This window comes from Carassius auratus, unplaced genomic scaffold (genome assembly GCF_003368295.1).
Source record: "Carassius auratus strain Wakin unplaced genomic scaffold, ASM336829v1 scaf_tig00002509, whole genome shotgun sequence".
NCBI lineage: Eukaryota > Metazoa > Chordata > Actinopteri > Cypriniformes > Cyprinidae > Carassius > Carassius auratus.
This window is the reverse complement of record NW_020523453.1, coordinates 1-60,513: the sequence shown is the minus strand read 5'-3', so window position 1 is coordinate 60,513 and position 60,513 is coordinate 1. Positions and strand designations below refer to the sequence as shown.

Sequence of the window (60,513 nt, the reverse complement as noted above, 5' to 3'; positions counted from 1 at the left end):
TTGTTTTATTTTTTATAATTGGACTAATCAGTCGATATATTGGTTGCAGTGGAACTTCATGTTTCTGAAAGTGTTAATTTCCTGATACCTCTGCATTTGTAGATGTGGGCTATTATACTGTATATCTAAAATGAGCTCTAGGAAACTTATCAATGAATAACAAATTGATAAATAATAATTGTATATTAATACAATAATAATATTTGTTAGTTTTAAAATATATATTTTTAAATCTATGTTTATATCCATCATATACACTGGGAATGGTGCATAACATTGCGAATCTATACTCTGTACAGTGTACATTTTCTGACTCTCTGGAAAATGGGGCACTTTTGTTGTCATACTGTACCTTTAAGACACCTGAATCACACTCAAAAAACAGTTCATGCTGAAGAAGGTACATTTATGTAAGAGCTCAGCATGGCCAATATAACAGCACAAGGATTGACAGACTTTCCAATATTGTACTTTTATAATTTTTTAGAATCATTTTGGTTTTTAGGAATTGTAGCAGAATTGTTTTTTTTGTTTTTTTTTGGCTTGTTTCATGTCACCCCACTGTGATTCCACTGGACGGGCTACGTTTCTGATGGTGTTTCTGATATATAATGGTGAGCAGTCATATATTTGATTGTATTAATCAGTCTGACATCAGAAAGCTGCTTGAGCTGTTTGTTCTGAAAGCAACAGTATGTCAGTATACCAGACTTGTTTATTTGAAAAGAAAAACAATATACTGTATGATTATAATATACTGAATGATTTCTCACTGACAACACATGACCCATTTAACTTTGAATTTAATGCATATTAAGTTTTCTAGTTTTTATAATAAATTTTTTTTTATTTAGTTTTATGGCATCTACCATTCACTTTATTGTATGAAAAAATCATTGTATTTTACAAGGACATCTTCATCTTCACAAGCATAAATACAGGATAAAAAAATAAATAAATATCAGTCAAATCACAATGTGAGTTTTTTTTTATTATTATTATTATTTATTTTTTGAAGCTTGCTAAGCCGATAAAATCAACAACATACAAAAAGAAAAAATGTTATATTTGTTAAATTTTTTTTATTTTTATTTTTTGCACAATAATAAAGGTGGGCAAATTTTATTTCTCTACATAAAGATTTAACAAGTTTAGAAAATGGCATGTTTTCATTATATGACAAGCCTTTTATTTTGTTGCAAATGAATTGAATCAATGCATTTAACTATTAATGGGCATCTCAACTGTTTGCTAATGATAAAAAAGACTCTTGAGTAAGTAAAACTGCCTCAAGGGACTGCAAAATACAAAGACATTCTCTCTCTTTTTTAATGGATTTGCTCATTAAAGGGTTACAGCATCCCATCCAGCTCTCTCTCTCTCTCTCACACACACACACACACACAGTCTAGCTCATCATTTGAGCTGAGAGATGAAGCACCTGTCAATTACATCCTCAGGTCAAGTTCTGGGCACATCACCTCGTTGTTGAAGACCACCTTTTACATTTATTCTTGTATGGATGGAGGAGATGGTAGAAGCTTTATCTGTGTGTTTTAGACATATAATCCAGGTAATTTAAAAGGAACATAAAACATCTCTGGAGCGTACTTGCAGTGGGATTATGTTTACACTTCCTGAATATTTTACCAGATTTTCTTGATTTGCTAACACACCATAACTGATTAATTTGCCCCATTTTTACGAACTATTCATACAGTTCTCAAAACAAGACATGTTTCTCAAAACCTTTAACACATTTCACCTGTTTGCACACACGTTCCAATTTGCTCAATTTTAAAAATCAATACAAAAACTGCATCAATTTGCACAGGTTTTACCATGTTCTCATTCAGAAAACACCATCACACAATACAATTACAATTAACATAAAACATAGCTCATTTATCCATGTGTGAACATTAAAGGGTTAGTTTCATCGAAAAATGAAAATTATGTCATTAATAACTCAACCTCATGTCGTTCAAATCCGTGAGACCTCCGTTTATCTTCAGAACACAGTTTAAGATATTTTAGATTTAGTCCGAGAGCTCTCAGTCCCTCCATTGAAGCTTTGTGTACGGTGTACTGTCCATGTTCAGAAAGGTAAAAAAACATAATCAAAGTAGTCCATGTGACATCAGACGGTCAGTTAGAATTTTTTGAAGCATCGGAAATACATTTTGGTGCAAAAATAGCAAAAACTACGACTTTATTGTTCATTGTCTTCTCTTCAGGGTCTGTTATGAGCGAGTTCAAAACACTGCAGTTTAGTGATATCCGGTTTGCGAACGAATCATTCGATGTAACCGGATCTTTTTGAACCAGTTCACCAAATCGAACTGAATCGTTTTAAACGCGTCTCCAATAAGCATTAATCCACACATGACTTAAGCTGTTACCTTTTTTTATGTGGCTGACACTCCCTCTGTAATTTATGTTTACTGTATATTATGTTGTTTGGCTTTTGAACTTTTGCTGAATTTTACTGTATCTATTTATGTCATATTCTGTGACAGACATTGACTAGCAAAAGGATTCCTATTTCCCAATAGGAGGTTTTTGTAAAAGGGTTTTGAACTGATCTCACTTGTGTTCTCTAGGCAGGATAGTCTGTGTATTTGACAGGTTTGTGTATAAGTTTGAGTCTGACAAAAGAGGACATGTTATTAAATAAACTATTTGATTTTGACCTGGAAGTTTGACGTTTGCACAAGTTGGTGTATAGGTTTGAGATTGTTAGAAAATGGTGAATTCTTCATGAAATGTGTGTTAGCAATCGAGAAAAACTGTAATCCATCTACAATTACACATAATACAGTATATGTGATCTGTCAGAGGACCTGAGGGATTACATTGCATATTATTTTATTGCAGGCCTGTATGCTACTTTGTGCCATATTTACAGCTCAGAAATCTCAATGAGAATATATTCTGTCACATGGCGGGCTTGCTAGTAAATATCGAAATGACTGCTACATTATGCTTGTTTCCTGGAATACACACAATAAGAATATCCATCATAAAATATGGATTTCATCTCTTAGGCATTTGAAACTCACAGCAAAGTACCTGAGTGTCAAATGCCTTTGACAGCAAGTGTTATGTGTTGCCAGATATTGAAATAAATGAATACTTCAGAGCTCCACTGGCTGTGTTTAGCCATGGGGGAAAATGAATTTGAATGAGAAATCTGAAAGAGGCTTCAATTTTAGTTTTTAGTTTCGTTAACTATGAATAGATAAATTGATGCCCAAAAATACAAATTAATAGAACGATGTTTTGACATCTCTGGTGTGGTTTTGAAATGTGTGTGTGCATTTTAATTTATTTTATAATAAGTCAAAATAGTCAACAAAGGGATTTTTTTTATTTATAAAAAGTACAAAAAGAAGTAAAACAACAAAGAGAATCTAACATTCAGAAATGTGTACTGATTTCACAAAGCTAATTGCTGTTTAACAACAAAAGCACTCTTTGAAGCCTGTCTGTGATTTTGCAATTTCACTTTTCTCAGGTTAGGTGCACTTCTAGTTGTATGTCCTCCCGCTGGGGTCCCGGGGGACTGTATAGCTCCCTGTAATTGATTCACTTGTTAATGCTGACGCTTAGAGACAAACAGGAGCTCTCACGGACGTCCTTGTCCAAGCTGGAAACAATTTAGGACTTCCAACACTATGTGTCCCACACCCAAGCAGTGGGCGAATCGACTTGGTATTGATATACCTCCTCTCTCGTTGAAGGCAGGAGAAAAATCAACAGCAGCAGGCCTGTGGGAGAAACTTTTGAAGCAAGATTGATGAACCCCCTGTTCACATTCCCTGTTAATTCCAGTCCTGTTGCTCCCATAGATCAGTAATTATCTCGTATTGAATGCTTTTGGAGTGCAAGTCTTCATGAAGCCATGGAAGTCTTCTCACAGCTCTACTGAACACTCTTCACCAGCTCACAATATGTATATTTTACAATAGTTTTAAGAAGTGTAATCAAGTCAATTTGCATTAAAAAAAAATCTTTGGGTTCTGTTGACATATTATATAAATGCTATAATTGTAATAATTGCAGTAGTAAATTAAACATTTTTGTTTAATAATTGAAGTTGCAGGGTGTAATATCTGTGCCATCTTAAGTCTTCAAATGCTTTCAAACACACTCCCCTTCTGCCGTTGGTCAAACAGATCACCCCAAACTCAGGCTATTCACGTTATGCATCAGAGAAACAAGCACACCACCATCTTTACAATTTTGTGTTTGAAACTAGCTGTGAAGCTCTGCATATTTCAGAGGCATAACTGATTAAAAAAATAGTTCACCCAAAAAATTAAAATTCTGTCATTCATTTCTCACTCTCACATTGTTCCAAAACTGTAAGACCTTTGTTCATCTTCACCTTCGTTTAAAAAAGCCAGCATGTGCATCAACTGACATGGAAGAGAAGAAGTTGTTGAATGAAGTTTATATTTTTGTCTTCTTTGCACACGAAAAATATTCCGGTAGCTGAATTTTTTGGTTCAAAATCTGGTTGAACCACTGATGTGGCATGGACTAATTTTAACAATGTTCTAAACCTCTGGGTCTTGAATGTGTCTGTGCAGGATCAGAAAGCTCTCGGATTTCATCAAAAATATCTTAATATGTTTTCTGAAGATGAAAAAAGCTCTTTTGGGTTTGAAACAACTTGAGGGTGGGTAATGCATGACTGAATTTTCATTTTTGCACCCCTAAGCCTAATCATCTCAGAAATCATATAAAATCATAGGAATTGGCCACCTCGTAAAAGATAGGTATGAACTGGTCATTAAATCATTGGGGGAACTATCCCTTTAAGATTAATTAGCTGGTAAAGTGGATTTACTTATTGTCGAGTTAATGAAAGTTGTGTGGTGTTTTAGAAAGGTCTTAAAAAGATTATCTCTTTGGGTTTGAGACTTTAATCTATGTAAATTTTATTTATGGACAAACAGCTTGTTATGCTCTAAATAGAAGAAAAACATGAAATTGTGTCATATGACCTCTTTAAAAATGTCTCATTCATAAATCCATAAGATCTTACCTTCATGCTGTGGAAATACAATATACTGATATGAATTTGTACTCATGAAACTCCAAGTGACAACACAAAGTCATTAAACATATTTATTACCCCTCTAGCCAAGTTCTGGTATCATTCACAAATTGCATTACAGTTTAAATGAGCTGATTTTCACATCTCAAACAAGGAAGGACTACCACTTTACGGCTTTAATAAAAAAAACATGTGAAACTATTTGAGTTTGAAAATTTCATGTAATTTACATGTTTTACATATTTTTTATAAAAGTATGCAATGTAATGATTTATGTCATCACTGGTTGAATTGGTAAATGGCTTTAAACTGTTTTCCCTAAGGCAAAAACGAACACTTCCAGAACCAAGGCCAGTGGAAAAAGTGGCATTCTTTTTTTGCTGTATTGTTATCCATTTTGAGTTGCATCTCCAGTGCAATTTGCGTATGTTTGTCCATTTGTATGGAGTTTCTAATTATGTATAGCATTTCAGATCAGTCTCTTCTGAGGCTCAGCGTAGGTTGGATGTTGCTTTAGCAGCTCATGCAGGCATGCATGCATCGAGGCAGCTCTTGGAAGAGAGCTACTGTGTACTTTTCCATGCTTCTCCATCACCTCAGCTTGTCCTTTGAGGAACAGGTCTTAATTACTTCCCTCAGTAGTTAATAGGGTGAGGCTTGGTGTGATTGCAAGGTGTCACTTCCAGAGTTCTCTTTCCATGTGAGATCTGAGTCTAGTTGGTGTTCTCTGAGGCTTTCTCCCCCGAAACTCCACACACACACACACACACACACACACACACACACACACACACACACACACACACACACACACACACACACACACACACACACACACACACACATACACGCACGCACACACACATACATGCATACACAGTTTCACACAGAAGTAAAAGCATATTCAATGTCATAACCTCCACTCATTAAAAGAGAATTAGGCTTATTCAAATTTTAGCCTGTTATTTTCATCTCAGCAACTTCAGCCAAAGAGGTGTGATTGTATTCAACACTAACTGAATAAAATTAGAATTAAGGATCTGCAATGTGTTTGATAAATGATAATTTTTGCTAAGCTTGTAGCAAGAAGTACATTAAAGATATTGGTGTGCCTTCATATAGCATTAGATTTATTACTGTACAATGAAACCCTTAACAATGTAATGAAATAATAGGCAAAATACAGGGTAACAGGGAAATAACAAAGCTATAAATGGAGCAGCTTATGAAAAATGCTTGTATCACCAGCTACTATATCTTTATGTTGAATTCCCCAATTACTGCCTCACGTATAACCATGCATCCTTTACTTAAAACACAACATATTTTTGCATTTGAAAATAAAAATCCCAGATCCCAGTTCACACACCTTTTTTTATTAGTTTTATAATTAATCTTTATTTTCTCTTTTGATACATTTCTCTTAGTTTCTTATAGACCAGGACCCAGTTCCCCGATAACGCTCACTCTTAGCGCTCTAGGAAGACCTCGAAAGATATATCTTACCAAAGTTGTTTATGTTCCTAAGTGTGTTCCCCGAAGTGTCCCTTAGGTATCTTCTTAACACGCTGCCTCTTACGTTCGATGTTACAAAGGCGCTGTCCCGAGTGAAGGTGCTGAATTAGTTGGCATCGATTGCTTGGGAATCGATTTTCCACTTCACGCAAAGGTGCATTACAGCGTTAAGAAAGCCAACACGTTCTATGCAAATAAAACATTACTCAAATTATTTCAGTAACATTTATTTTAACATAGTTTAAGTTATCAGTAAAATATAGACTATAAATTAAATGATCAAATGGTCAGTAATATCTTCACACGATATGTTGTGATGGTTAGACGAACCGGGTATCCCTCGCTAATCATCCACCCTCCTTATCCCGTTGTGCCACTTGTGCCGCTTCTTGATATGGGTTTAATGACTTCTAAAAAATATGTATACACTTTTATATGAATGGTAAGGTACTTTACAATCAGAATTGATTGGCAAGCAGCTGCAGTTACTTCTGTTGAATGCGGTATAGATTGCCATTGGTTAATGTTTTCAATAAAAAGCAACCTATCTACAATGAACGGAGAGAGAGTTAGATACAGAATATGATGGGGAAGCAATGTAAAAAAAGGGTACCAAGCTTCTCGTCATAGGAACTTGATGTTTTGCTTGACCTTGCCACCAGGTCGTAGATCACACCCTATGGTCCACTATAACCTGTACGTTTATGGCCGCGTGTCCCTTTCGCGATATGTACGCCTGATCAATCATGAAGAAATTCAAGACGCAAGCAGTTCTGTTTATTTACCGCGTCAAAAGTTACCGACTGCAGCTTTAAGGGATTGGATTAAGGGACAAATAATATGGTTATGCAGAGTAAGGTAATTCGTATGTGCTTTATAAGTAGTAATAAACAGCCATAATGCACATAAACAACTAGCTTGATAGTTTAATAGTGGGAATTGAGACCCAAAATAAATTATTGCCATAAATGTATGAGATAACATGAACAATATTTCAATGCATTTAATAATACTTGCTATTGTTAGTCAATAGCATAATCAGTGTTTGCTGTTAGTTTGCAGTGCATGTATTAGAAAATTTTGAAATGAATATTAACAAATGAAATCTCATTGTAAAGTTTTACCAATATGCAAACGTAAAATACAACATACAGTATGAACATAATCTACTATTGTTTATTTACTTCTAAGGTTTTAACTTTGTTTTACAGTCACACATTTAGGATCAGATAAATCAGTGAAACACATCACCATAGTTATTTATCAGAACGGATCCCATATACTGTTCTAAGAAGCTGCACTCATTTTGCATTTTGAAAATAGACTGATGTAGATGAAATGCTTCAAAGACCTTATTAGCATCTCATTTTGCATTTTTGCACTTATATTGTTGTGCATGTCAGAATTCACATAACAATCCAATATGGTGAATACTGCTTTGCCGGTGCATCAGCGTTTCCTCATAAAGAGACATATTTGCTCTGATTCCCCGCTTCAATTATTTTCTTAACAGGACTCGCAGCTCGAGAAGGGATGAATCATTCTGAATAAGGTTATGATGTTCTCAATCAGAGGCAGATCATAGCTGAAGATTTCATGCTTGATTATATTTGTCCATTATAGAAATGAAACGGGAACCATTCCCAAGAATTATGCAAAACCCCAGGTATTCACCCACTGCATTTATTATTAACCAGGTAATGGGAAAGGTCTACAATCCAGAAAAATCCTGCAATCCTGAAACCGATGCATCAAGATGAGGTTTTTTGAGATTATGTTAATTTTTATGTACTTGTGTGTATTCTCTTTCACTCTTTTCCTGTGTTTGGAATATATCCTTTTAAGTACAGTAGAAGATCCTCTTAACAAAATATGAAAAACATAAATAATCATGGCAAGGGATATGTCGTGAAGCTGATTCAGGAGTTTTGTAAGAATGCATTTGAAGTTTATTTAAAGCTAAATCCTAATTTGCATACTTCTGTGCACAGTACTATCAGGCTGTTGAAATACGTCTTGATAAGTCCTCTTTGTCCTGCATATTCTAAGTGTTTCTACATTAGCTAATAGCATTACTTTAAAGAAGCTGCATCATAATGAATCAAATATTCCTTTATATTTTGATTTATAACATTTCAATTCAGTATTAAAATGTAATCGAACTTGTTTAAAAAGTCTTCCGCAGGTGAAGACATCAACAGGGATCACACATATTTTTACATCAACAATGCAAATTTGCTGTTCGGAAACTTGTCCCACCGATTCATGGTGATTTAATATATGGATCTCTCACGATCATCAGCTGGAGTGCCCATGAACTTCAGTAGAGGGCACTCCACTCAGGACTCATTCAGAACACCAATTCCCATCCTTTCTCATGCCTGGGACTGATTGCACACACACACACACACACCTGCATTTGATTACACACCTGCAGCTAATACACACACACCCATACAAGCAGCACACTCACGCCAACCCACTGTGTTTAGCCCTGTCTAGCATTTCCGAGCAGTTTCCCTGTGTTTGTGCTTCCCGTGTCTGATCTTGGATTGTTTATACCGACTCTGATTCTCTGCTGCCTGCCCTGACCTCTGCTTGTTACTGTTAATGATTCTGGATATCCCTGACATACCTGACACCGTTCCTGATTACTGCCTGTCCGACCATAAATAATAAAGTCTTAATAAAGTTCTGCAAATTATGGATCCGAACATCTCTTACTCCATGTTACAAGTACATCATGGGAATATCTGTTAAATCTCGCTGTACGTCTTTGTATGGTATCATGCGCTCTGCATACTCTTCCAAAAGATAATACGAAATTTGTGGAAACTTTAGAATGATTTAGATTGTTTTATGACTATCACAGTGTAATGAAGAGCTGTTAATGAAAATAAAACAATTGGGAAAATAAAACAATATAAATTTGATGTAATCCTTTTTGTAATCTCTTCAAACATACTTCCTATACCTTTAGGTTTATATATATATATATATATATATATATATATATATATATATATATATATATAATAGTCTCCTGGTTTCTCTTTGATTGGATTCATCAAATCAGAATCAAAGGTAGGGTTTTTTTTTTTTTTTTTACCCTGGCTTATAATTTTCCCTAAAGTCTGATGCTCTATAACTTAAAGGGATAGTTCACCCAAAAATTAAAATGTGATGTTTATCTGCGTACCCCCAGGACATCCAAGATGTAGGGTTTAATTTGGTTTTGTTTGTGTATGTTTTTTTTTTTTTTAATGTTTTACCCGGGATTCCCATCCACTTGCATTATATGACTAATAGACTGCAAATGGTTTGTTTTAAAAATCTCTGTTTGTGTTCTACTGAAGAAACAAAGTCACCTACATCTTGGATGTCCTGGGGGTAAGCAGATAAACATCAAATTTTCATTTGTTTGATATCATCCTCTGTCTTATTGCATTACCATCTATTGTTTTATATTTATTTCTGTCTATTTTAGTTAGTTTTGGTACTGCACATGTGGTCAGCTACTCTTGTTTTTCTTGTGATCTATAAGTATTTTTTTTTTTAAATTTGATTTGAAAAAAAATTCAAAATGTCATTAATTTTTCTTGTTTGTGACAAATTTTGAATTTCATTACATCCCATGTGAAAAAATCTGTTTGGTTTTCAAAAGTCCAAATCTGTAAACTGCAAAAATGTCATGAGAGGCCAAAGAAGGGCCTCCTAAACTTTTCTGGGATAAGGCCAACCAGTGACTGTGCATTTGTTTGAAGGAATTAAACCAAATAGTTAATTCCAGCCCTTTTGTCACAGAAAGAAGCTCTCTAAGCTCTAAACAAACATCACCTGCTTCTCAGTTCATTTAGTCTTTTTTTCTTTCTTCAATTTAACAAAAGATCCGTCTGAATGAGCGAATCCTTTCATAGTCCTGTTGTTGCTGATTATTAACCTTGCACTGAACTCTCAATTAATCCACCTGGGGGTCATGTCACACAGAGCAGGAGTACAACAGCCCACTGTAGCTGGACAACCTTGCTGCATTCGAACAGCCTGATAGCAGTCTGCCGACGATGCTCATTGGTATTCTGCGCGGCAGCGAGTGTGTGTGGAGAATTAATTTGTTACATATGTCATGTTCCTCATGCAGTCCTGGCACACATTATGGCTGTGTCTTCTGGGACTACCCTCAAACCATGCTCCGGGGCTGTTTCCGCACTCCCAGGAGACATGGGTAGAAAGAAGAGGAAGAATTAAGAAATTAAAATGATGCATGGCCCTGGAGGATTAGCAGCCAAGGCCTGGTAGCGCTGCGGCGGGGGGGAATGATGTACATGAAGCAAAGCAAAAGCAATACACTCTGAAAAATAATCAAAATAGTGCAGTGTAAGCAAGGTAATGCTTTGTCTGATATTGATACTTTGTCTACAGATGGACTCACAAAACAACAGAAGAAAAACAAAATTGAGTAATGACGCAAATACAGCCATCGGCTGAATTTTCTGAAGGCCGGGTGCAGATGAGGTCAAGTAATATTTTTGAACCTCATATTGTAATCAATAAAAGCATAAAAAAGCCACAGCACATTATGTTTGGGTACGTTTCCCAAAAGCATTGTTAGCCAACTAAGTTCTGTCATTTCCTACATCGGTGTTCAACTATTTGGTGTTTTTCAAAATCAAACATTTGCAAACAGTATTGCAAAGTTGTGTGGTCAGAACTACAGCTCTCTGCTTTTGGTTGGAAGTATAGCTTCTAGTTAGTATAACTTCTAGTACAATCTATATCTTTCATTCCATACACATACTTCAGCTGTTTTGTACGTGTTTCAGTTCTTTAGTTTTGAGTACTGACCTTAATCAGGTTAGATGCCATATTGAACTTAATATGAATGAAAAGAACCTACAGTATAATAAACCTAAACTCTTTACGATAACACACACTGTATAAAGTTGCTAGATAATGTAGTTTGTTCAGAAAGAAGCTGAACAATTTGTTTCTTAGGATGAACAAATGCAATGTTGTTAAACAACAGGTCAATTTACTGAATACACAGTACTTCTATTACCTTTCAACCTCGTTTTTTATATTCCTTTTTAAAAAATATGGTGCTACTCTGACTAAATACCATTCTTGAAGAGTTTGCATGTTTGTACTTGTGCTAGTATAACAGAGGAACCCACAAAATACAGCGAAACAATGGAGAAAAAAATAGTAGTCCTTGGAAGCCATGCTAGTTATTGACTTCAAAAATATGATATTAATTTGATATCAAACCAATTCATTAGCAGAAGGTATTCCGTGATGTAAGCCGAAGCACCAATCCAGTGTTTACAAAGTGAATGTGCAAAGATTAAAATTTTGTAACTAAAAGGTAAAACAATGATGCCAGACGATTTTGAAGCTGTAGGAGAAAATCTGATGGATTTTAGTGCTAATCTTTCCAGTGTTATGCGTGACCTCCCCAACTTGAATACATAACGCGTGAAATCGTGGATGCAGATCACAGAGCTAGTGCAAGATGAGCATTTGTTATTAAAAAGTTTATTTATTCATTATTATTATTATTATTTAGAAAATGACAGATTGTTTCACTAAATAAGACCCTTATTCCTTGGCTGGGATCATGTAGAGCCCTTTGAAGCTGCACTAAATCTGCAACTTAGACCTTTAGATCCCCATTGAAATCCACAATATGGAGAGAAACCCTGGAATGATTGCCTCAAAAACCTTAATGTGTTTTTGACAGAAGAAAGAAAGACATTAACATCTTGGATGACATGGTGATAGGTAAATTATCAGGAAGTTTTCATTCTGGAAGTGAACTAATTCTTTAAACATAAGTGTAAATGACTGCATACACTATTGCACGCAGTGATCCTACCACAGTGTGGTTAAAAAAGGAAGGGTCTAAAAAAGGTTAATGTTTTTTTCTCAGATGTCAGATGATTGAATGTCTCCAGCACAGGCCCGAAACTTTGAAGCATGCTTCTCTTCAGTCTAATTTCTCTGTCTTTCTGTCTGGCGCGCTCCCACCCTATCTAGGGTGAGATGAAGTGCTCTAACTCATTAGTGTCACATCTGTTCTCACTGGCTGAGGTGAAAGCTCGTCCTTCTTGGCCACTCCTCTGGGTGATTGACACATTTTGGTGAGCTCGGGTTGATCGATTGCTCTTAACAGCAAATCACAATGAGGGCTCAGCGGCAAGATTGCTCTGGATTTTGGCTTTGACTCAGTCGGAACACAATGACAGAGTGTGTCTCAGTGATGTTGTCCCAACCTCTCCTATACTCCCATCAGCCTCTGGGACTCTTTTTTAGTGACATCCCCACAATGAGGCTTCCGATGTCCAACGGCTCTGAAAGAAGAGGATGGCGTTCCCATCAGAATGACCAAGAATCTGCAGGGAATTGATTTTTGTCTGAGCACCTCGAGCTGTCCCCCTTTCTTTCTACCGTATATTTAAATCATTTGGGTCATTTACTGTAGCAAGAAATAGAAAATAACATGTGAGAAAAGTTTTGTGGAACATTAAGGTCACTGTACAGGAGTCGGTTTGGTTTATCTTCTCCTAGCTTAATAGCCTTTCCGAGCTCAGCTGGAAATACGTTCAGACCTACCTATTAAATATAGGACATATCTACTTATCTACTTTATGCCAGATTTCACCTGCAGGGCACCTGGATTCTAATATAACATAAGAACACTTTTACATTAAAGAGTACATTACTGAAAAAAAAAGCATATTCATCACCGACTAAAATAAGAATAATAATACTTCTGTGTCCCAAATATCAAATTTGGTGAAAAAGTCGGCATTATATGCAACAAATATTCAGACCAAGGACAACACAGTTGTGAGTATGATTTTGCTTATACAAAGTTTAATAAACAAGCAGTAAGATTTTTTTTTTATTAAAATATCCTAAAACCACTAGAACAGTTTTATACATATTGCTGACTTGTGTACTTACATTATCCCAAATGTTTTGAAAGAAATTTTATATCAATTGAAATAAGCTATTTTAACTAGTGAAGTGGACAGTGTTCATAGTGTCATTGTGTTCAACAGCTTTAGCCTTACCCTGCTTCATACTACAATGTTCATTAGCTCATCAATGAACATGAACATCTATGAACATGAATTGCATCAGCTGTGGGGATGAAGGCGACAACTCCCATGATTCCACACTCAATCACGGCATTATCGAACTACGCCTTTGTTCTGAATACAATACTTGCAGCGAAAACGTACATATTGTGCCTTTAAGTAACTTGCATTTTTTTATATATATAATATAGCCAACTGCTTTTTATTTGTGTTCATTCAGATTTTTTTTTAAAGAAATAAATTACTTATAAATGAAAAAAAAAAAAAAATATATATATATATATATATATAATATATAAAAAGCTAAATGTTTGTGTAGTTGTTTTCCAACCAAAAAAATTATGTCACTTCCTGGAGGACGACGTCAAGGAAGTGCCGTTTTTAAGTTGAAAATAATTGAAAAGTGACATTGGATGGATGGATAGATAAACAAATAATATTGATTACCAACTAAAATGAACTAAAAAAAAACAAACAAAAAAAAAACATATGGATTAAAACATAGACAATAGTTCATGTCTTAAACTATTCTGAGCATGAAATGACCACATTTGTTGTTGCTAAGAGGATGCACTGCAGAGAACAGAGATCGTGATAGAAGGGAGAGGATTTTTTTCCACGCATATAAATTTATTTATATGGCATGTCTGGATCCACTTTTGCTATTTTAATGATGGGAAAACAGTCTTCGCATCCGGGCGCATGGTCTAAACAGGTTATCCCTATTCTCCTAAGGAGTAATGGGAGTTTTTTGGGTGTAACATGCAATAAACAAATCAGAGTCTCATCTCCCATCCCCTTTAAAAGCCAGTTGCGCTCGCACCATGGTGGGTTCACTATTTACATGGGTGGAATGTAACTTCTAATTTGTAAAAATTAGGAAATGCTTCTGCTCCCTGTATGTGTAATAATCACAGGTTGTGCACCTGCCTATAGGCGCATATTACTAATGTGCTATTTAAATAAAAAATAACAAATATTGCACCTCTTTTGAGACCAGCACGCCCATGGGTATACAAATGGGCACAAATGCATTTGCTATTTAAACAATGCAGTGCACGATGGGAAAAAGTTTCAGTTTCAGGCTGAAACTATCAAAAACACTTGCCGCATTGCGCCGGGTTTATGATAAGGACTTATGTGTTTTTCAGTGGTGGCATTGCATTACTAAACGAATCAGTGTTTTCAACAAATCATTTGGGCACATCATTCCTTGATTCAATTGTGCAGACTTTGTCTTCTTGTCACTTGAAAAATCATTAAAAAAAATTGCATCACTAGTAAACAGACTGAGAGAGTCTATAATGCGAAAAGTGAAAGATTTTTTTCAAAGGTCCCTTTTTATAAAAGACAGGAAGAAATCTGGGTAATATACTTGACAATGTTTTGAGAGTTGCTGATGTGTAGGTCTTATTAAGCATGATATCATTGACCTTTACATGTGCCAAGACATTTCCTGCGGCAATACCAAGCAAAGGCCTCAGCGGAGAGAAAGAATGTGCTCAGTGTGAAAGAGGTGTACCGTGACGGGGGGTTGTCTTTATATGCCGGTCTCACACATAAGTGTTTTGACCCGTGTCACTTGTATTATGGGCTGAGAGTGTTACACCAGACCTTTTTTAGTCATTTAATTGCTTATCACATGAATAACACCATTTTCTATTTATAATAAGGTGACTCAATAAAGCATTCCTTTTAATAATGGCTTTGAACAAAGAAGCTGTAGCTGTCTTACACCATATCCATAGAGATCAAGGCAATGAATATCTCTAGGTTTTAGTCACTTCTTCATTTTAGCATTATTCAGTGTGTCATCTGCATTCTCAGACTTTTGCAGACACAGTTATAAATTAGATCGGGGAGCTGGTGGCAGTGGGCCGGTCACCCAAGTACAGCGCAGCAGTGCCCTGTCTACGGCTTTCGGGACCTAATGTGATTTAATAAAAACTTCTATTGAGGCAGAGCTATGATGTCAAAAGCTCTGTGACTGTTCTGAACTTTTATGACCTCGAGTGAGGGTATAGTTGTCCTGGGTGTTGTTTTATGTGACCTTGAGTTCTGGGCTGTATATCCAATTCATTTCAGTGTCCCCATTAAACATCACTCTTATGGGACACCGGCTCACAGTCACCATGTTTTATCACTACATTATTTAACCCACAACAAGCCGAAAGCAATCAATTAATCAATACATTACGGTGTAGATTAATTACATTGTGCAGTGCTCCAGACTGACTAAAAATGAGAATGCAACAAAAATACAAATTTGTGTGTGTCCATTGTTGGTTTCAGATATTGTCTTGTTTTCATTTATCTGCTCACAAACACAAAAAGACCCTTTAAACAATGTTTTAATGAATTATTAATGAAATTCGCTCATACTTTGAATCAGACTTGTGTCACCCATCTACTACACCAACTTTCAAAGTCATCATATTGCTATTCTTTTCACACTACACAACTATCTGTTGTCACTGATGTCAGTTCCAGCCAAATCACATTCGACATTACAGGATTTGGATTGAACACAGGTTTCGAAATTTAACATGTTACATATGCCTCTGTGCAATGGCACCTGCTCAGATTGTGTCTTTGACAGTTCACAGATAGCGACGGTCACTCATGTAAATGAGCAACTCCAATTTTGCAGAAAATCATTATGTGGCTGGCACTACGGAGTTCACAACCAACTCTGTTTCTAAAATGCAAGTTGTGTTCAATGCGAAATAAAGGAAATGCAACCGTATTGGACATTGTAGATTTACATCTCATGCAGCTAACACAAAAGGTTTTCAACTTTGGCTAATGTCCTGGCAGGGGATGAACAAACATTCTTCTAGAAACATTCATAGAATGTTGATTCAGAGTTATCTGCTCTTTAATTACATTTTCAAAAAATTAGCATAAAAAACATTTATGTTTTTATTTTATTTGGACATTTGCCCAACATTAAAAAAAAAAAAATATTACTACTTATTAGTTTCAGATGGTTCAGGGAACAGAAAACAACATAATGTTTGCAAAATTAGAAGATGGGACGTTTTGTTTTTGAGAGTGCATTCAGAAAGGAAGTTTGCATAATGTATTTTTGTTGCTGAATTGATGGACTAGTTGTTCATATTAGAACATGTGAAAAAAAAGAAAAAAAATAGAGATAGAAAAGAATATTCACAACAGAGTTTTTTGCCTTGATAGTTTATGATTTGTAATCCATACAGCCTTTGTGTATGCAATAAATTGATATCCCTAAGTGCATTGTTATTAAGCATTAACTATAAACTGTAAATCACCACTGACTTCCACTGCATAAAAGGTTAAGAGGATTTTACTCGTCCAGATGTCAATAGCTAAAACAAGCAGCTGGGAGAGTGACTGTGGGTGAGCAGATTTAGGTGATAAACTCTGTGTGGAGTCAGAGGTCCATTGACTTGGACGGAGGGGGTAGTAATTCACTAGCTGCTGGTGCAATAGCCTCTGTGTGCCCGCTGGATGATGGAGACTAACTTGGGGATCTTTTGATGTGGAAGGTCACTGTAAAAGTCCTCATTAAATAGAGTTTTATTTGCCTCCCAGCCGCCCGTCTCCCACCTTGCTAACCTCTGCCACTGTAATCCATTTGCATGATAGTGCTACTTTCTATCTACGGTGCACACTATCAATAGCTTCCTCTCCTGGAGTGTCTTGTTACCTGGGCATTCACTGAGATAGCCTCAAGATAGGGGCTTTGTTGCTGTCTCTTTGAACCCTGTTCATCATCTCAGTGATGAGTCAAAGGAACCCCTGGGTGAGGTACTGTATGATATGTGAACTGAACTGCAGAGTTTCTTGAGGTTCAAATATATGTGGACTGTAATTGTAGGTTTATAGTTAGTTCTACAAGCAGGGAGATTAAACTGGACTGCATGAAAGGCAATGTGGTAAAATTACATACTGTGACTGTTTATGTGATGTGACAAATTACTGTATTTACCAAGAGAAATGCTTTAGAGCAGTTCAAAGTGGACAATAAGCAAGGTTTAATATACAAACTTTGTGATCAGAGTGAAAATGGTGGCACATATCTGTGGGTCATTCAGAGCTCTGAATGTTGTCATTTTAAGGGCATCTATTATGTCTTTTTTATTTGAACTTTTCTTTGTTGTGCAGTATGTAGCTGTTTGTGCATGTAAACAATTTGCAGAATTACAGTGCATAAAGTCTACGTCAAAGGGAGTTAATCAGAAAACAATTGCCTGAAAAACCTTGTTTGTAGTCCCGCCATTATTTCTGTCACTTGTTTACATCATGTGTTACACATTTGTATAATGCCCGACTACTGGCTGCTTTAGCCCGTTCTCAAAGAAAAGTTGGGAAAGTGGTTTCACTGTCGTGGAGACAATTTTTCTTTGATGCGAAGGCAAAAAAACTAATTGAATGGACTTCTACTGCTGATACCATAGTTCCCATAGATCTAAAACTGTTTACAGCTGCCCATGAAGCCTCAGGAGCTGGTACCTGATTATGGGATGATACATTTCTGACAGATGTTCTAAGCATTTGACCTACCAGAAGAGACTGTGTCCGCTAATCAGTCAGAGCACACTGTTGTTTTCTAAAAGGTAAGCTTCATATAGAAAGGAGCTGCAGCAATGCACAGTATGATGTGTTTAAATTATACTTTTTTTTTTACTTTAAATCAAATAAATGTATTATACCACCAAATGAAATCATGAACTTGTAAATGAGCATAATTGGGCACAGTATTTCAATGTACTAGGTATGCAGGACTTTCAGAAGAATGAAGGTAGTGCTACCAACATGAAAGGAGATGTGTGCTTTGTTGGGAACTGGGTTTGAGTCCAACCCTGATCCATATCCTTGTCCTGTTCCGTCTCTTTTTCCTTTTCTGCTTTCCATTTGGTTTTCCACTGTCACATCCGATAAAGGTAAAGAGCCAAAAACAAAAAATAATCCCTGAGTTACATTCACAATGTCATGAAAATTTACAGGATGAAAATAAAGAGTTAAAGTTAGCCATTGCTCAGTGAGGGATTGACAATTTGCTTATATGAGGGTGTTGATTTGAAATTACTTGTGATATTTAAACCCGTTTTTTTTAATGATGTCACATTCCGAAATGATCACATCCATTTCTGCGACCTAAATAAATAAAGGCGATTAAATGGTTTATATTATTTCAGATATAAATAAAGATGCCAAGGAATGCCATTTGTTAGTTAAAAAACTAAATGGAAAATGACACTGGAGACCAGAGAAAGAAATGTATTTATTGCCAATTAACCAAATCAAATTCTGGATTACCTGCTAATTTCTTGCCAGTTTTTCCATGTTAAAACAAATGATCTCAAATTCACATCTGTGTTGTTTTTCATCAAAATAAGTCAATAAAAACTCAGTACATTTAAAAAAATGTGAGTTAAACCTAGATTTACTCAATCTATTAAGATGGAAGGAAAGTAATGATAAATGCAGTATGTTTCTGTAAATTCTGTGTGCTCAGATATAAAACAAGTTTTCAAAAATTAATATTCTTTTCATGAGCTTTATCATCGTTCTCTCTCCTTTCAAGTTCTAGACCAACATAAATAAAGCTTTTTAAAGCTTGAGTAATTGCAGAAAAATATAGAGCAATAGTAGTGGCAAGTTAGCATTATGCAAAGAAACACCCTTATAGCCTTAAACTGGAGCTCTGACCATGGAAGTGTAAAGGTCAGAGGCAGTAAATGTTCATGACATGCCTGCATGACTCTAAATGACTGAACTTCTTAGACTGTTGTACCTACAGTTAAACACCTACTTCACAGACCCCTGACCTGCTCTCACAAAGACTCTGCGTTTCTTCCGAGTTATTTTCTTACTCACTGAATTTATCGAAGACAACATTCAAAGAATGACCTGCAGCTTTTTGATCATTACATTGTGTACAGCCATTTTTTTTTTCTCTCTTTGAACTTACATGAAACTTCTCCACAATGGGATCAATGCGCTTGCAGTTTGGGATCCTCTTTAGAAGGCTACTGCAAACCTGAGTGTATGTGAATCATCTGAAATAGTTGCTTTTCTTAAGCTGTGTAGGTTACTGTAATTGTCTGCTACTAAACGATAATTATTATAATGTCTATAAAAAATTAAAAAAACGAGGGGATTAAACACAACACAGGGATTATAAGGGATGAGGCAATTATGGAAAACGTGTCCCAAACTCAAAGTGAGGTCCAGTGTGCAATTATTTTATCAGGTTCAGGAGGAGCAGAGGGATGATTAAGCTCAGTCAATCACATCTGCTCTGTGTAATTCTGGTCAACTCACAGGTTGTAATGTTTCTTTCACTTTTCCACAAGCTGTAAAATCAAAGCGCCTCTAACTGATTGCTGAGAATGAACTCTTTCAACTCTTTGATACCCGGTCTAAGATTGAGTACAGTATTTCCATAATGATCTGATTCATGCTTATTTGAACTAATTTGAGATCGTTCCACTAATAAACGTAAATTATTGCTGTCTTTTATATGTAAGCTACACTGCTGCATATACCAGGCATCAGATTCTCATTAATGCCGTCAAAGCTCGTTCTACCCTGTGAATAAAGTGTTCTATCAGTCGGCGCAGCCCGCAGAGAGAGTATTATGATGTGCCATGTCACATAATGAAATGTATCCAAACACACAAGCAGTCATTTCAATGTGAAGCCTTGAGACTGCCACCACCGCATCGCCCTGATTGTGTTTCCTGCGGTAACGAGGCAAGCTGGGAGTGATCGTGATCTAATGGAGCATGATTGAATGAGAAATAATTGAATTATGAGGGGACAAATCTTCACAGCTGAGAAGATGAATCAAAGCGAAGCGTCTCAGCTGTTGACTGATGAGCAAAAATGTTTAGAGCTGTTTATGTGTGCTTCTGACGGATGCAACTTGACTCAATCCCTCCAATCCCTCTCAAAAACCGAGAAAAGTCGACCAGAAAGGCTTTGCATATTGAGGTGCCTCTTCAACTTATGATTAGTCCCATGAAGACCAAACTCTATTACATGAAAAGTCACTTCATTCAGTGATCCCTTTACAGAGTGCAGTGGCATTAATACACTTCCCACAGCATGCTCTTTAGAAACGAATGCCTTGTTGATCTAGGCTTGTTCAATATGATCAGTAGATGAAGAGAAAGCTTTGGGTATTATCACACCGTCCCCTTAGTCACCCGGTCTTTGACAGCTTTCATTATTCTAAAACATCAATGAAAAATTATAAGTTAGCAGGGTCTAAAACAACACTGAAGAGTTTTTATTTAAAGGATATAGAACGACAATGGAATCAACTTAATTCAATGAACAGCTGTAAGTGTAGTATTCAATTACACGTTTACTTTCTCCCATAATTACCCATAAACATGGTATCATACAACATGAGGTATTATTTTATATAATATACACAAACAATGTTTAAAAATGTCATGTGATCTATAGTTCAATACATTCATCAAATATTAATGTTAATCAGTATATCATTTCTAAGTCTTGTAAAGTTGCCTAAAAATGTGGAAGGCAGTTTGTGGTGTTATATGACTAAAACACATGTTAATTAAAATGAAAATGAAAGCTGTGTTAATTCAAAAGCATTGAACGCAAATTTCAATGTGTAAGCAGCTGAGAATTAAAATAAATAAATAAATGAATCTAGAATCACAATAATGAATCCTAGTTTTGATATTTCAACATTCCTACTTTTCTGTTTATGACATTACTAATTTTCTGTTTATGAATAAATAATAACTTTTAATTGTCATAATTACAGCAGAAACACCAGAGGGCTTTTGGAAATTTTGTGTTGGGGGCCTCAAAGTCAAAAAGGCTGGGAAGCTCTGCTCTAGATGCAGTGTAAGGGAATATATAGCAATTAATTATGTAATTATTTAAACTTTGTAGGTAAATGTTTTAGACTTTTAAGTTCCACCTTTGTATGACTGTGTATAATTCCCTTTTAAAATCACAATTCAGTGAATGTCACTGCAATTAAAATTCCAATTCGATCTTCCATTAAAATTCCAACTCATGAATTGAAAGCGACCTGGCTCTTAAATTCCAAATTTCGCTGCCCCACACACTGTTGCTGACTTATAATAAACATTCACCAAAAAAGAGGGCTGATGCATGATAAGTGGAGCAATCTGCATTTCTCTCCCCACTAGAGAATGCATTTTCACTTGATAAATGCTAATTATTTTTAGACCTGTGAAAGATTATACATTTTTGTTTTCTCTATCAAAGGTTCCAGTATTTCTCTTTTTCTGATGGCTTGTTTCTAAGCAGGAATCAAGCTCACAGTCACACAAATGGCTGGCAGGTGCTGTAAAGTAGTAAGCCACAGGGACAAATGAGACTTTATGCATAACATTAAGAGGTGGACAGCTAGGCCCTTCAAGAGAGTTTCTGTCACATGAACAATGCCTGCTTTGCTGCATGCCTCATTATTTCATAGTATGCTCATGTGTTTGGCATAAACAGTTGTAGGTATGGCATTCTACTCATGGAACCAAAACATTGCTGCCCCGTGCCATTTATCAGTGACAAGCAGTGGGGATTCATGACCATGAACTCGACATAGCTCATATATATAAGTGCTGTTGATCGATTAAACAATTAATCACGCTTAACATAATTTTTTTTAAATTATAAATAGATTTTCACATTGAATCTTTGAATGAATGGAGGAACAGCGTAGAGATGGCATATTTTATTTATTTGCATAATGGCATCTTTTTACTAAGTACCTCCAATTGTATTAGTTGTTTTGGACTAAAGCATCTGCAAAATGACTAAATGCAAATGTAAGTACTATAAATGAAGGCGAGTATTATCAGTACCAATACTAATCCAGATGCTTCTGTTTTTTAAATTTATTTGTTTATTTTTAAATCAGTTTCTGGGGATGAAATGAGTAAATATAGTCATTCAGTATTATTCCTTTTTTTTTTTTTTACATTTAATAGGTTTAAACTGTCACAGAACATTCAAAAATATTAAATTACTAACTTTAAGTGACCTTGTTATACTAATAGTGACTTTTCTGTCTCTGACATTATTATTATTATTTTCATGCATTCAAGTTTATTTTTTTGTGCATTCATTCATACACAGTTAAGTTAAATTACTAGGTAAATGAGGTACAAAGATGTTCATTTTCGAGTACTGCCCCAGTGACAAGTTGTTGTACCCCTAAGTGTTCAAAAATGTGTCTGTATGGCATGTTTTTAATTGAATCAAATTTGACAATGAATGAAAAATGTAATTGAATGGTCAAAATCAATTTTGCAATATGCTTTCTATAAAATCTGAGAAATTGTATGTAAAGTAAACTCCAGGTAAAGACAAATTTTCTTATTTTATTAATTACCCCAAATTTAATTCAGAATCATTAATATTTCTTCTACATCTTATGTCTTATATATGTCTTTTGGTGCACAATTTCACCTCTTTCACTACAACAGGGAAGGAAAAATCCTCTTCACCCTTCATGGAAATGCACTCATGGATTTCATGAGGTATTAATCCCATGTGTTTAACTCACACGCTTGAAAAATGGCACACCTGAGATACAATGGCTCGCCTTATTCCGAAGCGCCCGAAGGCAGTGACAGCAGCGGCAACATCTGGGAGTGCTTTTCAGATGTGTTTTCAGATGTGTTGAGTGTTTACTCAAAACAATCTTGTTACTGATGTAGGCAGACAGGCTTCTGGAGAGACACTTTAGCAGCAAAGCAGACATGCCGAGTTGCCTGACATGGATAAACACCCATTTATCTTGGTGTTTTCCTTTTGGGTGGGGGTTCGGGGTTGGATTACAATTGATAAAAATTAGAGGGATCAGTCAAAAGGGATTCTTTGGGGCTTTCGCAGATATTAGCCATGTTTCTGGCCTAACACTAATCTATCCTTGTTCCTTTTCATCTCGGCCTTCCTCTGACTCTCCCCTTGAAATGGATTTTCATGCTCTAATTAGGTGTATCAGCGTAATCTCTGTAGCCTCCTACATCGTCATCTTCTTGTCGTTTAGAGATGCTCACTTCATTGTATCCCTGACAGGCCTGGTTCAAACTATGTGTACAACATGGCTCCATATTGACTGTATCCAATCCAATCCCATGGTGCTTTGTTGAAGTGACCCAAAGAGTGTCTAAAAGTGGCTTGAATGGCTGCAGCTCCTTTGAAACAGAAGCTAAATATGTTCACACCCTCGGTTGTGGCCTGCGCCATTCTGATTGGTCACAGTGCACCTGTTTGCGGGAGAGTGGTTAAAGACGAGCCTAACCGTGTGAATAAAGAAAGACGGGCCCCAAGTCTTTCAGCACGAGCGCTGAAGCATGTGCACATGCACACGCCCCGCAGGAGATGAAACTGTAGATGCACAAAGGCGCCCATCTTAAAATCCGCCCTCTCCCTCTGCGCGGCTCCTGATCAATAGAGGAGAGAGATGTGTGCGGTTCAGGGGGCGGGTCACTGAGTTGGTGCCCCAGTGTTGGTGACATCTGCTACCCTTCAGTAAGAGCCTGATTGATTGAAGACACGGTCAGTCTCCCGAGGAAGGCCAGAGCGACTGCGAAGCCAAAGAGAAAGCATTGAGATAAACGAAAAGAGCAGCTACAGTTTTGTTCTCCTCCTTTTAAACCATGGGAGGAGATTGATGCAATTTTCTGGCTTTTGAGAGCCAGTAGAGTTGGGTTGGGGTTTATTGTGTTCTGCCTGTCACTCCATTCACTCCTCAGACACTGATGAAAGTCGTGTGAATGCACCCCTCCCCCCAGCAACTGAAGGAAACTGTGGAGAAGCGAATCGTCATTTAATTATGAAGTTTAATACACTCGGTCTGAGGGGAATACTTTCCTTTGGCCAGTTCATCTCTCTGCTTGACACAAATAAACACATCTCTTAAATATTTTCGCACTTATTACTTTATGTCACCTTTGGTGTTTGGTGCTGTTGTAGTGGAATGCTATTGACAAAGCTGTTTTTAGCCTCTGTCTCGTGAAAATGTTGTTTTGATAAACCTGTGACAACATTGTGGTGCTTATTCAGTATATATATATATATTTTTTTTTAATGTGTTGTTGTGTGACTACGGCCTGTAATAATAGCCATATGGGGCAACAGGCCGTATGAGTGAATGAATGAAACATCTGCACCGAGGTTAATAGATTTTGCCAATGTGAATCATATCATTTTCAGAAAACAGCAAATTATCATGATCCTGGTAGCGTGAAAACCGAGCACAATAGAGCATACGTGTGGTCGAAATGTGTTCTTCCAGGAATACATAAACATTCCCTCCCTATTATCAGTCAAGAATGTGGGGTAATTTATGCTGCCTGTGAGCAGAAAAGATTTAATTGATTGACATGGCAGACATCGTTACACCCATTACCTGTTCTGAAATACTGGCCTGCTTCTCAATGGAGTCTCATTGTCCCTGTGCAGGCTCACTTCATGGACTAATATGAGCCTCACATCAGGAAGCTCGAAGTAGCCCAGCGAGGGAACTGTGGTAACCACACTGATACAAAAGAAGCATTATTTTCACTCTGTTGCTTAACCTCGGAGACACAGGGTTTCCATGGTGCCGTATGCTTCTGGTGTGGTGCTCTACTGGGGGGCACAAGCCAAACACAAGTGGACTTAAACAGAGATGGAGCGAAGCTGGAACAAAAGCACTTGACACTGGTGTAGGATATGCTTTGTTGAACTGGTTTAAATTCAGTTATGCCATTTTTAATACACTGTTTTAATCCTTAAGATATTGTAGTAGCAATTGTTTCTGTTCTAATTGGTTGTAAACATCTGTTACACCTCAAAGAGAAAGCTGCAGTTGTCGATAGATCAATTATATTCAATACCATCAACTGAACTCTCAAGATATCAGGCTTTACATGATTTAAAGGCATAGCTCACCCACAAATGAAAATGGTCTCATTCTCTTGTCATTACAAACATGTGTGACTTTCTTCCGTGGAACACAAAAGGGACTTTTGGGTTGCTCATAAGAAAGAGAGTCATATAGTTTTGAAATGACATAAGGGTGAATGAATGATGACATCATTTTCATTTTTGGATGAACAACACTCATTGCTTTGAGTGCAGAGATGATCTTCTAGAAGACTAATAAATCATCAGGCAGATGCCAAAAGGACCAAGGTGACAGGGCCCATGTGTCCATTAGTGGAGACAAATTTACTCACCGTACCCATCCATCCATGCATTCTTCCATCCAACCATCGATCTTTCCATCCACTCATCCATCCAATCATTAGCAATCATTGCTCAGTTTTATCAAACAGTCTGACCTGGGTTTAACAATGTTGCTAAACATAGCTAAATGTTTATTCACTCATCTGGAGTGAATTTTTGCTGTGAACAAGACTTTGAAAATCGAAACAATCGACTTATTCACGCTTGGGACAAAATTTGACAGGACGGGGTTAAAAAGTAACTGACCAATAAGATATACAATGGAACTGAAACATTGGAGTCAGTAAGATAAAATAACAACAACAACAACAACAACAACAATAATAATAATAATACATTTATTTAAGCAAGAATAAATGCTGTTCTTCCGATCTTTCTGGTTATCAAAGAATTCTGAAAAAGTATCAGTTTGTCACTAAAGAAAACAATTGTTTTCAACATTGATAATACAAATATTTCTTGAGCACCAAATCAGCATATTAGAATGATTTCTGAAGGATCTTGTGACACTGATATGTATATATTTTGAAAAGTAGTGTACAAGTAGCGAACATTTCTGAGTACATTTAGTCATTTAGATACATTTATCTAAATGAAGACCATTAAGAAACATCACAAGCAATTCATGGTAAAACAGACAATAATTCTCTCAGTACCACAAACAGCAACTTTTAAGTGCAAGCTAAAGTAGTAGGCTGAACATTAAAATATGGGAGAGAAAAAGAAAGAATACAAGAGATTTCTAATAGAGTTTATTTATAGAAAGTACCTTGGATTATGGTTGTGGTTTAACTTAAGTGCTCACAGAGGTTGTTTGCTTTCAGCTGTTTCTTGTGATGGTCTCAGTCGATTGGGTGGAGATTGGGAACTCGTTCTACCACAGAGTGAAGCTTCTGGAAAGCCACTTTCACACACTCAAGTTGGGAAAGGACTTTTGTGAGGGAGGGAGCTGTTTCAGTGCCAGTCTTGAAAAACCAATGCTGATGCTATAAAACAACACTTGATGACCATCAAGATGTGGGAAGCAAAGTTTTCTTTCTTTCTTTCTTTCTTTCTTTCTTTCTTTCTTTCTTTCTTTCTTTCTTTCTTTCTTTCTTTCTTTCCTTTTTTTTAAACAATACCCCCAGCTTACTGGCTGTCCTAGTTGGCTTTGGTATTGTAAAATCCAGATGTTGTCAACTGATGAGGTGGCTGGAATGGAGCTTTTGGGTCATCATGAGACATCGCTAGTATTCCAGATATTCCAGCTGTTGATATTGTCGGTCTGTGACAAAGCACAAGGAACATGTAAAAGCCATAAAGTGATATGAAAAGCAATTAACATACATTTGCATTCCCATTCTTTTTAGACATCTGCACACTAAGTACATTTCTATAAATGTTGTTCAGTTATATCACATATGATTTCTGTTTGTGTGAGGAATCTTGCTTTAAAGCATGTGAATGACCATGCCTTTTCACTTCATAAAGAAGTGAATAGAGTGATTTAGACAGTTTGTTTCACTTTTTTTTTTCTATGAGTACTGGCCATGATGAATTGAACTTGATTACTACAAACAGTTATTTTCTTCTAAAAATGTTTGTCAGCTTATGTGGATGCTTTAATTGGATCTTTTATAGGTTGCTCAAGAAGGCAGAAAGGCAAGTGTGTGCCTTTGGAGTATGAATCGTGTTCTCCAGAACACCACTTCACCTTTGAGACAACCCCTAAACATGTTTTCTTCGCTCTTGTGCAGTCATATGGTACTCTGTGCACTCACTGACTCTACTTGTTAAATTGTGCACTTAAAGCAAATGCAGTATCACAAGGCAGACACTTACTTGGACCTCAAACTCCCCCGTACATTGAAAGTGTCCTTTAGTATCAAGGGCAAACTGTGGTTCTTTCTTTGAAGACCACACAGTGCCACAACTGTGCAGCAGCAAAAATGAAACCTTGCCTAAAGATTGTGCATATCTTGGTTTTAAATTTGCTCAACTTGCTCAGTTACGGACTAGAGATCTGGTCTACTATGCACTACTTCAAACAAATACTCTTTCCCTGCCTCAGCGCTTCTCTACTGTGGGATTAAATGCAAGAACATTGGACTCAGAGTAGCTCAGTGAAGCTCAGGGCTCTAGCTGTCGCCCATGTTGGTTAATCCAGGGCAATGTGACACCGCAGAGTGTCCCAATGTAATTGAGGAGTTGTTGCATTTGTGTAGTTTTGACTGGATCAGCACTGCTGTTGAAAGCATAGGTCTATTGACGGTGACATAAGCCAGCAACAGTTAATTAACTTTTTCATAAAGTAATGCTTGCAGCTGGATTAGAGGACTCTCTTCAATATAAAGTTTCTCTTATTTGTTTTAGGTCACAGAGGGATTGAGCCTGAGGAGCCTTGCAGCTATGTGACTTAAATCATAGTGGAAGATAGACACAAGCACACTTTATCACTGGAAGCTTTTTTTTTTGACATGTTATAATTCCATTAAACAAACTTCATTCCTCTCTTTCTCAATGTCAGAAAAAAATGGCAAGCTATTACATCTGAGGGAAGGTCGAAATTTCAATTATTACAAAAGGTGCAGTGAATATTTCTCTCTTCTTGAAGAGAGGGTGGAAAGGACGAGGTACAGTAGACTTCAGCATTAATGTAACTTTTCATTCAACCATGCCAATAAGCCATATCCATACTTAATGTAACATTTAATGTCAAATGATAATCTATGTCTGTGATATCCAGTATGTCAAAATAAAAGAACAAAAATCATGCTTGAAGTTTTTAGATCCATGAGGGAGCAGAGCATGCAAATACACCCTGGCGACGGCGAAGAAGCACAGGCCACAAACAAAACATTTGCATATATTTATGATACACACTGCAGCTCATGTCCAAATGTTTGTCTTACTCTGCACATACATTTTAATACGGTTTCAGGCCCTGGATTCTATTTTGTACTTGTTTTTTGTTCTTACATTTTTTGTAATTATTTTGCATTATTAATATTTTAGCTATATTGTTAAAAATGTTTCTGACAAAAAAATGGTTAGTTTGTATATTTCTTAAAGGTCCAAGAAAATTTATCCAAAATAAGATAACACAAAAACACAGCATTGCACACAGACTGAAGTGCGGTCTGGAGTATTTTATGTGAGTGGCACGACAGATTTTCACTGTGACCTCGATCCACTCCATGTTTTCCAGTTACACTCCCTAAGAGTAACCCTGGTTTGAGTGATCATTAGGCAACAGAAAAAAATGCTAAAGATTTAACTTTTAACTACCCACACCTCTTCAATATAGGACAAAAATTCACATCTCCACTTTCATTGCAGGACAGAAAAAACGACTCCTCACTCCAGGCAAATCCGTTTCCTCTCAGCACCGCACACACTGAACAGTGACAAGTGAACTGATAGAAACAATGAAACATCCCAGTGCTGCATCCGAAACTGAAGGCAGTTGCCTGGCTGTCCAGTCATTCACTTCCCAGGTAGTGTTTTGTGTATAAAGGCATCGCTTACGGAAAATGGTTTCAGACAGGCTTCCAAAGCACCTCGTAATAGTCAAAAACAAGTGAGCTGTAGAGAAACCCAAGGTAACATTTAATAGGTACAGGACTTTTCAATGTATATGGCAGGTATAGATACTGTATATACACACACATAGGCTATGAATTCACATATACAGAACACATAAATACACTCTAAGAAATAAAGGTACAATGTGTACTTGGAGGTACTTGGAGTCTTATAACCAGTAAAATGATTTACTTCATTTTCTTAATTTTATAGTAGCAACACTTTAATATAAAAAAAAATAATTTAATGCTAATAATGCTTTGCTTTAAACCTTAGTCATCCGATAGGTGACAAATGATAAAAAAAATTTATGGTTTCAAACAGATAAAGTTTAACTTGTTTTTCTTAAATAGCTTGAAAAATGTAAGTTCGACCCACATCTCAAGAACATAGAATCATCTTGACGAGGTTTTAATTTAGTCCCTCTCTGCACGCTTTGGCCCCTCGGTGGTCCCCTAGAACCCTAGAATCGCCGAGGCACCTTGGATACGCTGAATGACATCGGCACCTCCCCTCAGTGCAACGTTTCCCCGATGAGCGAAGCTCCTGTAGCACACTAACAGAGACTTGTCCATTTTGTCAGCCACTTTCACTAGAGACAATAAGTTGCGCGTAACCACTGTTTTCCCAGAGTTTGTGGGGACTGAGGCTCCCGAGGCATGCTTCACGGATGGCCGACAGTGTTGTGGTCCCTTTGTGAGTCTCTCCACAGTGCTCTCCCCTGGCTGAGGTTTGCTGCAGCTGTGGCTTCTCAATAGGGCTTATTGTAGACGCGCGGAGTGTGCGCGAGCAGCGCAGTGATAGAGCGGAACAGAGGGAAAGACGCCTGTAGTGCAGGGATGCTCCTGAATATGTTTCCTTCACTCACTCGGAAAGAGCGCGTCTAGAGCGGCTGCGACGTGACGGGATCCTTCTGCATTTTCACAAGAACGTTCACAATTTATAAACACGCGAAGGACCAGGAAGAAAAGGTGAGTCTGATTTATGCAGTGTTTATTGAGGTGCAATACCGTACGGACTGAGGGTAGGCTATTTGCGGTGCACGTTTACATTAGGAAGCTACAAAACCACACTAAAGCAATCTAAGAGTTGAGAAATGGCAATAGTCTAATGTGATATTATTTTTTATGTATTTTCAGAAATTATGTTTTTAACATAGCGTAGCCTACTTGCGTTAAAGTATGACAATATACAAGTGAAATTTAAATATGGAATAAAATAAAAGTAATAGCATTTAATATAAAGTTAATTCATATATTCACTGGCTATGCACTTTCAAATATTGTCGAACTGTGTGGTCAGCATTAAGATTTTTTTTGGAGCCGCTCTGAAAGTTTCTCTCACTGCCTGTGATGTTTTAATATTCAGCGCTTTTCCCTCAGGAGCATCTGTGATGTTCAAAAGTTAAGGTCTGCCAGTCAGCATATTAATCGAGTCGCTACGAAGTACAATTTCTCAGTCCTAAGAGCAATACTTGGGACCTTGCCAGGGACTCGCATTTGTGATGCAAATACTGTCGTCTGTAGTGTGACTGTGAAAGACTTTTTGATGTGAAATACCTCAGTGAGAGTTAGAGGTTTTTGTTTTTATTTTTGTGTGTGTAGTAGAGTTATACCAAAACAAGCGAGGATATCACAAGTACAGAGGTGCAGATTTTCCTCACATCTCCGTATCGATATCAAATTCCTCCCTGTCAGGACGCCACTGCAATGCTAACAACAAGCACCGAGGCTCGAAGTAGAAACTTCGCTTGCAGTGAGGAGCGAGCGGCCGCTAGGTGGCGCTTTGAGTAAACCGTGAGAGCCAAATTGATGTGGCTCACATCAAAAAATGAATTGTGGTTTTAGGTGTGTGTGTGTGTGTGTGTGTGTTTCATTTGTAGAATATGTTTAGTTCTTGTGTTGTTGCTTTGTTATTTCCTGATTTCCTGATTTCCTGATCCTGTTTGTTGGGCCCCAGGGAAAGATATGAAAATGGGACCCACTGTTATAAAAATAATAATTTTAGATATGAGATTGATGCAGTTTTGCTAAGTCATGCTCTACACAAAAAAAAAAAAAGTGTATAATTTTCATTAAGAAACTGCTAGTAAATTTCACAATTAATTATAAAGAAACAACGAATAAAACATTTAATTTTGAAGTTGAAAGAGTAAAAGAGTATTTATTGTAAAATGTATATATATATATTCTGGATAAGAAGTACAGTATGTCTGTGTTGGAAATGTATAATATGCAGATTTTTTGTGCATAAACAAAGAACTTATTGCAAAAAATAAATAAAATGATGAAAAAAAAAATTGCTGAAGCATGTAATGAGTGTAAAATAGCATTAAATAGTCTTTTAATGTATTATAAATGTTTTCTTTATTAGAATTTTTCATCTTTCATACTCATAAGCAGTCATATCCAGCCCAGATCCTTGCGTAATCTTGTCGTAGTCACCCTCAAGAGTCTGCACAGCGAAGGGCAGCCATAATAAGAAGGCCATATGCTACCAGTCCACACTGTGCTGTGTTTGATGTCCAGATGCCAGGAGCCTTGCTTTGCTCTGTGTTGGAGCATACTGTCTCTGGTGAGTGCCACAATTGCTCTTGCACTGCAGGGGGGCTCTGACTAAAGAGTGTTTTGAGATGGGTTTTTGGAGCTGAATCTCTGGCTGTGGCTGTGGGCGCTCTCTCACAGGGCGGTCTGCGATGAAGCCTCAGCTCCTCTCGTCAGATGGCATGGGGGGCTAATGAGGCTTCATCATCCTGTCCCAGACCATTTGGGCGATCTGTGCTGAACACAAAGTCCGGGGCCTCAGCCAAGCCCGACAGCGAGCACATTCGGGCGGGGAATAATGTTAGTGGGGGGCTGGAAATAGAAGACGAACAAATATAGTACACTGATAGCATGGCATATAGTTACCATGTAATTTACAGGAAATCAGTTTTTAGACATGATTCATTGTTTGATTATTCTAAAACAATTGGTGAAAAGTCGAATGAAACCATAAAGGGTTTGTGAAGGATCCCGATGTAAAACACAAACAGATTTCAATGTTTAACAGTCGCGTCACATTTTAATATAGTGCAAATACAGATTGTTTCAAAGCAGCTTCACAGTAATAAACAGGACAATAACAGTAGTAATATTGCAAAATTAATAAATTATGAAACAAATTCAATTTTAGCTGTAAAAGATGACGACTGACGCCACAGAAGATGATAGAGTGGAGCTGTCAGATTTCAGAAGTAAAAACTCCATTCATGTTCTCCATAGGGAAACAGATTTTGAATCATAACCTTTGAAGACAGACCTTTTGTGAGCTCCAAGGTGATAAAAGCTGGATTCCATAACTTTATTTTGGTTAAAAATGATCTGAAATAAATTATTGAGCAAGTACAGTACATAACCAGTGTTCAAAGCTATCTCCTTACCTTAGCCCGATTCACAACGGTAAGCTTGTAATAATGTTATCTAATTTGAGTGGTTTGAGTCATTCATCTTTCTTTCATTACATCACGGCTGTATACAGAAGGAGTCCTGGCTAGTAGCTTGTAGCCTCTTCTGAAATTATTAGACCTTTCATTTTACAACAGCTTATGAGGAACATTAAATTGTTTTTGAGGTTAAAAGAACAATTTATTTTGATGACATTCAAAAGATATGAAAATTAGAGATTAGACTGTAGAAAATGAAATCTCCAGACGCACACTATATACACAGTCACGCAATGTTTATTAAAAATTGTGAACAAAGTATAACATGATCGAGCTAACTTTGCGATTTAATCACCATTGGTAGCATGATTTCTTGAAAACCTTTTTTTCTTCAGTTGGTCAGAACAAAACTGCCAGACATGGTACTTGCTTGTTCAGATGACGTCTTCTGGTAAAACTTCTTTCTGGTAAAGACTAACTATTTGTAATTCTGAAGTACAGTGAATATCCACACTGGTGCGTTGACAGACAGCCTGGAAATACACCTCAAGACATTGAGTTCATGCGCACTAAGGAGCCGTGCCGATGCACAACCCACATAAAGAAAATAATGCACAAAATAACTGCAATTGCAGGGTTCAAACAGAGATAACGACAAAGAGGCAAAACTAAAGCACTGCAGCTTTAATCAGTGGTATATGCTTTTGTGGAAACCATCTGTTTGAACCAAATTCATGGCAAAAAAAACCTATAAATAAATAAATAAATAATCTTCAAATGTATTGTTTCTATAGATATGATCAGCAACTTAAAATTTTATATATTTTTTTATATTTCTCCATTCTTTTTAATTTTATTGTCATTTGCAGTGCTTCATTGGATTGTAGTTTTTTTTTTTTTTTTGAGTCAAATAAAAGTCTGTAATCTTATTCACCTTGTAGCTGGTAAGCTTGGTTAACAGACTCTATGGGGAAAATAAATGGGAATAATACAAACAGAACAAATGCTGCTGAAAAGACGACAGGCAGTAATGCACTCTATAGTGCATCAGTTTATCAGTTATAAATTGAGTTAAATTCAGCTGTAACTAACTCTACAGAAGACAATATTGTCATTATACAGCTCAAGTCAGTTCAATATAGATCCAATTCAGTTTACTAACTGTGTCGATGTTGCAAAGGATCTGAGACTGTGACATGCTGTCCTAACATTAATTTCTGAAAAATCAGATGGTATTTCTTTGTGTATTTTGTTGTAACTTCCTATGTATTTTTTTCCTTATAGACTGGAACCTAAGCAATTTGGGCACATTTGAAAAATGCTTTGTCATGCAAACATGTCCTGAGATATTGCTTCAGACGCACCGCATTAAAAAAATACCAAGGCTAGTTTCCTATGTCCTTGTTTGCTGAGTTTTAATGCAAGCTTGATAAATGATCCATATCACCTTCCAGCTCTCTTTATTAGTCTGCGCTATGCTATAAGCATTCCACACTCAAAGCTCTTTTTATTTAGCAGCGGTGTCATGTAGCACTTCAGTGAAACTATTCGAGGTTGGAGATAATTGAGACATGTAGCTGATTGTGTTGCTATAACTGTGTTTTCTTGATACCCGTCAAACTTTTGTTGAATCTACTCAGTCAAATGCATAGAGATCTAATCAGTCTCTAAGTACTTGTAATTCCCCTATAAAGTGAAGCTTATGATGGAGATTACAGGCTTTAGATGAGACTTTTCCCTACTGAGGGGTCCTGGCACTGTGGTCTTCTGAAGCAAAGCGCAAGACGTTCTGTTCTCCTCCAGCAGCGCTGGTGCTTTTGAGAATACAAGAAGGGAATGGATTCCCTGAGGGATGCTTTGTGATTTACTTTTCTGTTCACCTTCAGAGCCTTAGCTTCACGTATGCTATTATTTAGCACAGTTACAGCATCTGTCATATAGCTTTAATGTCTCGGATGTGTTTAACACCTTTTATTTAAACCCTATTTTTCCATACACATTTTTTAATAATGCTAATGCTTTAACACTTTCAGTTAGCATCATTGTTTGAAGCCCTTCTGAACCTGCATTAAATATCTTAATAAATCTTATGAACATGCTGCGATAATTGCGAGGGTTCGAATTGCCATGGACTCAAAACCCAATATGGGAGTTGTTCTGTCTGTAAACCATAGGTCAGATCTCATCTTTTCTTGGACAAGGACGGATTTCCGTGGAGATTTCGATATCCTCTTCAACATCAGAATAAGCTGTTGGGGCGTGAATCCTGCTGCTGTGGTTTTGAACTGATGGAAGGACAGATTTCTCCAGAGAACGTATATGTGCTCTATCCAAATCCCTTTTGAACAATTTTTTTTTCCAGACTTGTAAGTGTTTGACTTTAAAAGGATGTTAGAAACACCTAAAAGGCTCTCTCGGACCGAGAAGCTCCAGGGACCCCTTAGGAGAAATTTGTGCCTGGAATTTTGTCACTTCAACTTCAACAGTGCACACTTTTAAATTGTAGTTCTCCATTGCAATTTGGAGCATGAAGGTTTTTTATATACTATAACAAATCCAGTGTCACTTTACATAACACACTTTTACGGTGTGGTGAGGCTTTGTAGTTCTTAGTAGCAGCTCTTAAGCTAGAGGTTGTAGGTTCAAACCCTAGATGGGGCCATAATCGAGCCACTTCTATTGGTGCTTAACCAACCCCAGTGTGAGTTTCAGACAGTACAAAAATACCATAAGTCACATTGGGATTGGATAGTGACTGGTAAATAACTACTGCTAAAGAATCATTGATTAGCATTTTTTTTTTTTTTTGGAACTATTAATTCTTTATTACAAAAATACATTTTACAAATATAATTGCAAACTGTACAAATGCAGTTCCTACATACTTATACCTAATACACAAAAGCACTTCTATGATTTTTTTTACAAATATCTTTTATTTATTTATTTATTCATTCATTCTTTAATTTTTTGGTATTCTCAAAATGATTTATACGTGTAAACTTGCATTCAAGAAATACAGAAAATGTTATTGCATTTTACTTGATGGTTAGACCACAACGAACCTTTTTCTTGAAAATGGTGTAAAGGTTTTTCAAAACTATATAAAACCAAGATGAATACAAAGTATATGTGTTTGAAACTGAAAATGCTACTTTTATTTGACGTTGACCCATATGCTGTCTTGCATAAGCCAAGTATGATAATGGAGCTGCTTTTTCCTTTGTTGGAACTTGAGATGGTACATATTTGCTTTATTTCTCCAAACCTTTGCATTGGACTTCTACACTTCTCCCTCTGTCTGTTTCCCCCTCCCTTCCCGCTTCCCTTCAGCCCTAAAGATTAATGTGCTCCACTTTCAGCAGCGCTGTCAAATACCCATCCACAGGATAGAGCCTCATGTCCGTTTTGCTCACCTGTAGCGCTCTACCTGCACCTGCATCTCGGATGGCAACCTCTGAAATGCCAAAAGTCATGTTGTCTTAATCTGGGGTTCAAGTGTGTAGTGCTATTATAAAAATGACAGTAAATAAAGCCTGCATCTGACAGACTCTCTCTTTTTGCTTAGTTCTTTGACCGTTTTCGCCCTCACTGATTTTCTTCATCCTCTCCCCCAATGTCTGTTCTCACCACAGGTTTGAGAGCTTGAGCTACAATCATCGTTCATTCCTGTGGTCTTTCCCATCAATCACCGGTCAGACGGTCTGCTCTATCCCGCTACCCACGCCAGTGCTGAGGGTGGTGCACAGTTTCCCAGGAGCCACCTTATAGGCTCAAGATCTTTGGTGCCTGTTCAGTACGAAGGAGTGTATTTTTTATTTTTCCTTCATCCTTTAATCTAAATGATGCACGTAGGCTCTGCAGTGTGGACTGGACTGACTGTAATGACTATGTTGCTGTTAGCCCAGTGGGACGTGGGCTGCTGGGGGTTGACTCTGAACTCTATCCCGCTCCGCCCGGCTTCCCTCAGGCCCTTCAGAGCTAGTGTGGGTGCATCCCTTCAAAGACACAAGCGCAACTGGGTGTGGAACCAATTCTTTGTCCTGGAGGAGTACACGGGAGATGACCCTCTTTATGTTGGCAAGGTAAAGTAAAATTGCTCTGATATTTTCTATGTATCAAGTGCACAGAGATCATTTATTATGACAAAAAGGGCTGAGTGAAAAAAGGAAAACACATAAGGAGAAAGATATTAGTTAATTTTCAAAAACATAACTCAAAAATCATGCTTTTTTAATTAATATAAATCAAGCTGCAGTTGGGTTGTTTTGATTAAATAATAATCTAAAGAAATACAGCTAACTAATACAATAAAGCACAATAAAAACACGATAACACAATAAAAAAGATGATTTAAGAAAATGGTCTGTTTTTGCAAATAAACCCTTCATATAAATGTAGGAATTATCAAAATGCTGAGAAATACATGAAAACATTGATATTTATTTTCAGACACTTCAAATTAAAGCACAGGAGAATGCAGGTTGACGTATGCTGTCCAATCAATCTGAGCTTTTAAAGTGTTTTAGCCATCAGTTCTTCTCACATTAATGCCAGTGTGAAATTAACATGTAGATTGATGCTTTGATCAGAACTGTTTGGCATGTGGATCATGTGTTTAATGAATATCACAAGTAGTGTCTGATCAGACCTCTTTGATACAATGTGGATATTATAGTCATACTTTGAGCTACAGTAAATGAGCCACACAAAGAGGAAAAAAAAACATTGTCACAATAGGAAGCATCTTTTCTTTTATGTATTGGCTCCTGTCTGCTAGCAATGTGATTGCTTCATACGCACAGGCTTGTAAGTAGTTAGCTCTATGCTAAACGCAAAGACAGCCAAACACTTTCCTGTTTTAAAGATAATGAGCCAAATACTCCAGTATGCCACCTGCTCTACTATCCTTGGCTTTTACAATACATTATCTCTTAGCCACTACATCACACACACACACACACCCACACAAACCTCTAACATCACACACTCAAACCCTGACAGCCAGGTTGAACCTTATTAGATTTTGGCTCATCTCCAATTCACTCTAGCCGGAGGGATCCGGGCAAAAGAGAAGTGACTGAACACAAATGTTTCCCCCGCACTGAATGATGATCAGCAGAGTAATGTACAATATGAGGTGGCCTATCTCTCTATCTTCCCATAGAAAAGAGAATCTCCAAATTATATCTCTTATAGCTCTCAGATATTTCTCCTGGATTATAAAGATATTTTTTTTCTCAGATTAATTTTGGAGAAAAAAGCCTTAATTTTATAGTTTTAAACTCTTGTTATATGTCAACATTTGACAGATTTGTGACTTCCTTTAATTCCTTTTATTTTTAGGAATTCTAGGAGAAACATCCAAAACAAATTTCATTGGGCAAAACATCTTGGTTACATATTGTTACCCTCGTTCCCTGAAGCAGGGATCGGAGACATCTCATCGTTACCAACAAATTGGGAATCTCGCCAGAGTGACCAATCCACTTAAAATGTAAACTAAACAAGCCAATCACATTGGCATGCGATTATTGCATCCAGCTGCCACTGATCACAGAATGAGTATAAGTAGGCAGCACATAATCACTGAGGAGCTGAGGTGGTGACCTGGCTGCTCAGCGGAGGTACAGCAGCCGTGGTGACAGGACGTGATGTCTCCGTTCCCTCCTTCAGGGAATGAGGGTTCCAATATGTAACTGAGACATTTAATCGGTCACTCTCTTCGTCACGTCAGTGACCAACAAATTGGGAATCCCTACCAAAGTGCAATGGATATTGCTCCTTTCAGTGTCCTGTGTGAGCTACCAGGGCGAACTGAATCGGATAGCCAAGTCTGATGGTTTGAAGGCGCCAGCAAAATGGGTTAGACCGTACTAGCCATGCTTCCAGATACCATGGAAGTGGGACCAGCGGAGCCACCGATGCACCCAGAGTGGGGCAGCGAGGTGGAACTCAAGGACCTGGATTGGGCCGGTCCTGGCACCAGCACGTAAGTCTGAGCATGTGGGGCTATGCTTACCTGTTTCCAAGGTTGAGCAGAGGTTACATACGTAGGGCATTTGGTAACACTCTCGAACCAACCTCTGCTGCCTGCTGGCGACAGCAGGACGAGTGTGATCCATTTGTGGAGGGAGTGGTGCGTTTACCATCTCCCGAAGAGAGACCCTGTCCATCTCAGGGTCTCTTGCTCTTGCACATACCACCAGGTGTGGCAGGGGCCGAGACGGGAGGGGAGAATGCCCTGTGACTGGCTCCACGGCGCTGCTTAGTGGAAGCTGCTGCAGCTTTGGCACAGGGGCAGCTGCAGGGGTATGCCCTTTGCAATGAGCAGGCTGAGGTGGTGGGACGGGTGGAGGTTGCAGCTGCCCGCTGGGTCAGGATGTATCGGATTGTCTCAGTCTGCTTCTGTGCAGCCAAGAACTGCTGGGCAAAGCTCTCAACTGTGTCGCCGAAGAGGCTGGTTTGGGACACAGGGGAATTAAGGAACCAAACTTTGCCCCACCAGGTGCATCGCTACAGACTGCTCCACCACTAGGATCTCTGTATACCTCTTGGCTGCTCCACCATCAAGGGTGGTGAGGGAGGAAGAACTACTAGGTCAGTTTCTGGGAGTAAATCAGCTCATTGTGCACTTCCGTTGAAGAATGGCACCAGAGTGGGGTGCTGAGAACCAGCGTGGGCCACCCCGAGAAACTAGTCACCCAACTTCAAGGGCTCAGGACACAGTGGAGGTTTCTACTAAAGCATACCTGTCTTTTCAGGATCCAATTCGGGCCTTGCTACTGTCTTGAAGGTTGGCAGCACAGCTGAAAGTTCCTCTCCAGAGAGCTCAGGCTTGCCCTCCAATCCAGCATTCGACATCCGATCGTTGGGAGAAGCCCCAAAGGATACTGATGGTACATTCTTTGTGGAGGGCCCAGCACGTTCCTTAGGGAGCTTGGCTGGTTGCAAAGTGCAAAAGGAGTGGCGGTCCCTGGGAGGTTGGTTCCTTGGAGGGATTGCCGCCACTGTGATCCTCAAACCATCCGAGCTACTGCCAGAAGTAGTTCTCACCTGACGTCTGCCAGGAAAAGAACTAGATTGTGGCAGAGGCAGAGGCAATGGAACTCCAACCCTTTTGAGGTAGTGGAGCTTGGTCGGCAACTCAGAGATGGTCATTTCCCCACAATGAAAACACAACTTCAACGTGCGTAATGCCCAGGCAGCAGTCATGACCATCACCCCGGTACCAGGTAATGACCATATCCAGAGACGCGTTGGTGAAATGCCATCTTTAAAAAGACGTTTACCTGTGAATGCTCTTTTAAGATTGCTCTTTTAGTTGTGTCGAAGCACACAGGGGAGATGGCCACCACAACACTACAGGGGGTAGTGCAGCCTGTAGTTTGCACCCAGTCAACGAAGGTCGACCAACCGGCTGTTGCGCCACACACCCACACAGAGAAGGTCCTTTGAGAGCAATGACTCATTCGACACACAAGAAGACTAGGCAGGAACAGAACGATAACACTACTTTGTTATTCCATAGCAAAAAGCTGATTGTGTGCTGCCCCGGCTGCCTATTTATACTCATGCTGTGATTAGCAGCAGCTGGATGCAATAATCGCATGCCAATATGCATTGGCTCGTTTAGTTTAGTGAATTGGTTTCTCTGGTAAGATTAACAATTTGTTGGCCACTGACATGACGTTGTGAATGATTGACTGAAAGGGAACTGAGAACTCCATTAAGAGCAACCTCTGAGCAATAACATTTTCCTCTTGGTTTCTCTTTTGGTTTCATTATCTTTTGTGTCTCAAGTTCTGAATGTATTCTGTATGATGGTCATTGGTTGACTGCTTGTTCTCCTATTTTGGCTTTTATGTAGACATCAATCCTTTGATCACTAGTGAGGATGAAAGATGGCCTTATTCATCAGGATAAGGGTAGCATAATACGGACATAAAAGACAGAGTCCTCACAAACAACTTACCGTGAGATCTTATTGACCATTTTCACATTCTCTTTCTTTTTATGCCTATGCCCCTTTTCATGGTATTAACAGCAAAACAATAAAGATATGAGCAGTGGTTGACCAAGATGGGTTTCTTCGTGACTGATGCTGATATCCAGGGTGCAGGAAAGCTGATATGTTGATTTATATTTACATATTTAGGGCCCTATCTTGCACCCAGCGCAATTGACTTTGTACACCGACGCATGTGTCATTCCTATTTTGCACCCGCGCAAAGCGCGCTTTTCCCTCCACAGAAGCACGTCGCTAAACTAGTGAATGAACTTGCGCTCCCTGGGCAGTTCAGCGCAAAAAAGGAGGCGTGTTCCGGCGCAAACAATCCCTGGTGCTATTTTGCTGTCCCATTAAACAATTGCGCCACTGACCAGAAAAAACCTAGTCTAAAGTCAGTGGCGCGTTGCGCGTTGTTCATTATGCTATTTTAAGGGCGCATGCTTGACCATAATGTATAGCGTGCACAACGCTCATACACTTTGCTCATGTAATCTACACAGATGCAACAGTTATTTTTGCAAATCATAAATTGTTACACTAAAAAAATATTAACACATGTGATGGTAATCATTGTGGTGTGCCACGAAGATGTGAAAAAATAGGCATAAATCTAGCTTACAAATTATTCAGGCTAATTATTCTCCCATCCCCATACAACACAACTTCTCTGTCTTTCACTGCTCTTACAAGAACATCAGTCTCCTCGGCTGTGAACCGCTCCTGGCGTGCGCCTGGTAAATACGCCATAATAATAGCAATCCATAATGGAACTTGCGCACCTGCTTTTAAAGGGAATGTTCGATGATGCTCTGATTGGTTTATTTCACGTTATGCCCAAACCACACCTATGAATAATGAAGCTACTTTAGACCAACCCATTTTAGATTTGCGCCGGGCGCAAGGGCCATTTATCCCGCCGGGAAAATAGCAACAGCGCCGAGACCCGCCCACAAAGTAACTTGCACTTGGCGCTTTGACACTTGCGTTTCAGATCGTTAAAATAGGGCCCTTAATGTTAATTCATATTTTATTAATTGTAATTGAATTATGAGATGTACACGGAGTTTGCTGAATGAGCTAATATTTTACAGAATTGAATTAAAAAATATTTTAATATAAATGTTCTTTTTAAAGTTCTGTTGATCAAAGAATCCTGCCAAACAGTATTACAGTTTTCACTAAAATTTTAGCTGCATAGCTGTTTTCAACATTGCTAATAATAAGAAATATTTCTTACCAAATCTTCATATTGTTTGCTGATTTGGGAAGAAGAATGGTTATAAAAGATCATGTGACACTGAAGACTGAAGTAATGGCTGCTGAAAATTCAGTCTGGTCATCACAGGAATAAATTATTCTTTAAAATACATTTTACTGTAACATGTAGTTTTACTCGTTTTTTTTATTTATTTTTTTATCAAATAAATGAAAATAAATGCCTTGTTGAGCATAACTGAATTATTTCAAAAACATAATACATTTTTACTGATCCCAAACATTTGAACAGTATGGACACTAATGTTTATGTACCACAATTAGACAATTGAATAGCTATCATATTCTTCAGGCGAGTAGAAGAGCAGGAGACCTAAAACTTTTGTCTATGTTTAATATACAGTTTAATGCATATTGCAAAAACGTATCATGAAAGTTTTAAATACAAGGTAGATGTTTACACTGGTAGGCATACATTGTGTGTGGATTATTCTGACCTTTTGATCCTGCCCTAACAGTGAGCAGAGACTAAACCCTGTAAGCAACAGTTGGCTTGATGATACCATAAACGTCTAACACATAATTTTTATGTTCATGCAGAAGGTTGAAAGATGCGGAATGCTCTCATATACATGACACAAACATACTTTCCAGGCAGAAATGTAATACTCGAGGCTGATTGAAGGACTTTGATGCTTCCAGAGAGTAAAAGAGAAGAACCTTTTGAAGCAATTTTCACATCACTGATCTCCATCATACACACAATCTTGTCATTTACATTCTTGTTATTATTTTATTTTTTTTAGGCTTCAAATTCTCTTTGCAGGAAACATAAGAAACCTTTAATTTCCATCTCTAATCAGCACTTGAAATAACATTTTCTGCTCTTGGTTTTATGCTTTATCGATTGTCTCTCACTTGCAATTCATGCTGGAAAACAAGATTTTTTTTTTGTTACTCTGAACAAAGAGCAGAGAAGTGAATAGAGAGGTTTATTCTCAACCAAACATGCAGTCGAACATACCAAAGACCAATCTTCCCACCCGTTATTATCTGCAAAATTATACCAGAATGAATTTAATGAATATGTCTTTGCCATCTTGATATCGTACCATCAGTCACTGGTATTATTGGCCATGGTGACCTCTTTGCAGCCTGATGAATATGGATATGATAGGTCCAGCTTGAATAAAATGCTCAAACGAGAGGGATGTCAAAGAGAGCATGATGAATAATGCATATCCGTGTCTCTAGGATGAGTTCAGTAATATCAACAATTATTAGAAATGACCCCAGTGTCTCCACTGAAAGTGCTCATTTATTACAGCACTTCCACGTGAGTTCACTTCGGAATAAGCATAAACAAGTGTCCGATGTCGTTAATAATTCCGTCGCACTAAGTTACCTGGACTTGTATCTTGCTACGCAATTAATAATCTCACCTCTAGTTCAGAATCACAGGAATGGATTTCTGACAATTCGCCAAACTGTATCAAGGCCTCTCAGCTGCTTGCTGTCCTCCCATTCCTGTATTTGAGCTTCATAAGATGTGCAGGGCCCGTTGGTTTAAGTCCCTCAACTGGGCGTTCAATGTCCGATCAGATTCTGCCTATATACACTGAGTGCGCCAGAGAAAAGGGCTTTGAATTCAGCCTTAATTGGGGGGATCCTTTGATGGTGCAGACTGTGTAATAGCACAAGTGGAGGAGAGCATTCCCAGGCCGACTTCCGTCGCAGCCCATTTGCATTTCCTTTTTCCTAGCCTGCCAAAAACAACTCGCAGCTCACCTTCTAAATGCGCACTTAATGAGAAGCAGACCAGGAGTGCCGCCGTAACCCTGTGGCGAGGATGAGAGATCCACACTTCTCTCCCCTTCTGGCCACCAGGAAGCTTTTTCGTCAGCCAGGCTGAGCAGATTAAACGTGCCCTCCATCGAGCCCGCCCTCCCACCACATCAATGATTTGCGCAAACTGAATTAAACAAAATGAAACAGAAGAGAAAGAGCTCTTTTCATGTTGCGGATCAACAAGCGTTCCCCAAATCCTCTTTGGAGTGATTTCTAACATATGCTGGCTAATTAAATGCAGCGCTGGAGAAGATGGGCTGCTTTTCATCTGCTTCCAGTCCATACTTGTCCATGCCATGGCCATTTGTCATCAGTGCAGATGAAAGTCATTGCGTTGGCAGTCACGGCCTGGGCTCCGGTGCCAACCTTGCAAGTGCGTGTGCGTGCATATACGCACGCTGAGTGCGGGTTTGCACCTGAACGCCCACAAATGGAGATGGTGAAGAAAGTGAATCATGTCTTTTCAGACAATTAAGGCTGAGGGCATAGAGGGTGTCTAGTCACAGAGATGCTTTTTAATAGAATCTGGCTGAGTCTTTCTCATTTGGAGAGTGATATGAGCTGACACCACTGAATCTAATGACAGGGAATAAGGAATCCTCCACAATAAGGCCAAGATGTGGCTCACACTTCCTCGGTGAAGAGCAGCTCGGCAACACAATGAAATACCATTTGCATTTATATAGCACTCTGCAGGTGTTGATTCAGGTGAAATATTACAACGGGAGGAAGAATCCCACACCACAAGAGCATATTGAAAGGCACTGGCAAATAGATCCAGTATCTAAAAAGCTATCAAGTACAAATGACTACCTTTCCTCACAGATTCAGTCGTTTGCCTTTATTATAGAGCGGATTTTAGCCTGGCTCTTGATTACCCGGGGTGGTAAGATGGTTTTAAATGCAAAGGAAAATGACATTGGAAAGCTTTTCATCACTTGAGCCTGGAACAGGGAAGACAATGGGCGTCCCGGCTCTGTCTTTAGCCGTTAGAAGTCACAAACAAAAAGCATTGACGTACGAACGGCTACAGAATGCCAAGCTGGGTTTCTTTCACCTTTAAATGGTGAGCCAAGGGTATCTCTAAGGCAATTGTTGTTTTAATGAGACCATGCGGGTCTATGCTTATGTGCTTACACAGCTATTAATGACAGCTGACAAACTTGTAACATGCCTCACTTCCGTCCTTTATGCTAGAGGTCTGTGTTAAGAGCTTTTAGTGTGAACACAAATCAAAGTTTAGTTTAGTTGGTTGGTGTGAATATTATGTTCTTATGTCCCAGTTAATTTTTTATTATAATTTTTTTTTTTTGATTGTTCGATTTTGTAGAGGGGTAGGGACAAAAACAAATCATACTCGCAATGTTAATATTTTACTCCATAGTTCATTATATTTCATTCCAAGTGCAATATTTCATTCCAAGTGCAGATACTATTAAAATTGCATATGTTGTTAGTAATGTGACAATGAAACATTCATTACACAAGGTAAATTTACTTATAGTCTATATTGTAGAATAATATATATATATATATATATATATATATATATATATATATATATATATATATATTATATTCCCTTTCTTATGTTACACATTTAATACAATATATATATGAATAATATATCTCAATAATAAAACAACATTAATTATAAATATACAATCCCAACCCCCCAAAAGTACCATGGTTATAGTTAGTGTTAATGCAGTAAATCGCAGCACAGTTGAACAGTGATGTTATGAGGTCGATCTGAAAATAATACACTTGCCCTGAGCTTGCACTGCATGTTAGCCCAAACTTATAAACAGCTCAGAAAGGTAGTGCTGTTTCTTTCTGTTTTTGAAGTGTGTGTCATTAGATTTTTCTCACACACAACACAAATAGCAGTGAATAATCTAAGAAAGCAAGGCAACTTGTAAGCTCTAACAAAACTTGCAGGAAAAAGTCGCAAAAAGCAAACCATTTAGTCGCAGTATGGAGCCCTGTTAATGTATAATTTGCACATACCTGTTAATGCTAATTGTAGTATAAGACATTTCCCATTTCTGATCGTCTCAAGATAACTCACTTCCTTTGCGTGTCTTGCAATGCATTTATGGCAGACAAATGCAAGTGCTGTTTTTTGCACTTAAAATTTTAGGGGTAAATACAAGGTGATGAACATATGAATAGTTCATTTCTGAGACATTACCTAGCTACAGCTTTGCCTAGCACTCATGGTGGTACTCTTGTTGACAATTTTCAGTATGATCTTTTCTCATTCATAGACTACATGGAAATAATATCAGACTGGCATCAGATGTAAAAAAACAAAAATGTATTCTTAATCTTTCCCAACAAAATGTTATGATACAAAACATATAATGACATTTTAATGCATCCAATCAGTTAGGCCTAAATCCCTTAGCTTTAGAATGGTGATGCTAATGAAGCACGAAAGCTAATTGCAATAGTGCTAACCAGCAGCCATATGGAAAACTCGTAGATGATTCTTAAACAAACAAGATGCTGAGTCACTGTGCTAACCTTGATGTGGTGGGAGTTTCCCCTGCTCGTCAGCCTGCAACAGAGCGCAGTCATCCTCAAAGAGCAATGCTAATCATGCTATCACTGCAAAAATAGGTTACCCTCTCCTCCAGGAAATGACAGAAAGTATGAAGGTTGTTTGATCTGCTACTTGAAGCTAATATGACTAGAAACATGAACATGAAGTAGGCCTACTGTTGCCATTCAGAGTTATTTTATGATAATTTACCACAGGTCTTGCATAATATCTGACTGTGGTGTTTTTATAAAGACTGTAGAATGTAGACAAATTATCTATCTATCTATCTATCTGTATAGTAAAAAGATATGGTCTGAAACTATGCTATTTCTAATGATAGGCCTAAGTAAGCATTGCTGTTTTGTGACCACTGGTAGCCTTAATACAGTTAAAAACGATGTTTGCAAAATACAGTATATTTTCTTTATCAATTTTTAGTACAAGTCTGCAACATGGCATGGTAAAACATAGTAAATGTGCATTAGTCTCCATACAGTTCATACTGCTTATATATGATACCACAGAAAAGTTTGAGGTTGATAAGATTAAAAAAAAAAAAAAAATGTTTTAAAAGAAGCCTCTCATTCTCAACAAGACTGCGTTTATTTAATCAAAAGTACAGTATTTTTTTTTTATTTTTTTTTTTTAATATTATTAGATTTTAAGTAGCCACTACAACAGTTTTCAGTGTCACATGAACATTCAGAAATCATTCTGATGTCAAATCAAATCATGATGAGGATTTTGTGCTTAAGAAACATTTATTATCAGTGTGAAATTAAAAGTTGCTGCTTAACATTTTGTGTTATATATTTGTATTTGTATATATAAAACGTATAATATCTGCACAGCTATATGATGCGGCTTATTTTGCAGTGCTTAATTCACAGACAAGAGGCATGTTCATTGCTTTGATTGAGTAGATGCAGTTAATTAAGGGAGGCACCATCTGTAATATATCTTGCTCTGCAATTTTAGTCACAGCTTCTGAATCGCTATGGAGAAATTACAGTAAATCAGAGAGAACGCCTCGCCAGTGCCGATCACTCCAGCAACGGCGCTCATATGAGTTGTGTTATTTATTACGAAGTTCGTTTCAGTTTGAAAGTCACTCATTAGGTGGGATTGTGAGGAAAGTAATTGATGTGCGCTGGCAGGCAAGACACTTCTACGTTTGCCACATCCATAATCTTTCCGTATTTGGAGGGAGTGAGAGCGGGAAAGAGACGGCGCGTCATTTAAGGGCACCCCTGCAGGATCCAAGAAGGAGGCAGATGAACATAAATTAGCTGTGTGTAAAACAGGCAGCGTTTGTAATCTCACAACGTAATTGGGCTCGCTGGTTTGCCAGAGACAGATGACAGGGATGTAATGACAGTCTTCATTTATCTTCTTTATTGTGGTGGAATGCGTTGGCAGCGTGAGACTGGTGCCGGTCCAGATGAAGGAAACGTTACGCTGTGCTATCATAGCCATCAACAACAACCCACAGTGCTAATTTACACACTTAGACATAGCATGACTTGGCCAGTTTGTTAGGGGCGGCAAAATTGCCGGCAGGTCTAACTAAAGGCTGAGAGAGAAAAGGAGAGCGCTCATCCCGAGACTTCACGGTCCTAACTGGCTTCCTCCAGCAGTTTCCTCCTAAGGCTCGGTTCCTCCTTCCTCTCGCTCCTGTTTTAGCCTGTTATTCTTGTTTTCAGCAGCCCATTAACGTGCACCTTTTCATCTCTCCTTCTCTCCACTTCTTATTTAGTTTTTATCTCTGTGCTGAAAAGAGCCAAAGGCCAAGATGTAGACGACTAAGTATAGAGATAACCTCAGAGTTGCATTCCTGCATAGGAAAGTGCTTCAGAATTTCAAAGTTTGTATATGTGTTTGAAAGTCAATTTTGTGAACTTGTAGGAGTACCCTGGCATTGTACACTGATCCTTTCTCATTTTCTTATGCTCTTATGCTTACAAAAGGTGTATTTACTTGATAAAAAAATACAGTTAAAGAGTACTATAATTGTATGAAATGATATTACTATTTAAAATAGCTGTTCTCTAATATCTATAACTTTTAAAATGTAATTTATTCCTTTGATGGCAAAGCTAAACTTTCAGGATTCATTACTCTAGCCAGCTAGAAACATTTCTTCTTATTATTAATATCGTGAAGGAAACAGTGGTAATTTTTTCTCCCAGGTTTCATTGATGAATAAAAAACTCAACAAAATGGCACTTGTTAAAAAATGGCATCTTTTGTAACATTATAAATATTGTTAATGTGAAAACTTTTTGAACTTTTGAGAATTGTAATACGATGGTAATACGTTTGACAGCTTCATTCAGATGAAAAAAAAAATATATATATATATATATCGTAATCATTTTAGATGAGCTTGCGAGCCGGTGTGCTATAGCTGAGCACACAGAATCTAATGATCTGCAGTCATCATCATGGTGAATTATGGTCAGAAAAAAAACATTTGAAAAAATAAATGCAGAGCCGAGCCACACAACAGTCATCAGACCGGAGCTGGCCTTGGAGAATTGCCAGCACTGACATCCAAACACACATTCACTTTGATTAATTAGTCTCAAAAGTCATTAGCACACTCGGTTCCTGCACTGAAACCATTGTAATTTTTGATTAACTGACATTATATGTGGAGCAGCGCTATTTTATTGGCAAGTAAACGGCAACCTAAACCAGATGTGACTAGATGAGAGCTTTTTTTTTTAATTTTTTGCAGTCCTGTGGTGTGACAAATGAATTAAAAATGCAATTCCATATAGAGAATGTGGTCATAAACTGCATGTGTAATATACAATCATTAGAATAATGCTATTTAAAATGGTTTTAGATAAATTATAGCATGTCACACCACAGGACACTGCTTGCCATTTTCCCAAATTCAGTCGTGGGTTTACTTTGTCCCATGAAAGTAATACAGCTAATACAGAGTATGTCTGTGAAAAACAGCATCATAAAGACTTATAATAAAACAGGACTGCTTAAATGAAGCAAACAAGTTGTCTTTTCATACTGGCTAGATCCTGCACATGAAAGTATTGTTCCACAGTGAAAGACAGTCTCCTGAGAAATGTGGATTTGAAGAAAACATTTTTTTAGATTTATATAAAGGAAAGAAAAGCAAAGGGAGGAAAGGGAGCTAAGGACTTGGCTTATAATCCCCCAGAGAAGGAAATAAAGTCTTTCAAGAAATAAACAAGTAAATAAAATCACTCACCACTGGTGATGGAAATACCAAGTCAGTTGCCCTAAAATGGTAACGGCAAGAGAAAAGGGCTCATGATAAGGATATCTGAACTATGAATTAAATTGGCCAGTTTTTATGGTTTATTACAAATGTGCATTTTTGGCACTATTTGAGCATAATGGTTAATATAAAACAACAAACCATGTAAAATTCTCAGGTTTCTCACAAAACAACTGTATACTCGCAAATCTGACTAAACATTCAGGAAAGAACAACTGAAAGTGAGATTTCTGAGAAAAGGAAGAATAACTTGTGAGTTTTGACATTTGTTCAGTCCATTCCCTTTTGCTGACTTTCACAAATCTGCTGGAGATGGTTTATCCCCATTTATTATTTAAAACACTGCAGAAATACTTTCTCGTAAGTACATCTCATCTCATTACTATGCTAACTCGACAACTGTTACAATAAGGATAGAAATGAATGACTGTTTCTCATTTCTTCTTTCCCCGTAGCTTCATTCCGATGTGGACAAAGGTGAGGGCAATGTAAAATACGTGCTCAACGGCGAAGGTGCAACATCTATTTTCACCATCGATGAGAACACAGGCGACATACATGCCACAAAGCGTCTGGACCGGGAGGAACAGGCCTACTACACACTGCGAGCTCAGGCCAGAGACCGGGCCACCAACCTGCCAGTAGAACCAGAGTCAGAATTCGTTATCAAAGTGCAAGATATCAATGACAATGAGCCCAAGTTCCTGGATGGCCCTTACAATGCTCAAGTACCTGAAATGTCTCCTGTTGGTAAGTGCCTTCGATTTGTTTATACAAAACAAATCATCAAAGAGGAATTTTAGGAATAAACAATACTGTATATCTGCAGATTTTGTAAATGATTTATTAGTATTGGTAGATTTTGGACATTCAATTGTGCTTGCTCATTTTCTTCAAGTGAGCGTTAGATGATGGCAAAGGTAATCTAAACATAAAATGTAATAATAATATAAATTTAAGGCAAAATGCCTACAGGCAAAAAACAAATATATATATATTCTCTTGTAAATTTTGAGATTTTAGCTTGTCATAATATGTTGTAGCAGAAAGAAAACATTGAGAATACACTTTTAAGTGTTTATTTGATTGCACGTTGTCTATTTATGGCTGCAGATTTAAATTAAAATAAATAATTAGTGTAATGTAGTGTAGTGTAGTGTAGTGTAAATAATTAGTAATAATTAGCACTGAGCAGCGCTTACATACACCATACTTTACAATTTTATATCTGTACTCTAAAGGTTTTGACAGAGGGGTTTGTTCATATATGATTTGCCTGGTTTTATACAATATTTTATAAGTTTATTCCTTTTTTTATAGCTGTTGACAGTATTTTCTGATTTATGGAGTGATAAAAAGAGATATCCAAAATCCTTTGACTCGAATATGTCAACAAAATGAAAGCAAGAATTTTGTCTTTATCAAGTGTTGAGATTTCTGTTTAGGGAATATATTCAAATTAGTGCTTAATTAATTAGATAATGCCTCCTTTGCACTTTTAAACATTCGATTTCAGAAAAATTGCAATATAAAAATTATTTTGCAGGTTTTAATATAATCAATCAGGTAAAGCTGAGGAAGGCGATACCTATTAGTAAAAAAAAAAGACTATATTCACCTGGGGTGTCTTGCCTTAATAACAATAGCTGTTAATTTTATCATTAGCAAATCTCAAAATGAATAACCATTTTTATGTTTTATTTAAAAAAAAGATATTATAACATTTATCAATAATTAGTTTAAAAGATTAAACAAATATCAGTTTATCATATCAGCCAGGGTAAATATTGGTGCATCCATTTCATGGTGATTATTGGTAATTGTGTCACGTATTTGATTAGATATTGAGGGGTTGCTGTTGGTCACCTAAGAACAATGATATACATAATGAATGCCCTCGGTACGAGCCACTTGTTTGTTAGTTCGACCACGCGGAGCGTAGTAGCTGACAATCACACAAGCATTGACATGCTTTTTTATAAGAGCAATTAACATGCTGGCTGCCACTGTCTGTCCGACGGCGTGAACAAAGCCATTAGCCTCTGTGAATGCGAGCGACCCTTGTCCTCAATGACTGCTTTATAGATCCATTTAAATTCATTAGCAGTCAACCGGTGATGAATGAATTTGATTAACGAGAAAATGATTAATTTAATTTGGTAATTAAGAAACAGGAGATTGTTTGCAAGTCTGAGGACCACAACCTAACCCAGACACCTCTCCCTCAAGCCAGACGTCAGCATGAGGCTGCAATGGAAATTCACAACATATGCCTTATACTCCCATCCAATCATTTTCACACACTGCGGTTTCGCTATGATGTGTATTTAAGGGCTGACCATATGCCGGTGTCCTTAACTGGCTATAAATGTACCCGCCTGTTGAATCTAAAGAGTCTGAAATGATTTTGCAGAGGTACAAGGTTACCTATTAGAGATGTAATCACATTGCGCCATCAGATAAAAAGTAACACTAATTTGGCCTCAGTCCCTGTGGTGAGGTGTTGCCATGGTGCTGCATTTTTGTACATTCAGCTGTGCCTCCAGATGCTCAGGTTACCAATATGACAACATCTGGGCCTGTCCCTAAATGTCTCCTTTACTTTTTTACAAGCAAACACATTTAAGGATAATCTGCGTTTCTGAGCAACACCGCAGTCTGGAGCGGTCTGTAAATTGCACTCAAATGAAGGCCTGGCACTTTCCATTAGCCATTTTCCAGTTAAATCAAATCTGGGGGAAATATCAGTAAGCCAGTAAAGCAGAGCTAAACTTCCCTTTGTGCTCCAGTTCTACAGATTAAATGATAAAGTATAGAATCTACACTACCTTTTAAGTTTTTATAGAAATTCTTACTTACACTTAGCTATGATGCATTAAAACTGACATTTACAAGGCTTTCTCTTTTTTTATTTTTACCAAAAAAGAAATAAATACAAAATTCTCTTCTTTGTATTCTTCAAAGAATCTATAACCTTTCCACAAAAATATCAAGCAGCACAACTGATTTCAACTGTGATAATAATAAGACATTTTCTGAAGTCTGAGTAATGGCTAATGAACATTCAGCTTTGGCTTTTTTGTTGTTGTTGTTGTTGTTTGGCTCATGATTAGATTTGTTTTGTCCTTCTGGGCTTTTTGCAAGGATGCATGGCTTAATGAGAACTGAGGCAACACCAGCTCTGTACTCAGTGATCAAGAAAGGCACAGGATACTGCAGAAGCCAACACTACAAATGTTTCTATCTGAGTAATGTTGTTCATTATTTATGCAAAAGATGTGAAAAGGAAGCGTTTCCATCCAATGTGTTCAAGAGAGCATAATCGTATTTTCTGGGAAAATTGACGCACAATGAAAATTAAAGTTGTTGTCACTAGGGAAGCCACTGTGGCTCTTTTATTCAATGTAATTACTTACAAAATGCTCTAATGAACTTCATGTATGCTAGCCATCATCAGCAGATGCCTCGTTTCTGTGACTGACAGCGTGTCAGATGGTTCAGGGAGACAAGAAAAGCCTCTTTTAATGCATATCACAGGAATTAATTACATTTTGTAAACTATATTAAAATGGAAAACATTTATCTAAAGTTGTAATAATATTTCTTTATTGTTGTTTTTACCATCGTTTTGATCACATACATACAGCCTTGGAGAGACTTCTTAAAATCTGCTGGAACAGAACAATAGACATCTGCTTATGTGCATCCTAATATTTCTTTATTGGTTTACTTGAGCCTGTTTTCATGATAGGCTACATCAGATTTCAGCTCTCTAATCAAGTGAGGCTTAATGCCAGTGCATGTCTGGTACCATTTGACCAAATTGCGTGGATAATTCGTTCCAGGCACATCTGTAGTTGAGGTTAAGGCGACTGACGCAGATGACCCCACATATGGAAACAGTGCAAGAGTCGTGTACAGCATCCTTGAAGGACAACCCTACTTCTCAGTGGAACCAAAGACAGGTACGCACAAATTACACATTCTTATTCCATTGCAGCTAAATATTTAAGCACTAAAATCTTTTCCAGCAGCAAGATTTTGAGTCGAGCTCTTTAGGTAAACTGTACAATATCTAATTCAGATTCATTTCTAAAAAAGAAAAGCACCACACGCTTTCTGTTTTTCAAAGCGGTAACCACAAATTCCTGTAATGGAAACATGCAAACGTCAAGAGACCGCTATTTTGATTGACTCACTTAAAGACAGAAAAAGTTGATGGGACTTGTGATGAAGTTACTGGCGCACATTACCACCTGATTACAGGGAATGAAATCCTTAATGTAATCAGCACTCTAGCTGTAACTGAGGTCATTTCCACATATGGACTCAATCAACATGGTAAATTACAAACCTTGATTAAACTTTTTCTCCTTTTTCTTTTAAAGTGTGGCTAATTTTAGAGATGCCACCACAACATGTGGAGGAAAATGAAGCCAGATATAGCAAATAGCAGTGCTTATTGATTAGGTTTTATCATAGCTTCCTGTGTTCAAAAGGAAGTATGTACTATTTAATCACCTTCGGATGTGCCAAGCAATGATAATTCCAAACCTAACAATGATTTGGAGAGGAAATTGATTTACAGTCCTGTACTGGCTTCAGTGAATTTGACTCATCGATGAGAGATCCATTATGATATGGCCTACAAATATGGAAAAGGTCTTTGCTATTTAGATTATTAAATGGTAATCCTATTTTAATTGATGCACACTCAATCTTCCTATAATACAGAGGGTTAGTGATCCATTTTGTAATCTAGATGCTTTTTCACAGCTTTTACAGGCCAGGAGGATGTTATCATTACACAGTACATCTCATGCACCAACAACCTCCAATGTTTCTTTCATTTTAATCAACGGGACGTTTAGGAAAACAATAAAAATGTTTCTGTGCAGGCATTGTGAGGACGGCTCTGCCCAACATGGATCGAGAAGCACGGGACCAATATCTGTTGGTAATCCAGGCCAAAGACATGGTTGGTCAGATGGGAGGACTCTCAGGCACAACGTCGGTGACGGTTACCCTGACAGATGTTAACGACAACCCACCCCGTTTTTCACGGAGTATGATTCTTCCACTGGTTTTAAAACAAACCTAGAAAGATCCATCATTAATGCATACTGCCTTCCCATTTAATTTGCATGCAAGCAATCTGAGATTTTTAATGGCTCAGGCTGATCTTGTATTATAGGGATCAAACGCTCATTGTAGTTGCTGTGTAATTATCAGGTAGATGATCTTTTGAATAGAATGGAACAATCTTATTTAATAATAGAGGACTTTTAGATCATTGTCAGTTATTTCTGTCCCTATTTTTAGCTGCACGATACCATCATCGGCATCAGTATGTGTCTGGGATTGTGTAGAGCTTAGTCTGTCCTCGTGCTTGCTATATCTAGAGAGTGTCTTACCTGCTACGGAGCAGAGAGATACATTATTAGTTCAGACCTGGCCCTAACAGCTAGGCGATAAGGAAGGAAAAAAGAGAAATAGCATCATCAATAACCTCTGCGTGTGTGTGTTTGCCGGGCCTCTTTTGCAGAATCCTATCAGTTTGCTGTGCCTGAATCCCTGCCTGTGGCATCGGTGGTGGCCAAGATAAAAGCCTTGGATTCTGACATTGGACCAAATGCTGAGATGGACTACAGAATTATAGAGGGCGACGGCCTTGGGATGTTCAGGGTCGCGTCAGACAAAGATACCCAGGAAGGAGTCATAACTCTACAGAAGGTAGGCCATAGACAGTCCAAACCTTATACGTATGTACTTGCGTCTCCATTGCTATGACAGGAAATAATTGAAGGCAATACATTTTTCATGCCTGTAAAGGGGGTGCCCCTTGTAAAGAAAATGTGCTAGATGTAAAAAGTATGTATCTTTAGATGTTATCAGAGGTTAATCTCAGGCTATGTGTATAGAAGACACTAAAAACCGCTGGGATCATTTCTAATATAAGAGCCCTTTGTGTTTCTGTCAAAGTAATTTACTCTGTGCCTGTCTGGCGAAAGAATGCTGAAGAACTCAACAGTAGCATGCATTAATGGCTATCATCCTGTTGCTTTTACACACATGGTAATGAAGTGCTGTTAGCGGCTGGTCATGACCCAAGATCTCCAGCCCACCTACTCTTGACTCCTGACATTTTGCTTAAAGGCAAAACTGTCCAGTATGAATAACACTTATCTTACAATTCATTATTTATTGACTTGATTGTTTTTTTTTTTTTTTTTTTTTTATGATAACACATATTGCATAGCATTTTTTTTTCTTCAAAAATGAAATTCATAGCTGTTTGTCAGATTTCCTGACAAACAGACCTTGGGCAGCCAGGATCCATGACCAGACCTCCAAAATTGTCACCTTGACTGCCGGTGTCCCCCAGGGCTGTGTCCTCAGCCCTTTATTGTTCTCACTGTTGACTCTCAGCCTGGTTGCCAGCAACCCCAGCAACCATATCATCAACTTTAGAGATGACATCGCAGTGCAAGGGCTCATCAATAACAATGATGAGATAGCATGCAGAGAGGAGATGAGAGATCTAGAAAAATGTTGAGGAGTCAACAACCATCTCTTAATGTCAACAAGACAAAAGAGATAATTGTTGACTTCAGGAAATCAACAGTGTTTGGAAACTGCTCTTCCTCTCACTGGAAGCCCCTACAGTGCAGACTGCTCAGCATGTTATTTCCCCTGAAGCAGTGTCTAAAGAAAGTTAGTAACAAAATGAAGGACAATACTTTGGCCTTCAGCTCTTTATTCCTTTAATCCTTCTGGGAGAAGCCTCAGGAGCATATACACTCCTGAACTACTGGACCCTAGAACAGTTTCTTCCCACAGGCTATCATGCTCCTCAACTGCTTTGACCCACCTTACTCCCACCCCATGCTTATGCATCATAATTAATAGATATAAAAAATAATAATACAGAGGAATTTGTTGCAGGCGTATATATATATATATATATATATATACATATATATATATATATATATATATATATATATATATATATATATATATATATATATATATATATATATATATAAATATTATAGTTTAATGTGTTTTGATTCTAGCATATGTATGTATATGTTTTTATATGTGTCAGTAATGTGACACTATTATTTTGTTCCCAAATCAAGATGATTCACAGCTATCTTTATTATAATTATTTTTTTAAATTTCTGAATAAGAATACATTTTGGTGGGGGGCCTCTCCAAGGCTGTAATGCTTGGGGGAAAAACATTGGAGTTTGGCAAATTCATTTATTACTGTTTCTTTAAAAATATGCATTAGTATGCATCAGTTCTGTTTCAGAATATTACTATTTAATAAAATATTAATAAACTCCAAAATCCCCAAATTTAAAAACTTTAAATATTTTTATATCTTGAAAACAATATTTTTTTTCTGGACCAGATTTGTGCACTCAAGTGTATTCAAGCTATATTGAAAGTATTTTATTACTTTTACTTTGTTACACCACTTGACATTTACAGAGAGAAATTACATTGAAATATTTGTAAAAAAACCTTTATCAGAAAAGTATGCAATGAGCATGAATACGAAGATAATCTTTTTGAAAACTTTGTATATTGTATATAAAGTGCGGTATTTTATATTTGAACTGTGGTTTCCAGGGAAACTATGTAGTATAGAACTGACAATAAACTGACTCTGACTTCTCATTTTAAAAGTGCAGCTAAACATTCGCAAGTACTGGATTTGGCTTTGTTGTACCCTCAGGGAAGTTATGTTTTGTCAGTGATATGAAGGAGGCTCGGAAGGTAGTTTTCAATGTGCTGCATATTACGGCAGACAGGAGTGATAAATGACTATATGAGAAAGTATTCCACAAGACATTTTCGGCATCATGTATCTCTGTCTTAAAATCAATGTACTGCTTTGACACTGTTCTTTTCTGTCCTGTCAATCGATAACAATACTTAAATGAAATATGATAGCTAAAAGGAGTGGATCAAGGGTTCTTGGACGCATTATATACATACACACATCACAGCTAGATTTCAAATGTGAACTCTGTTTATGACTTGCCTGGATGCGTACCACATATTCTCTGCCCTTGTTTATAATTTCAGAACTATATTTCTAAACTTTTTCCTCTGCTCTCCCTCCCTCCTTTTGTGTTCTTTACCTCAGAATCTTGACTTTGAAACAAAGTCAAGCTACACTCTGAAAATTGAGGCATCCAACAGGAACATAGACCCACGGTTCTTGTCTCAAGGACCTTTCAGTGATACAGCGATGGTGAGGCTGACTGTGGAGAATGTAGATGAGCCTCCTATCTTCTCCTCTCCGCTCAGCAAAATGGTGGTCTCTGAAGCTGCTAAAGTGGGAACCATCATAGGAACCGTCTCTGCTCTGGACCCAGACTCCACCAATAGTCCCATTAGGTAGAACATGGCCTCGTGGAATGACTTTAAACCACAATGATACTGGTTTTATGAAGGCAAGATTAAATCTCGAGAAAGACTACATCATTTTTAATTAAAGCTTTAAAACCTTAATAAAAAATAATACCCGATTCTGGTGTCGAGATAATATCTAGTCTGACTTTAACTGAATTGCATTCTCCCCTTGCAGTCTAATATGTCTACGGATAGAAATCTGATCACAGTTATCTGTGCAAAATGGCTTGCAAAAACTCACATATTCTACTGTTTAAAGGTTTGGGGGGTTGGTAAGATTATACGTTTTTGGACTGATTTGTTCTCCAACACTGCACTTTGATAAAAAAATACAATAAAACTGGGAATATTGTGATATATTGTTACAATTTCAAGTAACTGTTTTCTGTTTTAATCATTATTTTAAAAAAGTAATGTAATGTAATGTAATAGCAAAGCTGAATTTTCAGGAGCCATTACTTCAGTCTTCAGTGTCATATGATCCTACAGAAATTATTCTAATATGCTGATTTGCTGCTCAAGAAAAAATAATCTTATTATAATCAATGTTAAAAAAAATATACCTTACTGATCACATACTTTTGAATTGTAGTGGCCATAATATTTTTCACATAGATGCATAAAGAAAATATGTCACAGTGTGTCTTGAGTATACTTACACATTACATTACACATTCAATAGGGTCAAGTGCTATCTCATTTCAAACCAACCACATAAATGCATGTTAATGTAAAACAGGCCTAAGATGATACATATGCAAGTCATTAGTGCTACTATTATTGCATTAAATTATTTTATTTGTTTATGAGTGGATGCAAATGTTGATTGTAAATGAGTTGTGGGAAAGACAAATGCTCATAATTAAGTTGTTCTGTGCCTAAGAGCCACTGAAAATAATGATCGCTGTTGGGGATGTGACTTCAGGTCATATCAATAGAATTCATTTAAAAGTCAAAGCTTGAAATTCATTTAAACTTTTTTTCCCCAGGTATTCAATAGACAGAAACACAGATTTGGAGCGATTTTTCAACATCGAGGCAACAACAGGAGTCATCAGCACGGCTAAGCCTTTAGACAGAGAAGCCAATGCTGTGCACAACATCACCATCCTGGCTATTAAAAGCTGTGAGTGACCTCAAATTATTGTTGAACTGGTTTATATGGTTGCTGTTATGGTTTGAAGGTCTACTGAACATTTGTGAAAGTTACACTGAAATAATTACGTTTCTTGGCGGAAACAAAAAAAAATTAAACACAAAATACGATATGTGAAAGAGGTCTGATTTATATACAGTAGATGTGCTGTGGTGTTCTTTATTTATTGTCAAACAAGGTCTGTCAGTTACAGAAACTGCTACTGCTTGATTTGTCCTTCATAAGTGAGCCATTCAGAGGGTTCTTTTATTGAAAGATACCTTTACTTCTGGTTTGTATGGAGAAGTTTTGAGCAGCTTTTGCAATATCAGATTGTATTAGGATGAAATCTTTCATCAAATTTGAGTCTTTAATTTCACAATGAATATCATTATCCCAAGGCTGCTGGGGCTAATAGTTAGTACTGCTCTGGGTGATCAATATTTCAAACCGTGTCCCTCATTTATGTCGTGTGTGATCTTTCCGCACGGCACATATAGCATAAGCGTTCAATCCACGCAAGTGCTCTGGCCAGGCTGTGAACAGATGCTGCGCAGCTAAGGTGACCGCTGTCCACTGGCATCTCCAGAATCCGTGTAGCTTGATCGAGTCTTGTCCTGATTGTAGCCGATGGCCAGAACTGCAGCTTCCTCTCCTGTCCAACTTTTGATGCTGATTTCACCGTGACCTTCACTCAAGTGCATGTTCTCTCCATCCCCTGCAGTCTTTCCACAGACAGCCATAACCATATTGACTTGAGTGATAGAGGGAAATAATATCCACATGTGGTTACATTTTAAACCCATATCCATAAATGCGGACACACTTAACTAAAGTTTGCAGGTTCGCCCTCATAGACAATCAGTCATTGTCAGAGGCATCCACAGTCTCTAAAATGGGTTTTGGCAGAGAAGATTGAAATGTCCTCTTTTATTTGTCTGTAAGAATAAGACAGAGGCTTGCTAGATACCAAAGGTAGCCTCAAAGTCATTTGTCTTTAGGCGATGTAAGGTAAGGGGTTAATGGCCCTGAAAATCATAAAGGAGGAAATCTTAATTTCTGAAAATGGATATTTTAGATTCTAAGGGCAACTATATTTGAAAGGCACATTGAGAATAAAGTTGCTATGTGTGCCAGGATCTCTTCAGAAGCA

The 60,513-nt window shown here is 37.6% G+C and overlaps 1 protein-coding gene across 1 annotated transcript; it reads left to right on the top strand.

The window, feature by feature from the left end:
* The first annotated feature begins 29,883 nt into the window (after positions 1–29,883).
* LOC113069741 (cadherin-7-like) lies at positions 29,884–59,775 on the top strand. Its single transcript, XM_026242856.1, has 9 exons — positions 29,884–30,449; positions 36,538–36,987; positions 50,248–50,542; positions 53,638–53,757; positions 54,691–54,858; positions 55,338–55,525; positions 57,957–58,210; positions 59,215–59,351; positions 59,762–59,775. Exons 2-9 carry the CDS (start codon positions 36,745–36,747, stop codon positions 59,773–59,775), a joined length of 1,419 nt encoding a protein of 472 aa, XP_026098641.1. The 5' UTR covers positions 29,884–30,449; positions 36,538–36,744.
* Positions 59,776–60,513: the final 738 nt, after the last annotated feature.

Bases quoted from the DNA above. Each gene is read 5' to 3' on its own strand.
- LOC113069741 (XM_026242856.1), top strand. From the start codon at position 36,745: ATGATGCACGTAGGCTCTGCAGTGTGGACTGGACTGACTGTAATGACT. The intron at 54,859-55,337 runs GTATGATTCTTC...CCTCTTTTGCAG, and splicing joins CCCACCCCGTTTTTCACGGA to AATCCTATCAGTTTGCTGTG. The intron at 58,211-59,214 runs GTAGAACATGGC...TTTTTTCCCCAG, and splicing joins TCCACCAATAGTCCCATTAG to GTATTCAATAGACAGAAACA.